This window comes from Glycine max, chromosome 14 (genome assembly GCF_000004515.6).
Source record: "Glycine max cultivar Williams 82 chromosome 14, Glycine_max_v4.0, whole genome shotgun sequence".
Classification (NCBI taxonomy): domain Eukaryota; kingdom Viridiplantae; phylum Streptophyta; class Magnoliopsida; order Fabales; family Fabaceae; genus Glycine; species Glycine max.
The window spans coordinates 47,829,128-47,883,067 of record NC_038250.2 but is presented as its reverse complement, the minus strand read 5'-3'; the positions used below and the strand labels follow the sequence as shown (position 1 = coordinate 47,883,067).

At 29.4% G+C, this 53,940-nt stretch overlaps 3 protein-coding genes and 1 pseudogene across 5 annotated transcripts; all 4 read right to left on the bottom strand.

The window, feature by feature from the left end:
- Positions 1 to 5,986: 5,986 nt before the first annotated feature.
- Positions 5,987 to 12,442, bottom strand: LOC100819525 (protein NETWORKED 4A). Of its 2 annotated transcripts, XM_006596414.4 has the most exons (4): positions 11,350 to 12,442; positions 11,107 to 11,157; positions 10,883 to 10,994; positions 5,987 to 8,120 (listed from the first exon to the last, which is right to left on the bottom strand). In XM_006596414.4, exons 2-4 carry the CDS (start codon positions 11,119 to 11,121, stop codon positions 6,376 to 6,378), a joined length of 1,872 nt encoding a protein of 623 aa, XP_006596477.1. In that variant the 5' UTR covers positions 11,122 to 11,157; positions 11,350 to 12,442; the 3' UTR covers positions 5,987 to 6,375. The 2 variants fall into 2 exon arrangements, with proteins under 2 accessions (XP_006596477.1, XP_014622721.1); XM_014767235.3 differs by having other exon boundaries at positions 11,107 to 12,442.
- A 2,204-nt stretch (positions 12,443 to 14,646) lies between these two features.
- On the bottom strand, positions 14,647 to 27,242 carry LOC112999375 (putative disease resistance protein At5g05400). The gene is made up of 6 exons (XM_026125502.2): positions 27,178 to 27,242; positions 23,048 to 23,117; positions 20,522 to 20,601; positions 17,325 to 20,424; positions 15,182 to 15,968; positions 14,647 to 14,946 (listed from the first exon to the last, which is right to left on the bottom strand). Exons 4-6 carry the CDS (start codon positions 20,406 to 20,408, stop codon positions 14,939 to 14,941), a joined length of 3,879 nt encoding a protein of 1,292 aa, XP_025981287.1. The 5' UTR covers positions 20,409 to 20,424; positions 20,522 to 20,601; positions 23,048 to 23,117; positions 27,178 to 27,242; the 3' UTR covers positions 14,647 to 14,938.
- A 2,634-nt stretch (positions 27,243 to 29,876) lies between these two features.
- On the bottom strand, positions 29,877 to 32,444 carry LOC121173400 (uncharacterized; annotated as a pseudogene).
- A 3,792-nt stretch (positions 32,445 to 36,236) lies between these two features.
- On the bottom strand, positions 36,237 to 51,744 carry RSV3 (putative NBS-LRR family protein). 2 transcript variants are annotated; one of them, XM_006596412.4, is made up of 8 exons: positions 51,575 to 51,744; positions 50,914 to 50,963; positions 49,579 to 49,643; positions 45,509 to 45,576; positions 42,373 to 42,452; positions 39,107 to 42,275; positions 36,819 to 37,581; positions 36,237 to 36,559 (listed from the first exon to the last, which is right to left on the bottom strand). In XM_006596412.4, the coding sequence occupies exons 6-8, from the start codon at positions 42,257 to 42,259 to the stop codon at positions 36,555 to 36,557; spliced, it is 3,921 nt and encodes a 1,306-aa protein (XP_006596475.1). In that variant the 5' UTR covers positions 42,260 to 42,275; positions 42,373 to 42,452; positions 45,509 to 45,576; positions 49,579 to 49,643; positions 50,914 to 50,963; positions 51,575 to 51,744; the 3' UTR covers positions 36,237 to 36,554. The 2 variants fall into 2 exon arrangements, with proteins under 2 accessions (XP_006596475.1, XP_003544933.2); XM_003544885.5 differs by having other exon boundaries at positions 36,237 to 36,562; positions 51,575 to 51,743.
- Positions 51,745 to 53,940: the final 2,196 nt, after the last annotated feature.

Genomic DNA, 53,940 nt, shown 5'->3' with positions numbered 1-53,940 from the left:
ACTAGCACATTATTATGATGAGAAACATATTGGTGGTTGTAATAAATTAAATTGTAAGACCACTTAATAGAGTCAACATAATGAAAAAGACTAATATAAAATTATTATTTTTTATAATCAAAGTGAAGATTGTGAAGATTTTTTTATTAGGAACCAAGTTAATTAAATACAAAATTCAAAAAAATTTAAAAGAACAAAAACATGTTTAAATTTTATTCTTATGTTTTTTAATTTACTACACATTCATTTTCTCAAAAGAAAAAATAATCACTTGATCTTTAATTCTCATCTTTTATAGTCCTCATGGACCTCATTCCATTATTGAATAATTAATGCAGTACCAAATAGGTGCTGGTTTTATATACCTCTTAATTTCTTTCGATTTTCAAAGAAGAATCTCAACAAAAGTAACCTCTCAAAAACAAAATGTTATAAACGTTTTTTTTTTGCCCTTTCGCTCTTATTCTTCTTGGCATATCTGTTTCTGCAACTTCCTTTTAGACAATCGTTCAACTGTAGAACCTACTTGTTTCACCGGAAGCATTTGACTTCTCAATGCTCTTCTATCCAGAAAAAACCTTCCAATAAAAAAAGTTTTAGTTTCAAAATAAAAAAGGCACATAGCCTGCACCTGATTTTGTATCGTTGGCTGATAATGACTTTTGCGTTAATTTTCTCCACGTTATCATTGGTAGATCGAGTAAAATATCAATTTAGTCTTTACATACATAATATTGTGAGTCAATTACTTGATGCTATAAGAATAAAATTTTTGATAGCTTGACTTCTTTTCCTTTTTGTTTTCTACATGTACTCTTCTTTCTAAGCAAACTTGTTTGAGGTAACACTAAGCTTATTTTACATCAATGTTTTTTTTTTTTAAAATATCCTTGTCAAATACAAAACAGTCCCAGTGTCTACACAACCAACATAGTAGGTAATTAACAATTTTTTTTTTTATGGGCAAATATCCTTTTCAATGCTTTTCTTTTTCTTTTAATTATTCAATCCACCTTATATCTCACACTCAGTAGCAATCACCCCTCACAAGTACTCGAAACAGCAATTGAAATAAATTATAATACCATATTACGACTACCTTATTGACTTTCGAATACTTACTCCCATGCTGCATGTTATCTTCCTCCACCAATATATTCCCCCTGCATTCTTACCCTGTCCAGCAAATAAGTGGCGTCATACCATTGATGCATAGATTAAGAAAACTTTGGCATTAACGGGGTTGAACGCCAAATCAAACTCAACCTAAACCTAAATAGTTGGTGACTTGATAATGATTGAAATAGTATATAGAAAACAATTTATAAGGTATTTGTTATGAAATAAACTTGTCTAACAATAAACTTTGTTATTTTCTTCTTTAGAGGAAGGATTTATAATGTGAAACTCGAGATTAGTGGTTAAATTAATCAGACCAATGTTACGCTAGTTGAGTTACATACTTAGTGATAAACTAAAAAGTTATTTAAATGAATTAAATAGTACTAATCATTTATGCTTACCAAAATTAACCCATATATATATATTTGGTTTAATTATTTTCAGAAAATAATTAAAATTTTAATAATTTTGACAAAGTTGTAAAAGAAATGATTTCTACATATAAGGGAAGAAAAGTAAAGGAAAACTCTCTTAAAAGAAATGCTAATAATTTGTGAGGGTTCGATACGTCTGACTATGACTTGGTTAATTTATTTAATCAGTGTTAAAAAAAGAAAAGAAAAAAGAGAGAGTCTTGAGTGTGATTTAAGAATAAAGATGGAAGCAATAGAAGGCAAGAAAACAATATATATGCACAGATAATTACTAATGTAAATAACCAATTGTGCAATTATGGACAATTAAGATTGAATAAGGGATTTTAATTAAGCTGAGTTATAAATTGAAATAGTGATTTGTCACTAGTGAGGCTGTCTCACCTACTACCACAGAAAAAGACCAACAAGAAGGAGATGTGGCACACCTAACTCAAACAAGTACAATAGCAACCACTCGTAATTCCAAAAACGTTTATAAAATTACATTCCATCACGTCATGCTATATGTCAGTGGAAAATCAGCAATTCAATATTGTTCTACTACTAACTTACAAACTATTGTACTTTTTGACACAAAATATAATATATATATATATATATATATATATATATATATATATATATATATATATATATATATAAAGTGTATCATAATTAAATGATGAAAATATTTAATATAAAAAATTATAAAAGTTTATCAATATAAAATAATGTGTATAAGTGTGTAAATTAATTACAAACAAAAGGTCTAATAACTTTTGTGAGTATTAATCTTTTTTAGCTTAATTCCAATAACTTTTTTTGTTGTTGTTTAATTAGTGTTCTAGACATGGCCAACACTAGTCCAAGCCCATTAACTGTACATGCCCTTGCCTTTCTAAGCTCATCCATCATCACCCCAGATAGAGTCGACACAAATCTTTCAAATCACAAATCCAGTTAGTTAGGAGTTATAAACTTATCTTGGTAATTAAAAATGAAGGTTAAAGTGTTGAAGAAAGAACAGAAGTCATTTGAAAGAGTGTTGAAGTTGTTACTCTACTACAGTTTACTACATGAGTGTTAAAGTTATGGTAAGTAGTGACCAATGACAGATCCAAAAATATATGTTGTAGAAGCAATATTCATATACGTGAATTTATGGAGAAATGTTTATAGTATAAATTGACTTCTTTATATTGCATTTCAAATTATGAATGTAATTTATAATTACATATATGTTACATTAAAAAAATAAAAATTAGTGGAGGTAACTGCCCCCAAAACCCATATAGATTCGGCCCTAGCAGCAACCACCTTCCTTCATTGCCTCAACGAAACAGCAGCAACAACTTCTGATCAGAGCCACATGGAGGCTAGAGTATAATAATTAGTAATGTTATATTAAAATTATTTTAAATCAAAGAGAGAACAAAATTTTGATTAAACACTTCGTTATTGTTTTTCTATCAAATTAAAATTAATATTTCTGTCACTTACTAGTGTGTATATAATACATATCTCTTCAATTTTCAATTTTATATTCTAATGCGATATTATCTAGGCAGCAAACAGAGCTGTACTGTCTGACATAGCATTTTGTTCAATGCTAAACCGAATATATATAATATTCATACATCTTTAAGAAAATAATAAATACGAATAATTCAGAATTTGACTTAAAAATAAATAAAATTTAACTAATAATTATATTTTATAAAAAATTAAATTTAAATATTACTTAAATAATTTAACTTTAATTTTAATGCATTAATCACTTCTCAATTGATTAGTAAAACTAAACTCTTACTTACCGTTACTTACCAAGGAAAAAAAACACTTTAAATAAAAGTTTTATTCCACTAAATGAGTTTGACCGTAAATCGTATGACAGTATTTAATTCGTTAAAGATAAAACTTGTAAAGATATTATTTAGGGTTAATCAACATTCGATCTTTGCAAAGATGAATGGATGACCATGCTCTCAAAATTTTCTTAGCTTTTATATCTAATGGCGGTAGTAGGGTATGAGCCTGTTTAGATAAATTTTTCTACAAGTATTTATAGAAAAAAGTGAAAAAAATTTATATTTTCATAATTAATAAAATTTTAATATTTAATTTTAGAAAATTTACATGTCAATATTTTCATTTTAACTATAAAATATTATTTAGTAAACAAGTTTTTTAATACCAATTATATAAATCAAGAAAATTACATAAATGTAAATTATTTATATAAATTATTTTATCTAATTTATAAAAATTATGTAATTTTTTTATATATATTATAAAAGGTAATAAATTTTATTTTTTTGTTTTTAGATCATTTAAATATTACTTTAAATTTATGAAATTTTTATAAATTAAATAAAATTCTTTTTAGAATAATACATATATTAGTTTGTGTAATGTTTTAAATTATAATAAAATAAGAAATTATTTATAATAATTTATTAATTTGTATTAAAATAAAATTTATAATAAAAATAAAATGTATGTAAAATTAAATATTAAATATTTTATTTTAATTTATAAATTTTTATAATTCTAAAAAATTAGAAAATCTTGATTAATGATATATCTAAAATAGTATTTACAAAATAGAATAAACAAGACAAGTGTTTTAGCTAATAACTTCGTGTGTTGGTACCTAAATGTGATAACCGTACCATTATTCGTACTTTAGTTAATTATAAAAATTGATTAAAAATACAATAGTTTTTAAATTAAAGCTTCCTTCAAAGATCTTTATAAAACATAATCATAATCATAAAATATTAAAAAAATTAAAATTCTATTTAAAGATCTTTTTACAATAAATAAAAAATTAAGAAAATGAGCAAACAATAAAGTTGATATTTTTTGAATTAAAAAATGTGATTTATATCTAAGTAAATCAAGATCGTGATTTATCTCTATTGGAATCATAATCGTTTTTTGGTGAATTAAATAACATGATTTATCACTTAGAAATTAAAGAACGTGATCTTTTTCTTTTTATTTTTGGTAAATTAAGAAACGTGATATATCTTTTATTATTATCATTATTGGTAAGATTGAGAACTAAGAAACTCGTAACTTGGGTAATTTTTGGGAGTATCCATATGGTACGGGTATTATTGGTTCCCTAATCCATACCCACACATATCTATATATGTTACCGATTCAATAATCCTATTATTAAGAATTATTTTGATCAGAATTACAAAATATTTACTTCTCATTATTGTAATCTTTATCATGATAAAGATAAGATATCTAATCAAATCAAATATTTAATTTAACAATAAATATAATAATCAAAGCTGATTAAAATTGAGATTGGTTTCACGATTCCCTAATTAAAATCCTACACGCAGTCACACATGCAAAATTTTACCAAAGGGGAATTGAATGAACAATCAATCTCAATCATGTTAAAGTTCTAAAAAAATTCTCAATCATGTGAATAATGAAAGAACCTGAAACAATTTCCTTAATTAAAATTGGACAGAATCTATCTAGATAAACACGTTAGAATCGAACACAATTAAACTAAAAAAGGTAACTACGTTATTTTTCTAAGAAATAAAAAAACCTACACTATAAATAAGAATGATTTCATTCAGCACCCCATATTCCCTCAGGTTCTTCTAGTTGTTTTTCTTTTCATTTTTATTTTTATTTTTCTATTAGATAGACAACACAATGGCTTTTGCAAAAAGCACAATTGCGGTGATTCTATTATTGTTCATGGTAACAGCAGCAATAGTATGTTACGCTGCAAGCAAGGTGAGAAGACTCTAAAACATGCCATGATCTTATATTTTATTAATAAAGTAAAATATCAATATAATATTTATAATATATTTTATATAATATATTGTTGCAGGGTAACACTGATTGTGAATTTGGTCCAAGGGTGCAAGGTGAATGGGGTGATTCATCAGCTACCTTGGAGACCAGCCAAGCCTCACCTGGTGGTTTTCCTTTGCCTTTATTGTTTCCCATTGCCATTTTCTGTGTTCTTCTGTTCTTCGGTTCCAAATTTCTAGTTTTCGGGGTTCCTATATTGTTTGTTCTTCTTTTAGTTGTTGCCTTTTTGGGACTTAGGTAGGAAGATTGCAACAATTTAAATATTTTAATTTTAATACTGTAAACATAACGTTGTACAATTTATTATATGGAGTGAATAATATAGTTTTAATCAATTCCAAATAGATGTCTTACAATTTTTCTTTAATTTTTTTTTGTTATTGTCTATCTCCACTCGCAAAATTGTCGCCAATTACCCGCAAAACAAAACACAGAAACTTAAGCATTTTCTTATATTTAAGAATTCTCTAACCACTTGAACTGCGAGACATAACCTCTCGCATCCTAATGAACTCTGAACCCAACTTGCCTAAAATTTTACTTGCCAAAAAAATAAGGCATTGGTCAAGGGCAACGTGAAAATCCAAGTCAATCTATAACTACAATATATTTACTGCAAGAGAAATCCAACTTACAATAACATAAAAAAAAAAGGGAAGAAAGAAAGAAAGAGAGAGTTGCACAACCATTCACATAAGACCAGACGGGTTGGTTATACAAATATTAGCCCAAACTAAGCAAAATTTTCAATCTCTCTTGAGCCCTTAAGGAAGGGTTCTCTTAGCAATGGCATCAGCATATTGTGGTATAGCTAACAAGCCAGAGTATAACTTACACCATGAAAACATGGTCATCACTTCTCCGTACTAGTACACATGACCTTCACTCATATACACTAGAACCATAAAACATCCCAAGACAGAGAAATGAAGATAGCACCAAAACAATATACAAAAGACTACGTTCAAGATTTCATTAATTAGACAGCCAAAACTGGAACCCGTTTGTGTCCCATAACATGCTGCCGAAGCATATTATAGCCATCTCTATAGTGCTCGAGTGAGAAACATAGCTGCCGTATGGCCTCGCGTTTCTCTTCTTCTCCTTCTAAAATCACGGTTTTTTGCCTCTCGACCTCTTCCTCAAGTTGCTTTGCTTTTGATTTTAGTTCTTCCACTTGTTTCTGTGCCTCATCCATTCCAGCAATCAGTTGTACATGTTCCATGTGAAGTTGGTTCAAATGGGTGTTCAGGTGCTCAATCCTACCATCTCTGGAGTTCACCTCTTCCTTGAGTGAATAGACTTCTACATGGAGATTATCTTTCTCTAGTTTTAAAGTATCAAGGATTGTGTTGAGGTCTTTTATGTTGCTCTCTCTCTGCTCTATGTCTGCCTTTAATAGTTGAATCTCACCCTTAAGTGCCTCCTCTGTCTCCATTTTTTCGGACTGGATCCTTCTGATCTCGTCTTCAAAACAACGGCCTCGACTTTCCCATTCTCTGATCCGTTCCTCTAAATGAGTCCGTTTGTCCAGCACCTTTGACATTTCAGACTTCAACTGAGCTTTCTCTGGGAAGATTTTCTGCTCGGTGTCAGATACTGCTGTTTTCAAATCCCTGATCTCATGGTCACGGTCTGATAGACTAGTCCTTAACCTTGCAAGTCTTTCATGGAGTTTGGTGCTCTCTCTTTTCTCACTATTGAATTTGGTTTTCCATGTAGAAATGTCTTTACGAGCCAACTCAAGCTGATCATGCAACTGCTGAATTCTTTCAGATGATTTATTGGCCTCAAATTTCAGTGAAGTAATTTGCATTTCTGAAGCTTTGAGATTTTCTTTGGTAATTCTTAGCTCCCTCACAAGTGTCTCGATCTCACCATTTTGGTCAAACAATTCCTTATCCACACCATCAATGCTTCCCTCAAGCTCTATAGTCTTGTGTTCCAGGGCTTCCCCTCCTTCATTGATGTGTTCTTTCATTGATGATGACTCAAAACCAGCCTCCAAATTTTCTGTATTGAAGAGTCTGTATTTTTCAAGCTCAATCTTCAGTTTAGTAATTTCTTCTTCTGAAAGTCTTAACTTCTCATTCACAGTCATCAGTTCTTGTTCATATGCATTAATTTTGGTATAAACATCTTCAGTATTCTCACTTCTTGATCCCCTAGATGATCCATCTACATGTTCTTCTTCCTGCATCCATAGCTTTTCTTTTACCTCACGAAGCTCAGTTTCCAATTCCATTATTCTTCTGTTTATCCCCAGATCACTACCATTCCGTGAGAAACCCAAATAATTATTAACTGATGAATCGTCAGATTCCTCCTCAGAATCTGTCAAAGTAGAGGACTCATCCCCATCTTTTTGGTATACATCAGTACCATTTCCACTAGTGCCAAGAAAGTATTCAAACCCAGCAGCTCGGGTACCAGACTTAAAACGACGCCCCCTCTTCGGAGTTGGAGAGGGCCAAGTGGAGGAAGGTTCAGAGCCAGCATCTGAAATACCAGAACCTTGGGATTGGAGATCAGAGGGTATATTCTTCCGTAATTCTCCTGTGACATGATCATAACGTTCAGCCAGAGCCCGGTAAACACGGTAAAATTCCTCAACCAGAGCAACCAATTCTGGCCTCTTCTGATAATACATTTCAGCTTTTTTGGCAAATGAATCTGCATCCTCTTCTATCAGCTTCAACATTCGCTTCACACTCCGGTCCATCTCTGAGAATGAAAATCATGTCATTTTCTTGGACGACATTATGACAAAAAAGGATTGACATATACAAAGCAAGATGCAAACCCCCTCCCTCCACCCCAAAAAAACAAAAAACATGACTGGAGAATTCTTATCCAGTAAGTCATGGCAAAGAAGAAAAAGAGATGCTAATATCGCAACGACATTTATTACTTTACTAGTATTAAATTGCCCTTGTTTAGACTAAGCAACAAGGTCATAAACTTGGCAATCTAAAAGCCCATGACCTTCATAACAAAGGCAACACCTTTCATTGTTTAGCCAGCAGAACAAAGACTATTAGACTAACCTTGGCGGTCTAAAAGCAAACTACGTCAACAGGTGTAACAGACATCATTGAAGTTTAGAAAATAGAATGCTTTGAAGAATCTTTCAGCTTGTTTAAAAGATGCATGCATGGAAAGAATAAAGGGATGGAAATTGATATTCAGGTCGCATTTGTTTCAGAGTATAACTTCTCATTTCTGGGAATAAGATAAACAGGAATGATATTCCTGAGTGAGTATGGTATTTCTGAAAATATATTATGTCCATGTTGGGTATTTGGTATCCTTTAAAAATTATTCCACCAAACATGCAATTATAAGAGAAAAATATACCTAAAAAATTTTTTTTTTTCTCCCACTACCCACTACCCATTCTTGCAAGACTTCAATCATCCTCATGGGAATAAATTTTGCCCATCTTTATCAATGGGAATGAATTATTGGGAATAAGACTCAAAACATATGCCTGGGAATAATTTTTGGATGGGAAATGATTTTTCAAAACACGACACAACTGTAGGAATGTTATATACTCTTCTTAACATTACTGGAATGTAAACCTAAACCCAGAAATAAATGCCCTCTTTGGAAAAGCAGGAGTTTGTATTTGTTGCATAGTTGATGAAAAAAAGTTGGAAGTAGAGCAATATGGTCTACTCAAAATAATTAGCATTCCATTCACCAAAACAAAAAGATATGTAACAGCCATAGCTATCTAACAGCAGAATTTGGCTTCTCAAAAGTGAGTACTGTATTTTGGAGGGACTGAGGGAGAAGTGTATAATTATAACCATTGATTAGAAAATAAATAGCTGAAATTATGATATTATACATGTATTACAAACTACCATGAAGTAGTTAAAAATATTTTCCATTGATTTTCCAATCAATGGTTATGACTCCACACTTTCTCTTCTAAAGTACCCGACACTTTAGAGGTTCTAAATCCCTTATAGGAGATAATCATTTCAAACTACAATAGAAAACTCCACTTAAAGATGGAAACATATCAGTTGAACTGTTGAAGAGTTATCATTCAAAACACACTTTTTACCAATATTTATTTTCTAGCTTTTCTGCTGAATACACAGAACATTAAAACCTATATTTTTTTTTTGAATATAGATATCAACTTATAAAAGAAGCTTCATGGCTCTCTAGTCATATTGGTATTTGGTACCCTGTCTAGTTGGCAGAAATGTCAAATAGCCAAATTGATGTAGATTCTGAATGGTGGAAAAGCTTGTCAATTAGGCAGGTAGTGATATAGAATAAAAGTATAACAATGTTATAAATTATAATAGGTTGAATCAAAATGTAAACTGTAAAGAACATAAAAAGACATCCCTACAACACCAATCAACTGATCCAAGGCACATCGAAAGACATGGTTCTTTTTTTTTCTACCACTTAAACTCTGATCCTGGCTCCAGGCATATATGTACTAAATAGATTGGTTGGGCATGTTTGGTTTTGGATAAATTTTGACGTGTTTGGTTTCATGTCGGAGAAGAGCTCATAACTCATAATTGATTATAAATTGAAGCAATTTTGAGTAATTTTTGTGTTGGATCCAAAATTTTGTATTAAATTTTACTCCTAACTTGATTTTATAATAAAAACATTCAAACATAAATCACATCACTTTAAAATCAATTTTAACCAAAATCAATTTTATTCAAAATTAATTTTATTAACATTCATCCAAACACACATAATTACTGACACTCCTATTCACCTATTTACACCCCTATTCAACTTAAGAAGTCTAAAGATTTGGGTTGCTTTGAATGACATGCTATAAATGATGTTCAATTTCTGCAAAAATAATAATAATAAAAAATTAGGCATGCTGATCTTAATGCAAGAAGTTTTATTTGCACGTTAAGCCTTGCCACATACAAACAGAGAATTCAATTATGAAAGATGAAAGAAGTGAAGAACATCTAAAGAAATAAAATGAAAAAACTGAGGAAGTTAATGAAGTTATTGCAGCTAAAAAGCTTTCATATGAGGTGAATTTTCATTCAAGGATTACTAGTATCAAATCAATAATATAATTTTTTAAAGGCTTAATTGCAAATTTAGGCTCTCTATTTATCTTAGTTTACAAATTTGGTCTCCTGTAATTTAATTCACCAATTGAGTTTCCTTCTTTTTTTTACAATCCCATTATTTTAGTCTCCAATCTTGAAAGTGAAAGTTAATTAGGTGCACCAAATTAACGTCCAACAATTTTGGAGTGGAAGACTAAAATAACATGATTGTAAAAAAAAAAAAACAAGAGACTCAATTAGTGAATAAACTACAGGGGATCAAATTCATAAGATAAGAGAGACTAAATTTGTGAGCATTTTTTAAACCATGAGGGGGAATGTGAACATAGAGGAATCAAAGAATTAAGACAAATATAATACCAAACATATAAGTTATAACACTATAGGACCATTGCAATTGCATACCTTCAAGGTTTTCAAAAAGCCACTTAGAATTCTTGGGGCTAATGTGACTATCCCACCACCAAGAATGAGACTTCCTCGATTCCAACCTCCTCATTTGCTTGCAAGAATGAACCTGAGATAACAAAACAACCCACCATTATAATGAAGCCACGATTCATCTGAAACATGCATAAGTATAACACTATAACCCATAACAACTCAATTAAAAATTCCATAACACTTACCCCAGAAGCTGCCATTTTTGCAAGAGCAAATTCTATCTAGCTGGTGAAACTCTGGTATCAACAAGCAGCCCAAAAATGAAAGGAATAAATAAATTAGCATTCACAATTCAAATTCAAAATTCAAAAAGTGGAATAATTAGCTAGCCTAATGCCCTGAAGATAGCTTAAAAAGATGACAACAACAAAATATTTAACTATGATAGTACTACGATATGAATACACTATCACCCATATGGGCCCCACCTACGTGGGCCTGCACCCTCGGCCCAAAACCGACCAACGAAGAAACGAGATGCACATGACCATGAGTACCGCGCGGACAAATTTAAAAACCAAAATAAATAAATAAATAAATAAAATTACTATTAAATAGCCATAAATTTTGACTTTTTTTTTTAATTTTGATTTTTTTATATCTTTTCTCGTGCCTGAATATCACGTACAACTGGTTGTACCTAAGTACAGCTATATCCACGCGTCGTGCAGCGCAATCACCTCACTTAAACGTGGTAGTTGCATTTTGCATTGCACACACAAATATGAATAATAACATTTTATAGAATAAAACAAAAAAAGTCATGAAGAAAATAATTTTATTTTATTTATTGACGATTATTACGGTATATTTGAGTAATTCGATTATTTTTCCGACGAGTCCAAAAAAAAAAAAAAAAACTAGTTCGGTGTGGTGGTAACAGGATAATGACTATGAAAGAAAACAAAATTGTAGTTGATGTAGATAACGATGAATAGAGACAAATACGAGAATCCTTAGCCTCACATCCAAGGTTTTCATTTCATATACATACATCATCTCAATAATCTCTTTTCTTCCAACAACATAAAAACATACAAACAAACACAATCTAATTTCACAAATAATAATATAATAACAATAATAATTAGAGAAAATCATAGGATAGAATATGAATGAATGGAAGGGAGAGAGGACTTGTTGTTTGGATGCAGTGGTGGAATGGATATGAAATAGAGAAAAGAAGAGAGAAGAGAAAAAGGGTGGAATATAGAGAATAGAGATGTTTGGATTTAAAGTGTGAGGAGGTGAGAAATTTGTTAATAAAAAGGGAAGTGGGGACTCAAAGCAAAAGAAAGTGTCAGGAAAGGAAGGGCTTGTTCCATTTTAATGTCCACTAAGCTCCCACATACTCTCTCTCTCTCTCTTCTTTTCTCAAAACATTTTATTTCTTCTTTTAAGCACATTTTTATTTTATTTTATTGTTGTTTATTGTACTTTCACATGTACCTATTTCTTCTTGATCAATTCAAAACGCTTTGTTGATTATTATTATTTAGGATTTACTGTCTTTTCATACATATTTCAATCATTAATTATTATTGTTCATATCTTACCGCGTTGAGCCTTCAATTAATTTCCTTTAATTAATTAATATAAAGAGATGTTTGGTTTCATCTTTAACATTTCTTAATGTGATTGTGATTGTAAGTAAATTTTTACATGTTTGATTTTTTTGAAAAAATTAAGTCAAGTAATTTAAAATTATCTTTACGTTGAATTGAAAAAAAATCATAATAAATTTTATTATTAACTTATTTTTATAATGAAACTTAAACTTAAATGTAATTTTGATGTTTCTATTTTTTAAAATTTATATTTTTTATCTTTTTATTTTAAAATAAAAACATTTAATAAAATTTATAATTTTAATACTTCCATTAAATTGAGAGTGTTGACCTACAAGATTTAGATAGATTAAATAAATAAGTTTGTGTCAGTGTTACTCAATATAAGTTATATTAGGTTAAACATATCATTTGTAACTTTTATGGTTCAAATAGTCATTTGTTTAAAATTTAATGGAAGAACTAAAATTATAAATTTTATAAAATTGGAGTATTAAATATTTATATTTTAAAAAAATTAAAATTATAAATTTTAAAAAATAGAAAAAATTAATAATTCTATTTTAAGATAGAGAGACCATAATTATAGATTTTGATAAATAAAAAAAACTAAAATTACATTTAAATTTAAAAATTAAAATAGAACTAATATTGCAAATATCATTTTGCCGTCCATTTCGGCTTTTTTTTCCAATTCATTTTTCTAAACTCTTCCATGGGGCAAAATGGACTTTCCGTTTATTGTTCCTTCTTGGAGATTGGAATTGGTAATACATCTTTATCTTTATTCCCAATTAGAAAACCTGCACGGTGCCAATATTCATGCCTTAAAAATAAAAGAATCAATAAGACAAGGAGTGAGTTTCACATTTGTAAATTGTCACTCGAAAATGTAACAAGAAAGTTAGATTACAATGATAAATAATTTAAATTTTCCTACAAATAAAGCATAACGTGTGTTTTTATTTTTATAGTTACGATATCATTTACTGGAAATTGAAGCATGAATGGACTTTCGCTTTATTTTTCTTTGTCCAAAAATGAAGCATGAAGAGGTGTTACTAGGGATCATCAAGGGGCATTCATTGTTGCCTTCTCTAGTGCTTTGGATTAACGAATATTTGTTTTCAACAAGGGGCACAATTCTTTTTCCTTTCTTCATAAGATACTATCCTTTGTGAGCAGCATATATTCTTGTGTATATTAAGCCTGTCATGTTGTTCAAATTGAAATGCCTAATTAACTTTTTCCGCCGATGTTAGTATATATGATGACTGTTCAATTTACTTGGTTTCACTTTTGCTATCAAGGATTTATATTGTTTTTACTAAAGTTGGAAAGCCTTTAATAGAACCTATTGTAAGTGCATGTGCCCTATCAGTGATTAGTCTTAATGGATCACTCATTCAGACTAATTCCATATAGCAAGTTAAAATATTGTAGCTTGCATTCGATCTTGCTATACTTTCCTCTCTTCAATGCCAAATAAGACTAGATTGGTTAGTATGAACAAGTTGAAGAGGCTTCATCAATTGGCTTCTTTTGGAAAGCATCTAATTAGAATGTTTGCTGAGGTGACGTGCTTCATATAATTGAACGGTTTTACTGTTTCTTGTATCAAAAGCAAGTTCAGAGTTTATAAAAATGCTGCTAGAAATATTTTTGCAATGAATAAAGCAAATAATTCAAGCTTAACCTTAAATCTTAACACAACATTCACATGAAAGTAACTGGTTTGCATTAACACACAACTTGATACGTAAATGGCAACAAACTTGAGCAATCCTTGAGCTTTCAAGATCATGAAAAACGAAAGACAAATTGAAGTTGTTTTCTGAATCAAGAAGCCCTAGAATCAATAAGACAAGGAGTGAGTTTCACATTTGAAATCACTAAACTATGTCAAACGAAAATTTGATTATGTCAAACGAAAATTTGGTATTCAAGTTTCATACTCCTTTCTCTACTGTCTTTGATAGTATAATACACATTTATTATCAATTTATGGACACCATTCTGTCTTAGCGTTGTCAGAAATCAGCTTTTGGGCTTTATTTAATAAACATGCCAAGTATGTGATGTGAACTAAAATATGTCACATTCCCTCTAATTGTTTTTATAGATAATATATTAGCAATAAATAATGAACCTAACATGTTATTTAGCCATAGTAAAATAAATAATAGAAAGGCAACAAGATAACAAACCACGAGTGAAATCCAACTCTACAAACTAAAACAAGTCTAGAAAGAAGCTCACCAAATAATAAAATAAACAATAAAAAGCAAGCAAGGAATTAATCCTCCAATGAAGTTAATTTAAAAAGTACAAATTAACTCATCACAATGGAGTAAAGAACAGAAAGTAAGGCAGCAGAATGGAGTCTTTAGTCTTCATCTTTCTCTTCCGCATACTCATACACTCCTAGGCCTTGCTCGATGCTCATTCTTTACTCTTCTATTTAAATAAGGGTTTAAGAGAGATTCCATGCAGCAAAAACAAGAGTTCCAACAGTAAGAAAATGTAATGAAAATAGCATGAGTAGAAAATTAGAGCAAGTATAATATTATAGTTCCATCTTTAAAGCTTTATGAAATTAAGGACTTCATCATCGACCAATGTTTAACCAACATCTTTATAATGACATAATATTTCACTTGACATTGTAATATCCAAGACATAGGAATTGTACCTGTGTGTAGATATAAACTTGGAGAATATTTAGGACAATCATTTATGAAATGTCCTTTAACATCATCTTTTAACTTGAATCCATGGTGAATCTCTTTGAAGTTTGGCAAAGTGCTGAGTCTTATACGTAGCAGCTTACGTAGTAGTACTTTTTCTCCATCCTTAATAATCCCTTCTTGACCATCGTCATCAGTTTCACATTCAAAAGCAAAAACTTTCTGTAACTCAGAGCAGTCTTCTATCTCCAACTCGATCAGATTGTGAAAGTGACCAGCCACAAAATTATGAAAAAGGTATTTCAACTTGTTGCACTTTTTGACACAAATATCCTCGAGATTTGGGAAGCACACTTGTTCTGAACAAGTATATAGGGTTTGTGCATCACCTGAATCAAATATTTGCTCCAATTCCTCACAATCAGTTATTTCCAGTGTTCTCAGCATTGGTAAGCTTCTAACAATGGTAGGGGAGAAGATGGCTTTCAATTTTGGACATCCATCCACATAAATCCTGTCAAGCATCTGGAGGCTTAGAAAATTTGAGGGGCCCTTCCATATGAACTCGAGCTCCGGTAGATCGCTCAATACAGCATGAGTTAGATCCAAGTTTAAAGGAGCAAGTTCTGTGTTGCTCCCATGTTCTCTGATTTGGAATTGGAAAAGACCTTTTACTCCAAGACCGGACAAAGCAAGGCCTCTAAATTTGAGTACATGTCTAAGTTTAGAGGAAAACACTTGATGGGATAATTGGTTGAATGTGGTGGTAACCAAGCATAATAATTCCTTCTCCTATATACATAACAAAATTCACTGTTAGTTTGTTACTTGTGATAATTCAATTTAATAGAATTTCCAATCTAAAAAAAGACCATACCAAGAAAATGAATACTTTTACTTCAAGAACCTATAATATATTGTTGTTTAAAAAGAATGCGGGCATGAAGATAAAAATTAATGTAAAATGTAATAACTAAATTGCATTTTAAAAAATTAAGTGCTAATTGTAAGGTTAAATGTTGACTAGTGTCCGCTTACGAACAATAGTAGGTAATTGCATGCTTAAAAAAATTTTAAGCATTTTTTAATTTTAAATTATACATTAGGTCATTTACAATTTATATGTTCAATTATAATATTATGTTTAATAAATACCTATATCTTAGTTGTTATTTTGATCAAAATATTTATAATATATACAAAACATGAACCACGAATTATATTGTTATTCAATTTCATTATGTTGATTAGTGTAATTGTTAAAATAAATACTAAGTAATATAAAAATCTATTGAAAAATAATAGAAAAAATAAAATAAACCTATTATTATCACTGTCAATATCTTGAAGTGTACATATAATGCTAATATTGGAAAAAATAAATAATGTACATAGTATAATGGTAAAAATATATAATAAAATTTATATGAAAAATAACATATTCTTAGACATCAACCTTTCATTATGTTGATTAGTGTATTTGTTAAAATAAATACTAAGTAATATAAAAATCTATTGGAAAATAATAGGAAAAATAAAATAAACCTATTATTATTACTGTCAATATCTTGAACTGTACATATAATGCTAATATTGGGAAAAATAATAATGTACATAGTATAATGGTAAAAATATATAATAAAATTTATATAAAAAATATGAAAATTTAATATTTTAAGGGTAAAAAGATAATAAAATACAGAAAATTAAAAACTATCATTTAAAAAATATTACTTGAAATAGTGTCTTAAAAAATTATAAAAATAAACTTATTTATCAGCATTGTTATCGAGATTAAACATGCTATTTCACATAATAAAAAAGTTTGAAAATTAGTTGAATGTGTGTGTCAGACATAATTTAACTAATGGCTAAATTACTTGGTCTTTTAAAAAAAAAATTGTTCAACTACTTGCTTTTTCTATTATTTAAAATATTCAATATGATTAAGAAAAACTAAAATTAAAACTGGCATAAAGTAGTTTGAACACTAATTAAACATATACAGTTTCTATCACCATCTATCTATTCATAATTCTTATCCATAAAAAGTCAATTCATGTTCACAACTCACGGTTCAATTACATTCCCAAAAATAAATTAACAAATAATCATTAAAGAAATAATCATTTTCAAAAAATATATTACCGTTGCAGTTGAGTCTTGTTGCAGATCTGAATCAATAATCATCAACCTACGCACACAAGAGTCAGGCATTCTTGGACAATCAATGCATGCTAGCTTTTTCAAATTTGGTAAATGTGGATCAAAATATTTAGGCCAAATCTCAACCAAATTCGGCAACTCCTTCAACCGTAGAGTTTCCAAATTAAGGAAATTGATGTGAATATTAGTCTGAGGATGACTCTGGTGCTGGTACACTCTAAGATCATGTTCCTTTTCACTGCCAAATACATACTTCAACTTATCACAAAATCCAATGTTCAGCTCTTCCAAACTTGCTAGCCCATGAGCATAACACATAGGGAATATATATTCCAAGCTGTGACATCGAAGAATAGTAAGTGTCCTTAATTTTGGAAGCATCAAAGAGGTATGACTTTGACTGGTAACATAATCAACACTCCCTTCTTCCACTTCTTCTATTATCTGCTTCAATTCAAAGCAGTCAGATATTGTCACTTGTTCTAGCAGCTCTAGAGTTTGGACAATGGATGGCTTGAAGATACAAGTTAGCATCGGGCAATGATCTATTGTCAAGAACTTGAGATGGCATAGCTTTGAGTTCTTGGGAAAGGAAATATTGTACAATTGTCTGCAACTCTCTATGCTTAGCTCTTCTAAACTTTTGAGAGAACATCTGGAAGAGGGGTCATTAAACACTTCTTCAAGGTTATCCAATACACGCAACCTTAAAATGACTAGGCTGGAGAAGGCATCTTCAGTTTGCAGCAGATCAACATTGGTACTATCAAAGACGCATTTTATCTCTGGACAATATTCGAGGATTAGGAAAATCAAGTGATTCATGCCTTGTGGATCCATGGATGGGATTACATTTTCGTAACCTCCCTTAAGGTGCTCCAAATGAAGATACTCTGCTTTTTGAAAGAAATCCTTGATTGGTAATGATATAAAACTTTGAACTGAGGCATTAAAACCATTTATGCATAAAGCTCTACATGGTCTATGTTCTTCCATCATGTCAGTCCAGATCTGGCTGTACATTTTAAAATTTAAAACATACCTCTCTAATCTTGACAAGGAGATATTATGCAGAAATTCCTCATTTGAATATGAATATATACGCAAATACAATTCATTCAGCTGCAAACATCTTCCTATAACCTCATAAGCATTATTTTCCTGAATGGAACAACAGAACAAATCCAGAAGCTTCAATTTCTTTAATGACGCGATTCCATTAGGCAATTCAATAAAAGAAGAACAACGCAAGTCAAGAACCTCAAGTGCTTGTAGGCTTTCCAAAATGGAGATGTCACCTAATTTATAACCTCTCAAGCACAGAGTATGAAGATTTTGTAATGACTTCATTGATTGTGGCAGTGACAAGGTGCAAGATGTCGTATATAAACTCCACGTATAGCTAGATGTTAAGAATGCCAGGATTTTAATCATTTTTAGCCTTTCAAAACAAGCATTTGATACTTCAAAGGCAACCTTGCGAGAATGAAACAAGAGAATTTCAAGCGATGGACAATTCAATTGATCATCACCAAGAAGCTGGCCATTTTTCAAATCCCATAAGGATATTGCCCTCTTATCTTTTATGGTTTCATCCATTAACTGATCCCTTCCAGTACTTGCCAAAATTGCTTGACCAGTTTTAGAGGCTATCCACAAGGCTACATCACGAACCATGTCATGCATTTTCACTCTTTCTTTTTTACTGACCTGCAACAACAAATAAGAATCAATGAGGACGCTAACAGCTGTCTGCATCTCCCTCCTTCCTTTCACCATTGTTCCAAAAGTCCCAGTTAGGCCCATTCCAAATCGAAACAAATCTTCCAAATCAATTTCATGATCCTCTGGAAATATAGAGCACAACAAGAACAAGGACTTGGCTAGTTGATTAGTCAAATTATCATAACTTAATTGCAGACAAGCATAAGGACTTCTTAAGCCTTTTGGAATATCCAGTGGTTTGGAATCTTCTAGTCTTGACAGTGCGGACTCCCACTCTTCAAAAGTTTTGCCCTTTAGTGTGCTTCCCACCGTCACAATTGCAATAGGCAATCCTTTACATTCATCAACAATTTTTGTTGCAACGCCTTTCAATACATATGGGGACTCACCAGTTATGTTTGCATTCAATTTGAACAAATCCCAAGCTTCCTCACCAGTTAAGAGATTGAGCTCAATTATTGTTTGGCATTGCATGGAAATGCATACTTCTCTACTCCGAGTGGTTAAGAGTACTCCACACCCCTTATTATTTTCATTGTATGGAATACCTATAGCTTCAAAGTCTAGGTTTTCCCATACATCATCCAAGATTAGTAGAGTTGTGCCTGTCCTTAATCTCTTTGATAGTCTTTGTGCTCTACCTTCCTCTGATTCTTCCACAAATTTCAAACCCAACTTATCAGCAATTTGCACTTGGATGCTTCTAATATTTGGAGTTTGAGAGACTGTTACCATGACTACCTTCTCAAAAAGTTTTAACTCCTCAGCTTTCTTACCAACCTCTTTCGCCAAAGTAGTTTTTCCTGAGCCTCCTAGTCCAACTAGTCCAATCATGGAAACACTTTTATCCTTTAAAGCTTCCAAAAGGTTCTCATAAGTCGATTCTCTTGATTTGAAAAGAACAAAATCTTTGGATGAATAGTACTTCATTCCTGGAAGTTCGGCAATCTTAGAAAATGGATCAAACTTGCTGTTGTGGTTGAGTTGAGCCATTTTCTCAATTTTTCTTGCTATTTTTTTTGTAAGAAAATATTGGAATTGCCTTCTGAAATGGCTCTTGTTTACTTCCGAAATTCTTCCTTGAAGCATATGCACTTCTTCTAAGACTTTCTCAACATCTTTCAGCCACTTCTCAACTGCTGGTTCAATTATTTCCGTCCTCTTAATAGCTTCTTCAACTCGTTCCTTCACACTGTTTCGGGTTAATTCCAATTCTTCCTTGGCATTTGGAAGATTCCCAGCAATGTTGTTGAAACAACACAAGTATCGAGCATGGTGTAAAATTGGGTCCACTGTATATTCTGCTAACTTTGCTACGATGGAAAGAACGATATCCCCCATTTGTAATAGCAGAGTCCTAATGATGAATGAGTACATAACATTTTAGCTTAATATTATGTTAAGCAAAGTAGGGAGTAGTGATGCAATTAAAGGAAAGAATAACGTAATAATACCTTTGATGGATGTTGACGTTGTTGTATTTAAAAACGGAAGTGAAAGTAGTTGATGTTGCACATTCGATACCTTTCTCCAACTATGGGCAAAAAAGTAGTATTAGAACTCCAAACAGAGAACTACGATAGCATATGGTATGTGTACATGAAAATCCATTTAGGCTAAATTACACATTTGGATTTTTAAAATTTAGTTTGATTTTCATGTTTTTATTTATTTATTTAATTTCATCTTCTATCTTTTCAATTTGGTCCAATTTAGTTCTTTAATATGCCTACAATTTAATGTGGTTAATAAGTTTAACATAACATGGTTAAAATTATTACAAGCAATACTTACATGTCTAGAAATTTTTCCACACGGTGATTAAAAAGTGACTATTTTTAGTTGTCACGATAATATTTAAAAAATAAAAAAAAAAATAAAAATCTTGTTTAAACAAACATTAAAATTTTTGCACTCGATTTTTCTTGTAGGATCTCATGAATCTTAAAATTGATTAAGGAGTTTTGTTATCCTATGTTTCAATCAATATAATTTAAAATTAAATATTTTGCTGGACACGTGTTAGAATTGATTCTAAAACATGTTTAACGACTAACGAAATGGGTTGCTACAGTGGATTTTACGAAATCCAATTTGTTTCGATCGGTCTATGCTTGAAGTCCATGTTTTATGCAATTGATTGAGGAATCCAGGTCACCTCTCTTCCAAGAAACATATTTAAAAAATTGTTCCAGTAAAAAATGGAAGAGAACAAATTGGGTTGGAGAAACTTATTTTCAAGGCACATGTTTAACATTATCTACTCAATTCTTTCAATCTAGATAGTCATTTTGTTTTTTTTACAAAATCTATCCATTTAGATCAGAATGCATCGATCTACAAAAACCTTAATCAATTTTAAGATTCAAAGAATCGTATTAGAGAAATTCAGCATGAAATTTTAAAGTTCTTCACAAAGGGGGTTTTAATTTTATAATTTTGAGGTAAATTGCAATTTGAGGGCCCCTTTAAGTTTTGATCCACAATTTTTTGTTGCCTTTATTTTTTTTCAGGACTTTAGTCCTCTTATTTTTTAGAAATCCACAATTTTGGTTTATCTTCATCTTAAAAAATGTTTATTTCCCTTTTATGTTTTTTAATGTATATTAAATAAATATGTTAGATTTATGGTTGAATTGAAACAAAAGAAAAAAAATCGAACATATACAAAATTAAGAATTAAACTTAAATTACAGGTTTTCTAAAATGTGGTTAGTAAAATAATGAAAAAATAGAAGAACCAAAATTACATATCAAGAGTTAAAAAAGAACCAAAATTAGAATTTAACATCATTTTTTGTCTAGATAATAGGTATCCTCTAATGAAGACAATTCTATTTAAGCCATATACGACAACAAAATTTTCCCTTTGAGTATTCAATGCAATTGCATTTCAAAATATTATTATTATGGTGACTAAAAACTGCCACATTTTTTAACCATCATTATGTTAAAATCATTAACAATCTTAATTCTAACTCCATAGAAGGACCTAATTTGACCAAATTTAAAAGACAAAGGATTAAATTAAGTTTTTTGAAAATATAAAAGACAAAATTGAATATAAAGAAAGAGTCAAGTGTGTTACTTAGCCAAATATTTCTTATTTTAATATTTGTTTATTGTAAGTACACTTGTCTACTTGCATTTTAAAAATAATAGATAATTAAGATTAAAATAATTAAAGATTTAAATTCAAATATAATATAACTATCAAATCTTTAAAATATTCATCGAACGAAAAATAAAATCTATAAAAAATATCAATTACCACATACTAAAACATCTAAATTATCATATCACTCAAGATTATCGTTAATTTATTATCATTGTGACCAGTATGACCACCACCTCTTGATCGTTATTGTTGTTGTTATTGCTGTCGACGTGCGACAATGGTCATGACGACAATAATGATTGTGGCGACAATCATGTAGTGACAATAACGACGATCATGATGACAAAAGTGGTAGTAGTCATGGTGATGATGACATGCGACAATGGTCATAGCAACAACAACAACAATGACAATCATAGTAATGGTTGTAACAGTGGTAGCAATGGTGATGATGGACTAATTGAAATATTTTTAAAATTAATAATTGATATCTTTTATAGATTTATTTTTTGTTTAATAAATATCTTAAAATTTTGATAGTTATATTAAATTTTAATTTTAAATATTTTAATTTCAATTGTCTACTATTTTTAATGTTGATATGATGATTGTTATTATTTCTCATATTCTCATAAACTAATGTTGAGTTGTATTATTTCGCTTTATATAAATTAAAATATTTTTATATGTTTTGCGAACTTTGCTACGATGGAAAGAAAGATATCCTCTATTTGTAATGACACAGTCCTAATCATGAATGAGTACATAACTTTTTAGCTAAATATTATGTTATGCAAACTAAGGACGAGGGATTAATGATGCAATTAAAGGAAAGAATAACTTAATAATATATCTTACATACCTTTGATGGATGTTGTTGTATTTACAAACGGAAGTGAAAGTAGTTGATGTTGCAGATTAGATACCTTGAACTGCGAAGAAAAAAAGTAGTATTAGCAATGTGAACAGAGAACTGCAATAACATATGATATTTGCACATGAAAATACGTGTATGATAACACTTAAGGTAAATTACACATTTGAATTTTTAAATTTGATTCAATTTAATTCTTTGGTAAGTTAAGAAGTAACGTTTTGAATAATTTTGACATAAACCACAATAAATCACCACAAAACAATGCTTACATGTCTAGATGTATTTTCACATGCATAATTAAAATAGTAATAGATTTTAGTAGTCTGAGTAATATTTAAAACATGTATAAGAATTGAATATTTTCGCGTAGTGGATTTTATGAAGTCCAATATGTTTTGATGTATGCTATAAGTCCATGTTTTGAGCAATCAATTAAGGAATTTAGGCATAATTGTGAAACCTGTTCTGGTTATTGATTCGGTTAAGATAGTGGGTAAGTCAGTCAGTGATTTAGTCAATGAAATAATAATTAGTATGATTTGACTTGATATAATTGTATGATCGATCCAACCATAAAACTTATCTAATTAGATCATCGAGTTCTGATTGGAGCATTCCAACTGTCCAGACCGAATCGGATTTCACAATTATGAATTTAGGTGGCCTCACTCTTCCAAGCAACATGTTAAAAAATTGTTTCATTTTGATCAATAATGAAAAAAAAAAACTAAATTGGATCATGTTTCTAGATTGGGAAAACTCATTTTCTGATGCAAATCTGCTCACTTCTTTCAATTTAGGCATTCATTTATTTCAAAAATTTAGGCATTTAGATTGGAATGCATTGATATAAAAAACCCTTAATTAATTTTAAGATTCACAAGAATGGTATTGGAGAAATTGTGCGCAAAATTTTAAAGTTCTTCACAAAGGGAGTTCTAATTTTATACTTTTGAGGGTGAATTGCAATTTGGAGTCCTCTTTTAAGTTTTGAATTGAAATTTTGTCCTTATTTTTATTCTCGTAATTTTAGTCCATTCTTTTTTTTAAAAAAAATCCACAATTTAGGTTAAATATTCAATTTTTACAAACATTTTATTTCTTTATGTTTTAATTAATTAAATTATTTTTTATGGTATATTAAATAAATATGTTAGAACTAGAATCTAATTGAAACAAAGTAAAAGAAATTAAACATATGCAAAATTACAGGTTTTCTAAAATGTGATTAATATAATTACAATAAAAAAATAGGGAATCAAACTCCCATATCAAAAATTAAAAGAGAATCAAAATAATATTTTAATATAATGTTTGGTTTAGATCATCATAAGCAACGAAACTTTTTCTCCTAATATTTAAGTTGCATTTAAAATATTATTCTGGCGACTAAAAATTGCCATTCTATTAATTATGTGTGCATAAACATCTCCAAACACATAAGTATTGTTTTGTGGTTGTTTTTAATTTTCATTATGTAAAAACTATTAATAACGTTAATTCTTAACTGATAACACGTAAGTATTGTTTTGTGGTTGTTTTTAATTTTCATTATGTAAAAACTATTAATAACGTTAATTCTTAACTGATAGACAAACTAAATTGAAAATCAAAATTAAAATATAAAGAATTGAATTAAATTTTTAAAACATAAAATATCAAATTGAATATAAAACTAAGATAATAAAAAACAAATATGTTTTGGCCTAACATTTTTTATATTGATATTTGTTTACTGTAATTACTTGTCTTCATTTTCCAAGGCAATCAGACTATTAACCCTTTTAAATGTCAAAATAAAATATATATTACTTAATTATATAAATTAATATGTTTTATTAATTCTTCCGATTATTCAAATTATTATAAAATAAATATTAAATAGGATTTAAACTTAAAGATAACAGGATTTGTTAGAAATTATGATAAAATAGAATTTAATTTGAATTTAAAAATTATATAATACCCATGATATTATTTAGTACAATTAAAACTTAATTAAAAAATGATAGTAACCGTTAGAATTTAAAATTAAATATATTTGAATAAAATAACTCCTTCGTCCTATTATAATTATTTTGTCAAAAAAAAATCTCTAAATAATCATCATTTTAGTAATTGTTGTGTTTGAAATATATTCTTTATGATGTTAACGGTTGATCCACCAAATCTATAAATTAATTAATAATGATAATGTTAATTTTGTGAAAGTATCATATATATATATATATATATATATGAATGAATGAATGACAAAGGGAGTATAATTAAATTAACGCTAAAGATTGAAGGCAAGTCACAAGTTGGCAACACCACTTAGATTGAAGGGAAAGTGTTAAAAATATTTATTTTAGTCTTTTAATTTTTTAAAAGAAACCAATTTCATACTTTTTGTTAGTATTACATTAACACCATCAACATTTTACGTTTCAAAAATTTTGAAGATAATGATAGTTGAAAATTACAATAACTTTAAAATTAATTATGTTATCATAAAATAATTATTTTAAATATTGTGTCACGGCTATAATAATTTTAAGATTTAACTATGCTTTTCATATATGAAAAGTCAGATTATTTTGAAGTTATTATCCAAAATTTACTTTTAGTCATGAACCTCTAATCACTAACATATCAATACCATATAATTTTCCCTCCTCTTCTTCTCCCCCTGCCTACCTCACCGGTGCTGTCATTGCTCTCCATTGTAGCTGCCACGAATAGTGTTCCCGTCTCTGCCTCTCCTTCACAATCTAACCCTTAATCCACCCCTCCCCATGTCACTTCACCCATTCATCTTCTTCATATCCTTCCAAATTCATATGTTAAAACCTCAAAATCTTCTTCCTTCACAATATTTTTTCTAGCAATTGTCAACTTCACCTATAATCAATACAACTCTGTTTTTGAAGCTATAGGATAACCACTGAATCCACCCTCATAGCCCCAAACCACCATTTACATTGTCATTTTGTTAGCATTTTATGAAAATTCACTGAAAGCGGAACTACTCTAGATTGAATGAATTTTGCATTGAATCGATGAATGTCAGATTGAAAATGGGAATGCTGGGCTTAAAGGGAATCGAATTGAGTGGAGTAGATATTGTAGGTCCACCTAGGCGCAAAAACAATGGTGTTTTGAGGGTGTTTCGATGATTTGAGTTTGGCCTACGCTATGGTGGTCGAAAACAGATGAGTGAGGAGAAGGAAGAAGACGACAAGAGTCGAAGAAGATGAATGGGGTGAGGCGATTCTTTATAAATAAAAATAATTGTAGTAACGGATAAATACCCATTATCACAATGTTTAAATTAATTATTTTAAAACATAAAATCTTAACCATGTTAGTATGAAAGTAATGAAAGGACGAAATTGATTTATTTTTAAAATATAAAGGATAAAAACAAAAATTTTAAAACTTAAAGGACCAAAGAGATTATTTAAAAGCACAAAGGAATCAAAATGATATTTAGTCCAAAATAAAAAAAACATTGCATCAAACAAAATGGGAAAAGTGAAGTAAATAAACTAATATCATATAAACAAGTTATTAGATTTAACTATTATAAAGATTAACTTACTTTTTCTACCAATTTCATGCCTTTATAAGTAATAGTGATTTCAATTTTTATAGTTTTATATCTTCTTGTACGAAGAGTTTTTCCCTTTGACTCATTAATGGATTAACCTATTTAGGGTAATATTAATCTATCTAAAAAGTTTTAAATAAAACAAACTTTTAAGTTGATGAACATGTCAAGTTAAACTTTAAAAAATGCCGGTCTTAGAAAAAAAGCATGACATGTAGCAGCAGATTATTAGGCCTTCCCACAAATTGTAATTGACATCGCAAATATACAAATGCAACTCTATACCTTAATATTATGTGACCATTAGTATTATTTTTTTTTTGGAAAAACGGAGACAGTATTTATTATAAAATATTTAATATACTTTTCACCATTCTAATATGCTGTTAATATATTAAAGGTGCAACTCTATTTATAACTTCAAAAGATCAGCAAATTATATTATTCAAATGGACGTAAAATATGAATTGTCCAAGTTAAACAAAATCTAAACTAAATTGAAGATTTGAATTGGGATGCATACCTTAAGATATGTGCAGATATGATGTCGAGAAGGTCAATAATTTAGAAACAGCCTTTATTGGTGCGAATCACAATATTAATTGAATGAGTTGGAGTTGCAATTTTAAAGAATGAAAATGTTGATGAGAGATAGGAAAAATCTAAGATAGATGAGTGAAGAAGTATAAAAATATGTATTGTTGTTAAATGAAAGAATAAAACTTGGAAGTTCATCCTTCCATTGTTAGCAAAGTAAGGAATTGATAAAGATGCAGGTTATTCCTTAATTTTTTTGGGGTTCATGAATAAGAATATATACTTTGTAAACTTTGTTATGTTTGTGCTTTGAACAAAAAAAAGTAGATACAAGTAAAGAAACGAGGCATATATAGATACAAGAAACGAGGACAAAAAGTTTGATTCCTATACATGACTTCATATATATTAATAAATCAGATGAAATTTTATGGTAAGCAAATTGAAAAAAAAATAAATACTAGCTTATATACATCGAACAATTCTTTCCTGGTCGACCTCTAATATTTACAGTAAAGAAAAGTCTCCATATAAATCAATTAATTATTGTGAAGAATATATCAGAATAACCAATAAGACCAAATGCAAGGACCAGATAATTAGAGTAAAACGTTAAATAACCAAAATGTCAGTGTTATTGTTGTCCTTTAATTAAATGTTGTGGAGCTGTAAGGAATATGGGATGGATTTAGTTAGTTTTTGTGATCTTGGTGTTTGCTATTGGTTAGTATGTATTTTTTTCCCCAGATTTTTGGGTTAAAATTAGTACTAGTATTAACCAACCAGTATATGGTGGGGTATGGCCGTATGGGGCATACTTGCCTAAACTTTTTAAGTTCTGATTTTGACATCTCTGGTGCCCTTTAATTAATATATATTGCTTTTTGCCGACGTAAATAAAAACAAGACTTCCCAGGGACTTCAAGAATATTTTGATAGAGAGTGACTCTTAAATAACCACTATCAAGCTCAAGGCAGAATGAATTTGCTTCTGTTTCACCCTTTTTATCTATTGAAAAAAAGGACTTATATTAAGAAGATTTAAGATTGTGTTTGGCCAATCATTTGTTATTTGATAAATTTATAAATTTGTTTGACTAAACAAAGATATTTTCATAGTTTTAATCTCAATAAGGTTTTGTTGCTCTAAAATATATAAATTCATCAACACCCTGCAAAGCAAGAATTCCCTAACAAAACATAGTCAAGCAAAGTGTCCTTAATTTGATCACTAAGGAATAACGATGAGGGGCAAAAGCAGCTTCCTTGTTTGCTTTTCTTTGGGGACATTTTTCCTCTTTTTACCTAACCACTTATACCACAGCAGTGAGGAAAGTTAATTAGTACTCATTTTTCTCACTTTTTTTTTTCTTTCAAACGTTTGGAAGAATTTATTTACAGTTTAGTTAAATTGATCTGGTAACTTAAACACTTTATTTCAATAAGGTGTTCAAGATAACTTATGAAAATACCCTACAAATTATCTGAAAATGGTTTAACCTTATTTCCTTGACCACTATAAAAACGGCTTATATATAAATATTTGCATTCATGAACTCTATTTCCTTATTCTTCATTCTGATGATTATTTCTCTGAGAAAATGCCTCATAGACTCCAAATTAAAGAAACTTGACTTTTGTGTATCTCATTTCTGATGCAAATTCATATCTAAGTCCATTCGAAAGTTGGAGGAGTGCTTACTTTCGCATAAACAATGTAACCAGCCAATAATAATGTGTATTATTAATTATGCACACACTAATTATGCACAGTCGTGCCCACACTCACGCATGCACGTACTCACTAGCGCACAGACACACCAAAATTGTTTGTGTTAAATTAAACACACGCACACACATATATCAAGATCCTTTGTGTTAAATTAAACAACAACAAAATAACCAAATAATTTATATTTTAAAATATTTATATCATGTAAATTTTAATCTATATGAATAAAGTAATAAATGATTTTCGATTAATATAAAATTTGATATATATAATCTATCAGAAAGAGACTTTCAATCTATAAATAATTTTAACAAAATATTATTCAATTAAAAGTTATAATAATATAATAATTATTAAAATTATATAGTATAATTATTAAAATTATATAGTAAATGTTGCATTATCTAGTGCTTAACATGTCTGATACAAAAGTTTTTAGAAAGCATGGACCTGAAGAAATTAAACAAGAAGAGGTGGGATGTAATCAGCATTTTGTTACATATGATATAATATTAATCACCATTTTTTTTCCTTTCTTTATGTGATCTTATCATTTGTAAGTGGCATATATTTTTGTGTAAAGACTGTCATGTTGTTCAAATTAAAATGCCTAACTTTTTCTATACCCATGTTGGTACGTAATGTTCTGTTCTGTTTTGGACTCTGATGACGTACTGCTCAATTTACTTGGTTTCACATTAGGCTCTCAGGATTTGGGAGGATTTAAAGGATTTCAAAAAATTTGGCTAAATCACAAGTTGGAAAGCCGCTAATAGATTGTTTGCCAAGGTGACTTGCTTTGCATAAAGACCCATATGGTTTCGTAACATAAATATCTTAACAATCAAACTTTCAGGTTGATCTTTAAGTCGCAAACAATGTATTGTTAAAGTGTAATATTGGTACTTTCATATGTAAATGCAACAATTTGATTAAATTTACATTATGGTTTTACTGTTTTAAGTACCAAAAACAAGTTCAGAGTTTATAACAATGCTGCTAGAAATATTTTTACAATGAATAAAGCAAATAATTCAAGCTTAACCTTAAATCTTAACACAACACTCACATGAAAGTAACAGGTTTGCATTAACACACAACTTGATATGTAAATGGCAACAAACTTGAACAATCCTTGAGCTTTCAAGAGCATGAAACGAAAGACAAATTGAAGTTGTTTTCTGGATCAAGAAGTCCTAGCATCAACAAGATAGGGAGTGAGTTGCACATTTGAAATCACTAAATTTACTCAGATGCATGCATGACCTGAAATCTCTGTGTTTTTGTGCATACAAATCAATTACGTGTCGCACCTTCGATACATTTTTTGTTAATTATCAGATGAAATTTTGAGATAAGAGACTTAATTTGTAGAATAATTCGCAAATATAAGAATTATCAAACTAACTTTTTAAATCCATGGTTTGTTAAGAATCTTCCCAATAATATTTTTAAGGGTGGATGAAGAAGGAAGTGGGAAGAGGTCCCATGCTCGAATCTTCCCAATAATATTTTTAAAAAAATTATCAAACTAACTTTTTCTTATAGAAACACATTTTTATTATTGGACTTAAAAAAAGTCAGTGACCATGATAATAGTAATTTTCTTCAATTTAAAAAATGACTTATATCAATTTCAAATGTGTCGACTATGACTAGTATTACCTCTTTCTACAATACTGATTTTAATAAACTGAAATATTATCGACATAATCCTGTTGCCTATTGCTAAAAAATTAAAAAGAAAAGACTTAAATATGTTTGTTTCTCAATAAATATAAATATATAATTTATGTATTTATTTCTTAATAACTTTTTATTTTGTATTGTGTTTCTAATAAAATAATAATTTTATTTTTTATTCTTGAAATTTATTTTCTCCTTGAAAAAAAAATATTTTGTATTAATTGAGACTAAAATAAAATTTGTTAATTTATCAAAAAAATAAATACAAAATTTACTAATAACTAAAATAAAATATGAAGGATAAAAAATAAAATTATTAATTTATTAAGAATTTAATGTATAATAAAAATTTATTAAAGGACAGATTTTAAAATTATATATTTATTAGGAATTAAAACATGTTTAAATGAAAAGAAAAATGTTACCTGATAACCTCTTCCTACGTATGTAAATCAGTTGGGCGATAACTTCAAGCACTTTTGACAGTACGTAATACCATTGTCTAATCAGAGCTGCATTCTCCACTCCATTCCATTTCTTCTTCTTTTTAAATGTGTTAACAAATTAAGAACAAGTCCACCATTAGTTGTATCTAGAAAGAACTTCCTCTAGTATATATGAATGCAATTACATATGTTGCAGAATGATAAAAGCAAGAGTATAAAATTAGAGCAACTATTTCTATTCTTAAAGCCTTATGAGAGGACTTTCTCATCGAGCAGAGTTTAACATAGAACTTCATGATAAAATAATATTTAACTTAACATTGTGATCCAAGGCATAAAAATTGTGCCTGCAAAAAGGACATGAGAGTTTTACGTGGGTATAGATATAAACTTGGAGCATATTTAGGACAATCTGTTATAGTCTGTTCAACATGATTTGTTAACTTAAATCCATGGTGAATCTCTTTGAAATTTGGCAAACTTGTGTATGTTATATATGTTAGGTTGCGCAGCAGTACTTATTCTCCATCCTTTCCAGTTCCTTCTTGACCATCATCACCAGCTTCATGTTCAAAAGCAAAAACCTTCTCTAATTGAGAGCACTCTGCTATATCCAAATCAGACAGACTGGGGAAATGACCAGCCACAAAATTATAAAAAAGGCATTTCAACTTGTTGCGGTTTTCAACTTCAATCCACTCCAAATTTGGGAAGCACACTTGTTGTGAAAAAGTATATAGGCATTTGAATTCTTCTGAATCACCTGAATCAAATATGTGCTCTAATTCCTCACAATTAGTTATTCTCAATGTGTTCAGCATTGGTAAGCTTCTAACAATGGTAGGGGAAAAGATGGTTTTCAATTTTGGACATCCATTCACATAAATCATGTCAAGCATCTGGAGGCTTAGAAAATTTGTGGTGCCTTTCCATATAAACTCGAACTCAGGTAGATCCCTCAATACAGCATGAGTTAGATCCAAGTTTAAAGGAGCAAGTTCTCTGTTGCTCCCATGTTCTCTGATTTGGAATTGGAAAAGACCTTTTACTCCAAGACCAGACAATTCAAGTTGTCTAAATTTAAGTACATGTCTAAGTTTAAAGGAAAGCACTTGATCGGATAATTGGTTGAATGTGATGGTAACCAAGCACATAATTCCTTCTCCCATGTACATAACAAAATTCATTGTTAGTTTGTTACTTGTGATAATTTAATTTAATAGAATTTCCAATCTAAAAAACATCATACCAACAAAATGAATACTTTTACTTCAAGGACATACAATATATTGTTTTTAAATTTAAAAATAATGTTCATTAATGAATTAACAAACAGAAACTATTTTTTTAATTAACCAAACTCATTTATTTATGTGCCATTATAGAAACCTTCATATTCAAATTAAATAATATATTACCATTGGAGTTGTGTCTGGCTGCACATTTGAATCAATCACCGCCATATGCAGAAAAAAAATTTGACAATCTTGGACAATTTTCGCAGATTAACTTCTCCAAATTTGGTAAACGTGGATGAAAATATTTAGGCCAAATTTCAACCAGATTCGGTAATGACTTTAAATGGAGCTCACCCAAATAGAGCAAATTGATGTCAACTTTAGTTTGACGGTGAGTCTGGTGCTGGTACACAGTAAGATCATGTTCCTTTTCACTGCCAAATACATACTTCAACTCATTACATTCTTCAATTTCCAGTATTTCCAAACTTGCTAGCCCTTGAGCATAACACATAGGGAATATATATTCCAACCCCTGACATTCAAAAATAGTATGTTTCCTTAATTTTGGGAGCATCAAAGAGGTATGACTTTGACTGCTAACATAATCAACACTCCCTTCTTCCACTTCTTCTATTATCTGCTTCAATTCATAGCATTCAGATATTTCCACTTGTTCTAGCAGCTCTAGAGTTTGGACAATGGATGGCTTGAAGATACAAGTTAGCATTGGGCAATTTTCTATTGTCATGAACTTGAGATGGCATAGCTTTTGAATTCTTGGGAAAGGAAATATTGTACAATTGTCTACACGTCTTTATGCTTAGCTCTTCTAAACTTTTGAGGGAACATCTAGAAGAGGGGTCATGAAACACTTCTTCAAGGTTATCCAATTCAAGCAAGTTTAAAATGACTAGGCTGGAGAACGCATCTTCAGTTTGCAGCAGATCAACATTGGTACTATCAAAGAGGCATTTTATCTCAGGACAATATTTGAGAAATGGGAAAATCAAGTGATTCATGCCTTGTGGATCCATGGATGGGATTACATTTTTGTAACCTGCCCTAATGTCCCTCAATTCAAGGTACTGTGCTTTTTGAAAGAAATCCTTGATTGGTAATGATATAAAACTTTGAACTGAGGCATTAAAATCATCTATGCATAAAGCTCTACATGGTCTATCTTCTTCCAATATGTCAATCAGCCGGCTCCAGGGGTACATTTTATTAATTAAAACATACCTCTCTAATCTTGAGAAAGAGATATTATGCGGAAATTCCTCATATGCATATGAACGTATATACAAATACAATTCATTCAGCTAGTACCTTCTAAAAAGTATATACATAACAAAAAGAAAGGACTTATTCCTAATTTATCCTTCAGCTCTAATATGCCTTCGAGAAAGAGTGTGATCTCCTGCATCATTAGTATCATATTCTTCCTGTCAAACATGATCATCACAATCATATAACATAACACAAAAGTTTTTCTAATTTATAGTATTTTCTAGAATATATTTGGTATAAGATTTGAATTTATATTACTTTTCCCTTTCTCGTTCTCAGTATCATCACAATCATATAAGTTTTTCTAATTTATAGTATTTTTTTGTTTTAAGATCCAAATAAAAATTAGAAAAATGTTATAAAACGTGTTTATGTTATCTTTATTTACCAATTAGCACAATAGTTAATTTTACTAAATATCTTTCATTTAATAAACGAACTTAAAAAAAATTAGTTAAAATTATCTTTTCATCGACCGTGTAATTTTTTTTTAATTTTAAATAATTTATTAATTATTTTGTTAGCTTTCTTACAATCAGTCATTCTTTTCGGGTTTTTTTTATGTGTTTCAATTATTAGACAATTCTAAAGAATTTAAAATTTAAAGAATTTCAAATGTCTTAATTAAAATTCTACTATTTCTAATATGTAAAAGGAGAGCGAATAAGAAAATAGAAAGGAAAAAAGTTCATTTTTGCATATTCTCCAAGAAATTTCTGAGCTCCCTCCTAACTGGAATATCACTTTTGCAACAACTCTTTGACCAAATTTGGAGAAGAAATGGTTTCATGTTCTACAACGTATTCATGCACCTGTGTTTGGGATAAAGCAAAAAGTTCTTAACTATATATATGGTTTCAAATATCCGATTGACAAGAAGTATTGTGCCGAAGCTTATTTTTCTTTGTCCAAAAATGAAGCATGAAGAGGTGTTATTAAGGATCATCGAGGGGCATTCATTGTTGCCTTCTCTAGTGCTTTGGATTAACGAATATTTGTTTTCAACAAGGGGCACAATTCTTTTTCCTTTCTTCATAAGATCCTATCCTTTGTGAGCAGCATATATTCTTGTGTATATTAAGACTGTCATGTTCAAATTGAAATGCCTAATTAACTTTTTCCACCGATGTTAGTATATATGATGACTGTTCAATTTACTTAATTGGTTCAAATTTTTTTGACTAAAGTTGGAAAGCCTTTAATAGAACCTATTGTAACTGCATGTGCCCTATCAGTGATTAGTCTTAATGGATCACTCATTCAGACTAATTCCATAGCAAGTTAAAATATTGTAGCTTGCAATCGATCTTGCTATCCTTTCCTCTCTTCAATGCCAAATAAGAATAGATTGGTTAGTATGAACAAGTTGAAGAGGCTTCATCAATTGGCTTCTTTTGGAAAGCATCTAATTAGAATGTTTGCTGAGGTGACATGCTTCATATAATTGAACGGTTTTACTGTTTCTTGTATCAAAAGCAAGTTCAGAGTTTATAAAAATGCTGCTAGAAATATTTTTGCAATGAATAAAGCAAATAACTCAAGCTTAACCTTAAATCTTAACACAACATTCACATGAAAGTAACTGCAGGTTTGCATTAACACTCAACTTGATACGTAAAAGGCAACAAACTTGAGCAATCCTTGAGCTTTCAAGATCATGAAAAACGAAAGACAAATTGAAGTTGTTTTCTGAATCAAGAAGCCCTAGAATCAATAAGACAAGGAGTGAGTTTCACATTTGAAATCACTAAATTAACTCAGATGCGTACATGACCTGAAATCTGTGTTTTTGTGCATACAAATCAATTATATTTCGCACCTTTGATACATATTTGTTAATTCTCAGATGAAATATAAGTGTTCGTTTACGAGAAATATAGGTAATATTGTTAAAAAAATTCAAGCACTTTTAATTATAAACTATATACCTATGATTCACAATACACATGCATGTTCAATTATAGTACTATATTTAATAAAGACCGTTATCTATTATTTGATCAATCTATTTATAATTTACAACATCTTTTTTTATCATTTAGAAAAACAACAAAGCAAGAATACTAAGGTCTCACATGGAGAGTGATACAAGCATCGGACAAAAGAGCCAGATTAAGGACTCAAATACAGATTCGCACAAGTATTCCCCTCTCTAAAAATATAATGCGAATCATAGAGAGATTCCACTCCCTAGCTACTAAGCTGCGAATATGGTTGATTAAGGGAGCTTAAGTATGAAAGGGAGAAACTCCAGCTGTTATGAGGGGTGTTAGTGTCTGATTCGAAGAGATGCCAATATAATATTTTCAAACATAAAAAAGATAACGTAAAAAAATAAAAAATAAAAGATAAAACTATGTTTAATTTGATAAAATCTTAGAGTTGCAGAGATGCTACTGTAATTTATTCAATAGGTTAACAATCAAACTAACATTTGATTATGTCAAACGAAAATTTGGTATTCAAGTTTCATACTCCTTCTCTACTAGTTGTCTTTGATAGTATAATACACATTTATTATCAATTTATGGACACCATTCTGTCTTGGCGTTATCAGAAATCAGCTTTTGGGCTTTATTTAATAAACATGCCAAGTATGTGATGTGAACTAAAATATGTCGCATTCCCTCTAATTGTTTTTATAGATAATATATTAGCAATAAATAATGAACCTATTATTTAGCCATAGTAAAATAAATAATAGAAAGGCAACAAGGTAACAAACCACCAGTGAAATCCAACTCTACAAACTAAAACAAGTCTAGAAAGAAGCTCACCAAATAATAAAATGAAGAATAAAAAGCAAGCAAGGAATTAATCCTCCAATGAAGTTAATTTAAAAAGTACAAATTAACTCATCACAATGGAGTAAAGAACACAAAGTCAGTAAGGCAGCAGAATGGAGTCTTTAGTCTTCATCTTTCTCTTCCGCATACTCATACACTCCTACGCCTTGCTCCATGCTCATTCTTTACTCTTCTATTTAAATAAGGGTTTAAGAGAGATTTCATGCAGCAAAAACAAGAGTTCCAACAGTAAGAAAATGTAATGAAAATAGCAAGAGTAGAAACTTAGAGCAAGTATAATAGTTCCATCTTTAAAGCTTTATGAAATTAAGGACTTCATCCTCAACCAATGTTTAACCAACAACTTTATAATGAAATAATATTTCACTTAACATTGAAATATCCAACACACAGGAATTGTTACTAGTAAAAGGACATGAGAATTGTACCTGTGTGTAGATATAAACTTGGAGAATATTTAGGACAATCAGTTATGTCATGTTGCATAACATCATACTTGAATCCATGGTGAATCTCTTTGAAGTTTGGCAAACTGCTGAGTGTTATATATAACAGGTTACGTAGTAGTACTTTTTCTCCATCCTTAACAATCCCCTCTTGACCATCGTCATCAGTTTCACATTCAAAAGCAAAAACCTTCTGTAACTCAGAGCAGTCTTCTATCTCCAACTTGGACAGATTGTGAAAGTGACCAGCCACAAAATTATGAAAAAGGTATTTCAACTTGTTGCACTTTTTGACACTAATATAATAGAGATTTGGGAAGCACACTTGTTGTGAACAAGTATATAGGCTTTGTGCATCACCTGAATCAAATATTTGCTCTAATTCCTCACAATCAATTATTTGCAGTCTTCCCAGCATTGGTAAGCTTCTAACAATGGTAGGGGAGAAGATGGTTTTCAATTTTGGACATCTATTCACATTAATCACGTCAAGCATCTGGAGGCTTAGAAAATTTGTGGGGCCCTTCCATATGAACTCGAGCTCAGGTAGATCCCACAAGTCAGCATGAGTTAGATCCAAGTTTAAAGGAGCAAGTTCTGTGTTGCTCCCATGTTCTCTGATTTGGAATTGGAAAAGACCTTTTACTCCAACACCAGACAATCCAAGTTCTCTAAGTTTAGAGGAAAGCACTAGATCGGATAATTGGTTGAATGTGGTGGTAACCGAGCATAGTAATTCCTTCTCCTATATACGTAACAAAATTCATTTAGTTTGTAACTTGTGATAATTTAATTTAATAGAATTTCCAATCTAAAGAAAGAACATACCAACAACACAAGTATCCGCACACATCAATAGGTAATTGCATGCTTAGAAAATCTTCAAGCATTTTTTTAATTTTAAATTATACATTAGGTCATTTACAATTTACATGTTCAATTATAATATTATGTTTAATAAATACCTATATGTTATTTGTTGTTTTGATCGAAATATTTATAATATTTACAAAATATGAATCACAAATTACAGTGTTGTTCAATTTTATTTTGCCAAATAATCAAGTGTTGTGAATGAAAATATGAGTTGTCTTTCATACGCATATAATTCTCTTCAATTTATCTTTTTCATGCCTTATGAAAAATTAAGATAAATATAGATTAGAATTGACAGGCTCTATTTTAGGTGTATGTATGAGATGTTTTAATGAGTATTATATTCTTCATATTTTTTTAATTTATAAAAATTAAAGACCCAAGCTTAGGAATTTACAATAAATCATATAATATGTTCAATCAATTGAACAATATTCCTTTGATGCATTAAAGTCTTAAGTATATTTTGTGTTATTTATAATTTTAGTTTTTAATTAACTTAAATTGTATTAATTTTTTATTTATTGATAAATTATATTAGTTACATTTTTAGTTTCAATAATTATATTTTTTCGTATTGTGTATTCAACTATTAATCTAATATTATATTTTAAATTATTCCTATTCAAGTTTAAAATAAAATAAAAATAACATATACTTAGACATCAACCTTTCATTATGTTGATTAGTGTAATTGTTAAAATAAATACTAAGTAATATAAAAATATATTGGAAAATAATAAAATAAAATAAAATAAATCTATTATTATCACTGTCAATATCTTGAAGTGTAAATAAAATGCTAAAATTGGAAAAAAAATAATGTACATAGTATAATGGTAAAAATATATAATACAATTTATATAAAAAATATGAAAATTCAATATTTTTAGGGTAAAAGGATAATAAAATACAGAAAACTAGAAACCATCATTTAAAAAATATTAGTTGAATTAGTGTCTTAAAAAATTATAAATTATTAAAATAAACTTATTTATCAGCATTTTTAAAGAGGTTAAACATGCTATTTTATAATAAAAAAGTTTGAAAATTAGTTGAACGAGTGTGTGCCAAACATAATTTAACTATTGGCTAAATGACTTGGTCTTTTTTTAAAAAAAAAAAAAATTGTTCAACTACTTGCTTTTTCTATTGTTAAAATATTCAATATGATTAAGAAAAACTAAAATTAAAGCGGACATAAAGTAGTTTGGACACTAATTAAACAAATAAAATTTCTATCACCATATATCTATTCATAATTCATATCCATAAAAAGTCAATTCATGTTCACAATTCAGGGGAAAAATGAATTAACAAATAATATCTATTCAAAAAAAACTCATTTAATTATGTGCCATTAAAGAAATAATCATTTTCGAGAAATATATTACCGTTGTAGTTGAGTCTTGTTGCAGATCTGAATCAATAATCATCCCCCTACGCACCCAAGAGTCAGGCAGTCTTGGACAATCAATGCAGTGTAGCTCTTTCGAATTTGGTAAATGTGGATCAAAATATTTAGGCCAAATCTCAACCAAATTCGGCAACTGAGTCAACCGTAGAGTTTCCAAATTAGTCTGAGGATGACTCTGGTGCTGGTACACTGTAAGATCATGTTCCTTTTCACTGCCAAATACATACTTCAACTTATCACAGCGTTCAACCATCAGCTTTTCCAAACTTACTAGCCCATGAGCATAACACATAGGGAATATATATTTCAAGCTGCGACATCCACGAATAGTAAGTGTCCTTAATTTTGGGAGCATCAAAGAGGTATGACTTTGACTGCTAACATAATCAACACTCCCTTCTTCCACTTCTTCTATTATCTGCTTCAATTCATAGCATTCAGATATTCTCACTTGTTCTAGCAGCTCTAGAGTTTGGACAGTGGATGGCTTGAAGATACAAGTTAGCATCGGGCAATCTCTTATTGTCAAGGACTTGAGATGGCATAGCTTTGAGTTCTTGGGAAAGGAAATATTGTACAATTGTCTACACCTCTCTATGGTTAGCTCTTCTAAACTTTTGAGAGAACATCTGGAAGAGGGGTCATTAAACACTTCTTCAAGGTTATCCAATCCATACAAGCTTAAAATGACTAGGCTGGAGAACGCATCTTCAGTTTGCAGCAGATCAACATTGGTACTATCAAAGACGCATTTTATCTCTGGACAATCATGGAGGATTAGGAAAATCAAGTGATTCATGCCTTGTGGAACCATGGATGGGATTACATTTTCGTAACCTCCCTCAAGGTTCTCCAAATGAAGATACTCTGCTTTTTGAAAGAAATCCTTGATTGGTAATGATATAAAACTTTGAACTGAGGCATTAAAACCATTTATGCATAAAGCTCTACATGGTCTATGTTCTTCCATCATGCCTTCCATCATGTCAGTCAGCCAGCTCTGGGTGTACATTTTAAAAATTAAAACATACCTCTCTAATCTTGAGAAGGAGATATTATGCGGAAATTCCTCATTTGCATATGAAGGTATAGACAAATACAATTCATTCAGCTGCATACATCTTCCTATAACCTCGTAAGCATTATTTTCCTGAATGGAACAATGGAACAAATCCAGAAGCTTCAATTTCTTTAATGACGCGATTCCATTAGGCAATTCTATAAAAGAAGAACCACGCAAGTCAAGAACCTCAAGTGCTTGTAGGCTTTCCAAAATGGAGATGTCACCTAATTCATAACCTCTCAAGCACAGAGTATGAAGATTTTGTAATGACTCCATTGATTGTGGCAGTGACAAGGAGAGATACGATGTACCACATGCCTTGTTCAATTCACGCCTAAGGAAATTATAGCTAGATGGCATCTTCAATTCACGCCTACGCCAATTATAGCTAGATGTTAAGATTGCCAGGATTTTAATCATTTTTAGCCTTTCTAAACAAGTATTTGATACATCAAAGTCAACCTCGGGAGAATGAAACAAGAGAATTTCAAGTGATGGACAATTCAATTGATCATCAATAAGAAGCTGGCCATTTTTCAAATCCCACAAGGATATTACTCTCTTATCTTTTATGGTTTCATCCTCTAACAACATTCTTGGATCCATTCCAGTACTTGCCAAAATTGCTTTACCAGTTTTAGATGCTATCCACAAGGCTACATCACGAACCATGTCATGCATTTTCACCCTTTCTTTTTTACTGGCCTCCAACAACAAATAACAATCAATGAGGATGCTAACAGCTATCTGCATCTCCCTCCTTGCTTTCTCCATTGTTCCAAAAGTCCCAGGTAGGCCCATTCCCTTTCCAAATCGAAATAAATCTTCCAAATCAATTTCATGATCCTCTGGAAATATAGAACACAACAAGAACAAGGACTTGGCTAATTCATTGGTCAAATTATCATAACTCAATCCAAGACAGGCATAAGGACTTCTTAAGCCTTTTGGAATATCTAGTGGTTCAGAATCTTTTAGTCTTGACAATGCTAATTCCCACTCTTTAACAGTTTTGCCCTTCAGTGTGCTTCCCACCGTCACAATTGCAATAGCCAATCCTTTGCATTCATCTACAATTTTTGTTGCAACGCCTTTCAATGCATATGGGGACTCATCAGTTATGTTTGCATTCAATTTGAACAAATCCCAAGCTTCATTGCCAGCTAAGAGAATAAGCTCAATTATTGTTTGGCATTGCATGGAAATGCATACTTCTCTACTCCGAGTGGTTAAAATTACTCCACAGCCCTTGTTGTTTTCATTGTATGGAATACCAATAGCCTCAAATTCTAGCTTTTCCCATACATCATCCAAGATTAGTAGAGTTGTGCCTGTCCTTAATCTCTCTGATAGTCTTTGTGCTCTACCTTCCTCTGTTTTTTCCTCAAATTTCAAACCCAACTTATCAGCAATTTGCATTTGGATGCTTGTGATATTTGGAGTTTGAGAGACTGTTGCCATGACAACCTTCTCAAAAAGTTTTAACTCCTCAGCTTTCTTACCAACCTCTTTCGCCAAAGTAGTTTTTCCTGAGCCTCCTAGTCCAATTAGTCCAATCGTGCAAGCGCTTTTATCCTTTAATGCTTCCAAAAGGTTCTCATAAGTCGATTCTCTTGATTTGAAACGAACAAAATCTTTGGATGAATAGTACTTCATGCCTGGAAGTTCGGCAATCTTAGAAAATGGCTCAAACTTGCTGTTGTGGTTGAGTTGAGCCATTTTCTCAATTTTTCTTGCTATTTCTTTTGTAAGAAAATATTGGAATTGCCTTCTGAAATAGCTCTTGCTGACTTCCGAAATTCTTCCTTGAAGCATATGCACTTCTTCTAAGACTTTCTCAACATCTTTCAGCCACTTCTCAACTGCTGGTTCAATTTTTTCAGTCCTCATAATAGCTTCTTCAACTCGTTCCTTCACACTGTTTCGGGTTAATTCCAATTCTTCCTTGGCATTTGGAAGATTCCCAGCAATGTTGTTGAAACAACACAAGTATTGAGCATGGTGTAAAATAGGGCCCACTGTATATTCTGCTAACTTTGCTACGATGGAAAGAACGATATCCCCCATTTGTAATAGCAGAGTCCTAATGATGAATGAGTACATAACATTTTAGCTTAATATTATGTTAAGCAAAGTAGGGAGTAGTGATGCAATTAAAGGAAAGAACAACGTAATAATACCTTTGATGGATGTTGACGTTGTTGTATTTAAAAACGGAAGTGAAAGTAGTTGATGTTGCAGATTGGATGACTTTCTCCAACTATGGGCAAAAAAGTAGTATTAGAACTGTAAACAGAGAACTACAATAGCATATGGTATGTGTACATGAAAATCCATTTAGGCTAAATTACACATTTGGATTTTTAAAATTCAGTTTGATTTTCATGTTTTTATTTATTTATTTAATTTCATCTTCTATCTTTTCAATTTGGTTCTTTCATCTGCTTACAATTTAATGTTGTTAATAAGTTTAACATAACATGGTTAAAATCATTACAGAACAATACTTACATGTCTAGAAGTTTTTCCACACCGTGATTAAAAAGTGATCATTTTTAGTTGTCAAGATAATATTTAAAAAATAAGAAAATGAAAATCCCGTTGAAACAAACATTAAAATTTTTGTACTCGATTTCTCTTGTAAGGATCTGATGCATCTTAAACTTGATTAAGGAGTTTTGTTATCCATGTTTCAATTAATATAGTTGAAAATCAAATATTTTGTTGGACACGTGTTAGAATCGATTCTAAAACATGTTTAACGACCGACGAAATGGGTTGCTACAGTGGATTTTACGAAATCCAATTTGTTACTATCGGTCTATGCTTGAAGTCCATGTTTTATGCAATTGATTGAGGAATCCAGGTCACCTCTATTCCAAGAAGCATATTTAAAAAATCATTCCAATCAATAATGGAAGATAGGGGTGTTGGCGGTGTGGTTTTGGCAGTTTTTTTTTTCAAAACTACGTTCGAATCAAATAATAAATTAACATGCGTTTGGTTCAGTCTGGATTTAAAAAAAAAAAAAAATCCAAACCAGATCAAACCAATCTATGTGATGTAGTTTGGGCGGTTTTTTTGATTTTTTTAAATTATAAAATCTTGTTTATAATCATAATAAAAATTAACATGTTATATATCTAAATATTTTTTAAGAAAATAAAGTATAAAAACATAAAACAGCCAAATAATTAGTAATTCATAAAAATCTGCTACAACAATAATTCAAGTAAAACATCAAAGAATTAATATTTCTTTTAATATTCAATACTATTATCTTTGAATTGAGAATGTAAAGGAGATTTTTTTAGAATAAAATTTTTTGCAAATCTCTTCTACAATAATCAAACATAATTTTTTGCAAATCTCTCCTACAATAATTTTTTCCTAAAAATCTCTCCTAACCAGCAACATATATATAATTACACGTACTAAAATAAAAATTAAAAATATATATAATATGTAAATATGCGATTTGGTTTGGTTTGATTTGAATTTTTAGCTAGAAATCGAAACCGAAACTGAACCAAACCACTTGGTTTCTATAAAAAAAAACCAAACTAATCCAAAAACTCGTGGGTTGATTTGGATTTCGGTTTTTTTTTTTTGCGGTTTGCTGTTTTCCGTTTGGGTTGGTTTGGTTTTGAATACCCCTAATGGAAGAGAACAAATTGGGTTGGAGAAACTTATTTTCTGAGGCACATGTTTAACATTATCTACTCAATTCATTCAATCTAGATATTTTTTTTTTACAAAATCTAGCCATTTAGATCAAAATGCATCGATCTACAAAAACCTTAATCAATTTTAAGATTCAAGGAATCGTATTAGAGAAATTGAGCATGAAATTTTAAAGTTCTTCACAAAGGGGGTTTTAATTTTATAATTTTGAGGTAAATTGCAATTTGAGGGCCCCTTTAAGTTTTGATCGACAACTTTTGTTGCCTTAATTTTTTTTTCACGATTTTAGTCCTCTTATTTTCTAGAAATCCACAATTTTGGTTTATCTTCATCTTAAAAAATATTTATTTCTCTTTTATGTTTTATTAATAAAATTTTTTAATGTATATTAAATAAATATGTTAGATCTAGGGTTGAATTGAAACAAAAGAAAAGAAATTGAACATATACAAAATTAAGAATTGAACCTAAATTACAGGTTTTCTAAAATGTGGTTAGTAAAATAATGAAAAAATAGAAGGACCAAAATTAAATATCAAGAGTTAAAAAAGAACCAAAATTGGAATTTAACATAATTTTTTGTCTAGATAATAGGTATCCTCTAATGAAGACAATTCTATTTAAGTCATATACAACAACAAAATTTTCACACTGAGTATTCAATGCAATCGCATTTCAAAATATTATTATTATGGTGACTAAAAACTGCCACAGTTTTTAACCATCATTATGTTAAAATCATTAACAATGTTAATTCTAACTTGATAGAAGGACCCAATTTGACCAAATTTAAAAGACAAAGATTAAATTAAGTTTTTTGAAAGGATAAAAGATAAAATTGAATATAAAGAGTCAAGTGTGTTACTTAGCCAAATATTTCTTATGTTAACATTTGTTTATTGTAAGTACACTTGTCTACTTGCCTTTTAAAAATAATAGATAATTGAAATAGAAATATTTAAAGATTTAAATTCAAATATAATATAACTATCAAATCTTTAAAATATTCATCGGACGAAAAATCAAATCTATAAAAAATATCAATTACCACATACTAAAATATCTCAATTATCGGTAATAATGATTGTGGTGACAATCATGCAGTGACAATAATGACGATCATGATGACAAAAGTGATAGTAGTCATGGTGATAACAACAACAACAACAATGATAATCATGATAATCCTTGTAATGGTGGTAGTGATGGTCATAGTGGTCATGATGGATTAATTGAGATATTTTAAAAATTAATAATTGATATCTTTTATAGATTTATTTTTTGTTTGATAAATATCTTAAAAATTTGATAATTATATTAGATTTTAATTTTAATATTAAATTTCAATTGTCTACTATTTTTAATCTTGATATGATGATTGTTATTATTTTTCATATTCTCACATAAAATAATATTGAGTTGTATTATTTCTCTCTATAAATTAAAGTAATTTCATATGTTCTGCGAACCTTGCTACGATGGAAAGAAAGATATCCTCAATTTGTAATGACACAGTCCTAATCATGAATGAGTACATAACTTTTTGGCTAAATATTATGTCATGCAAACTAAGGACGAGGGATTAATGATGCAATTAAAGGAAAGAATAACTTAATAATATATCTTACATACCTTTGATGGATGTTGTTGTATTTACAAACGGAAGTGAATAGTTGATGTTGCAGATTAGATACCTTGAACTGCGAAGAAAAAAATAGTATTAGCAATGTGAACAGAGAACTGCAATAACATATGATATTTGCACATGAAAATACGTGTATGATAACATCTAAGGTAAATTACAAATTTGAATTTTTAAATTTGATTCAATTTAGTTCTTTGGTAAGTTAAGAAGTAACGTTTTTAATAATTTTGACATAAACCACAATAAATCACAACAAAACAATGCTTACATGTCAAGATGTATTTTCACATGCGTAATTAAAATAGTAATAGATTTTAGTAATCTGAGTAAATATTTAAAAATTAAAAAAAAAACCTTTGCAAAGATAATTAAAATTTTCATATTCAATTTCTCTTGTACGGTTGCATGAATCTTGAAATTGATTGAGGTGTTTTTTTACCTTATGTGTATTAACCAATATAGTTGAAAATATAATTATTTCTTTGAAACATGTGTAAGAATTGAATATTTTCGTGTAGTGAATTTTATGAAGTCCAATATGTTTTGATGTATGCTTTAAGTTCATGTTTTGAGCAATGGATTAAGGAATTTAGGCATAATTGTGAAACCTATTCTGGTTATTGATTCGGCCAAGGTAATGGGTAAGTGAGTTTGGTTTAGTTGGTGAAATAATAATTGGTATGATTTGATTTGATATATATTAAATATTTAAAATTATACATGTATCTATTTTATATAAATATATAACTAACATTATTTGAGTAGAAAAATTCATTTATACTCCAAAATTTAAAATAACAATTGATAATAATGATAGATCAAAATGAGGTCGTAGAGGGGGTCCATTTTTTTTGTTGTAAAATCGATCAGGTCGGGTCGATCCAATTAGAATCTGGTACCTAATTGGTCAGGTTTGGCCAGGTCATCCTGGTTTAATTGCGTGACCGATCCAGTAGTGAAACTTATCCGATTAGACCACTTAAAAAGTATCCAAACAATGAATTCTAAATTACAAAAATTCAAATTCTCTGATAAATTACTTTCCTCAGTTAAAATTCTCTATCCAAACGCACTTTTAATCAATTTTAAGATTCACGGGAATCGTATTAGAGAAATTATGTTCGAAATTTTAAAGTTCTTCACAAAGGGAGTTCTAATTTTATACTTTTGAGGGTGAATTGCAATTTAGAGTCCTCTTTTAAGTTTTGATTTGAAATTTTGTCCTTCTTATTTTTATTCTCGTAATTTTAGTCCATTTTTTTTAAAAAAAAATCCATAATTTAGGTTAAATATTCAATTTTTACAAACATTTAATTTCTTTATATTTTAATTAATTAAACTATTTTTTTTATGATATATTAAATGAATATGTTAGAACTAGAATCTAATTGAAACAAAGTAAAAGAAATCAAACATATACAAAATTACAGATTTTCTAAAATATGGTTAATAAAATTACAATATAAAAATATGGGACCAAAATCACATATCAAAAATTAAAAGAGAATCAAAATAATATTTTAATATAATGTTTGGTTTATATCACATATATTTTTCTTTAGAGGTAATTTTGTTCAAGCCAAGTAAAATCATCATAAGCAACAAAACTTTTTCTCCTAATATTTAAGTTGCATTTTAAATATTATTCTGGTGACTAAAAACTATCACTCTATTAATTATGTGTGCATAAACATGTCCAAACACATAAGTATTGTTTTGTGATTGTTTTTAATTGTTATTATATAAAAACTATTAATAATGTTAATTCTAAACTGATAGACAGACTAAATTGAAAATCAAAATTAAAATATAAAGAATTGAATTAAATTTTTAAAAGATAAAAGATGAAATTGAATATAAAAATAAGATAATAAAAAACAAATATGTTTTAGCCTAACATTTTTTATATTCATATTTGTTTACTGTAATTACTTGTCTTCATTTTCAAAGGCAATCAGACTATTTACCCTTTTAAATGCCAAAATAAATTATATATTACTTAATTGTATAAATTAATATGTTTTATTAATTCAACTGATTATTCAAATTATTATAAAAATAAATATTAAATAGGATTTAAACTTAAAGATAACAGGATTTGTTAGAAATTATGATAAAATAGAATTTAATTTGAATTTAAAGATTATATAATACTCATGATAATATTTAGTACAATTAAAACTTAATTTAAAAATGATAGTAACCGTTAGAATTTAAAATTAAATATATTTGAATAAAATAACTCCTTAGTCCTATTATAAAATAATTATTTTGTCAAAGAGAAAAAAAAAGTCACTAGATAATTATCACTTTAGTAATTGTTGTGTTTGAAATATATTCTTTATGATATTAACAGTTGGTCCACAAAATCTGTAAGTTAAGCTAAAGATTGAAGGCAAGTCACAAGTTGACAACACCACTTAGATTGAAGGGAAAGTGTTAAAAATATTTATCTTAGTGTTTTAATTTTTTAAAAGAAACCAATTTCATACTTTTTGTTAGTTTCAAATTAACACCATCAACATTTTACATTTTTCAAAATTTTTTAAGATAATGATAATTAAAAATTACTACACTTTTAAAATTAATTATGTTATCATAAAATAATTATTTTAAACAGTGTCGCTGTTATAATAATTTTAAGACTTAATTATGTTTTTCATATATAAAAAATCAAATTATTTTAAAATTATTATCTAAAATTCACTTTCGGTCAAACATACTAGTACCACGTTATTCTCCCTCCTCTTCTTCACAATCTAGCCCTTAATCCACCCCTCGCCATGTCACTTCACCCATGATTCTTCGTCAACGAGCAATATAGTGTTGATCGACATTGGCATAATCCACACCCCAGTCTTGTTATTCCAAGACAAGCCAACCTTAGATTTCTCCATGAACGCGTTCATGGCGGAGAACGTGTTGTAGAGGGAGTCACTGCTTGTGCTGATCCCAACTACATTTTGCACCTTTTTCTTTCCAGGCTTTGGTTAAGATTCGACGATACCCTTTGCTGCTGGCTGGTAGCTCCATTTGCCGAGATCTGTAGGGTTTGAAGGTTCTTCACTTGTTTGGTTTCTGGGTTGTGCTTAAATTTTCTCGTTGAATCCAAATTTGTTGGTGAAATACAAAAACGGAAAAAGATTCTGAGCATCTTACTCGCTATTGGTGTTTCAAGCTTTGTTGTTCCGCAAGGGAGGAGATTCTTTATAAATAAAAATGATTGTAGTAACAGATAAATATCGATTATCACAATGTTTAAATTAATTATTTTAAAACATAAAATCTTAACCATGTTAGTATGAAAGGACGAAATTGATTTATTTTTAAAATATAAAGGATAAAAACCAAAATTTTAAAACATAAAGGACCAATGAGATTATTTAAAAGCACAAAGGAATCAAAATGATATTTAGTCAAAAATTAAAAAAAAAGCATTGCATCAAACAAAATAGGAAAAGTAAAGTAAATAAACTAATATCATATAAACAATTATTAGATTTAACTACTATAAAGTTTAACTTACCTTTTTCTACCAATTTCATGCCTTTATAAGTAATAGTGATTTCAATTTTCATAGTTTTATATCTTCTTCTACATAGAGTTTTTCCCTTTGACTCATTAATGGATTAACCTATTTAGGGTAATATTAATCTATCTAAAAAGTTTTAAATAAAATAAACTTTTAAGTGGATGAACATGTCAAATTAAACTTAAAAAAATGTCAGTCTTAGAAAAAAAGCATGACATGTAGCAGATTATTAGGCCTTCCCACAAATTGAAATTGACATGGAAAATATACAAATGCAACTCTACACCTTAATATTATGTGATCATTAGTATTTTTTTTTTTTTGGGAAAAACGGAGATAGTATTTATTATAAAATATTTAATATACTTTTCACCATTCAAATATGCTGTTAATATATTAAAGGTGCAACTCTATTTATAACTTCAAAAGATCAGCAAATTATATTATTCAAATGGACGTAAAATATGAATTGTCCAAGTTAAACAAAATCTAAACTAAATTGAAGATTTGAATTGGGATGCGTACCTTAAGATATGTGCAGATATGATATGATGTCGAGAAGGTCAAGAATTTAGAAACAGCCTTTATTGCTGCGAATCACAATATTAATTGAATGAGTTGGAGTTGCAATTTTAAAGAATGAAAATGTTGATGAGAGATAGGAAAAATCAAAGATAGATGAGTGAAGAAGTATAAAAATATGTATTGTTGTTAAATATAATGAAAGAATAAAACTTGGAAGTTCATCCTTCCATTGTTAGCAAAGTAAGGAAATGATAAAGATGCAGGTTATTATTCATACTAATTCAATCAGGAATAGCGACCTTGTGACTGCATGCATGTGCCCTATGAATAATTAGTCATAATGGATCACTTATATATTCATACTAATTCCATGGCAAGTTAAAATAGTATCTTGCAATCAACAATGGAAGTTTAATTCCCTTCCTCTCTTCAATGCCAAGTATGAACAAGTTGGAGGGGCTTCATTTTTCTTGAATTGGCTTCTTTAGGAAAGCATCTAAGAATGTTTGCTGAAGTGACTTGCGTCACGTAATTGAGGGAGAAAATCCCTTGATATATATTCTCCTCCATCAAGGCTAGCTGAGTTCTATAAAATGCAAGAGCCTACCGCTGATGTGTCAAGATATCCTTCGTTTGTATTGAGATTTAAAATGAATTTTCCGTTTCATAGTATTAATAGCTTAACAATCAAATTAACTCGCATTTTGATCTTTTGTGTTTGATGTTTGATACCATATTCTCATCATACGTGCTGAAATTAACAACATTTTTCTTAGTTTTAATCTCAATAAGGTTTTGTTGCTCTAAAATATATCAATTCAACATCCTGCAAAGCAAGAATTCCCTAACAAAACGTAGTCAAGCAAAGTGTCCTTAATTTGATCACTAAGGAATAACGATGAGGGGTAAAAGCAGCTTCCTTGTTTGCTTTTCTTTCGGGACATTTTTCCTCTTTTTACTTAACCACGTACCACAGTGAGGAAAGTTAATTAGTACTCATTTTTCTCACTTTCTTTTTCTTTCAAACGTTTGGAAGGATTTATTTATCATTTAGTTAAATTGATCTTGTAACTTAAACACTTTATTTCAATAAGGTGTTCAATATTACTTATGGAAACACCCTACAAATTATATGAAAATGGTTTAACCTTATTTTCTCGACAACTATAAAAACCTTACTTCTGCATAAACCAGCTAATAATAATGTGTATTATTAATTACGCACACACGCACACGTGCCCAGATTATAATAATGAAGCCACGATTCATCTGAAACATGCATAAGTATAACACTGTAACCCATAACAACTCAATTAAAAATTCCATAACACTTACCCAGAAGCTGCCATTTTTGCAAGAGCAAATTCTATCTAGCTGGTGAAACTCTGGTATCAACAAGCAGCCCAAAAATGAAAGGAATAAATAAATTAGCATTCACAATTCAAATTCAAAATTCAAAAAGTGGAATAATTAGCTAGCCTAATGCCCTGAAGATAGCTTAAAAAGATGACAACAACAAAATATTTAATTATGATAGTACTACGATATGAATACACTATCACCCATATGGGCCCCACCTACGTGGGCCTGCACCCTCGGCCCAAAACCGACCAACGAAGCACATGACCATGAGTACCACGCGGACAAATTTAAAAACCAAATAAATAAATAATTAAAATTACTATTAAATAGCCTCACATCCAAGCTAATTAAAATAAATAAATAATTAAAATTACTAATAAATAAATAACCAAAATTACTAGTTCGGTGTGGTGGTAGTAGACTAGTAGGATAATAACGATGAATAGATACAAATACGAGAATCCTTAGCCTCACATCCAAGATTTTCATTTCATATACATACATCATCTCAATCATCCCTTTTCTTCCAACAACATAAAAACAAACCAACAAACACAATCTAATTTCACAAATAACAATAATAATTAGAGAAAATCATAATATAGAATATGAATGAATGGAAGGGAGAGAGTACTTGTTGTTTGGATGCAGTGGTGGAAGCCGTGAGATAAAGCAATGGATCTGAGAATAGAGAAAGAAGAGAAGAGAAAAAGGGTGGAATTGGTTTTCTAATTCATAGACCTAAAGAGATAGCTAATAGAGATAAATAATGAAAGAATTGGAACGTTAAAAAGAATAATAGAAAAATAGTCACAAAACAACAATTATAATTGTGGTCAGCTAAATGAATGCGTTGTATGTGGTAAAAAAGACAGTGCCTCTAAATTATTGTGATACACTCTGGAAAGAGGAAAGAGAATGTGACACCCACTGAAAAGATGGGACCCACTGAAGGTGTGTGTCCTTGAAAATATTCACCAGATTTGAATTACTAGTTTTGAATTCCCACACTGTATGCATTGTCCTATTCTACAAACTCTCTTTTTCTCTTCTTTTCTCAAAACACTTATTTATTCTTAAGCACATTTTTATTTTATTGTTGTTTATTATACTTTCACATGCACCTATTTCTTCTTGATCAATTCAAAATGCTTTGTTGATTATTATTATTATTATTACTATTATTATTTAAGATTTGTTGCCTCTTCATACATATTTCAATCACTAATTATTATTATTGTTCATATATTGCCGCGTTAAACTTTCAATTAATTAATCTAAAGAGATGTTTAGTTTCACCTTTAACATTACTTAATGTGATTGTAAGTAAATTTTTATAATTTTTATTTTTTAAAAAAAATTAATTCAAGTAATTTAAAATTATCTTTACGTTGAATTGAAAATAATTATAATAAATTTTATTATTAACTTATTTTTATAATAAAACTTAGACTTAAATGTAATTTTGATCTTTTTATCTTTTTAAATTCATAATTTTTATTTTTTTTATTTTAAAATAAAAACATTTAATTCCTTATTTCTTAAAATCTCTAATTTTAGTTATCATGTTTTAAAATAGAAATTTTTAAATTTTTATTTGTGTAAAATTTGTAATTTTAATACTTCCATTAAATTAAGAGTATTAACTATGAAATTAATATAGATTAAACAAATAAGTGTCTCACTTAATATGAATTACATTAGGTTAAACATATAATTTGTAACTTTTGTCCTTCAATATTATTTTTTTAAAATTTAATGAAAGAACTAAAATTATATTTTATAAAATTGAAGGATTAAATATTTATATTATAAAAAAATAAAATTATGAATTTTAAAAAATAAGAAAACTTAATAATTTTATTTTAAAATAGAGGAAACATAATTATAAATTTTAATAAATAAAAAAATTAAAATTACATTTAAGTCTAAAAATTATATTGCTTTAAAATAATCTTTACAACACACGTTAAGAAAATGTAAGTTTAAGGACGTGAATACTGCAAATGTCAGTTTGCCGTCCATTTCGGCTTTTTTTCAAATTCATTTTTCTAAACTCTTCCATGGGGCAAAATGGACTTTCCGTTTGTTATTCCCAATTAGAAAAGCTGCATGGTGCCATTCATGCCTTAAAAATAAAAGAAAACTGGGATATCATTAATTACGATGAGTATGAATGAATGAATCTTGAAGCCGCCACCATTGTTCCATTACAAGTGAGCTTAAATCATCTTTGAGCTACCTACCATTATTACTGAATTTTACAATTATTCGAAAATGTAACAAGAAAGTTAGATTACAATGATGAATAATTTAAATTTTCCTATAATGTTTTTATTAATAATTAACTTTCTTATTTTTATATAATAATTATTAAATATGTTTTATGTTTTCAACATATTAAATACTTTATTTTTTATAAAGTAAGAGAAAGATTTGTAGGACTATTTACAGAAGAATTGGTAAGATGGGTACGCATAGGCTTAATTAGAGGTAAAGAGAAGCAACGTAAGCTACGGTCATAGGTTAGAAAATTTTCAAACAAACGCGGTATAATTAATCGTGACTTTAATTTAAAGTGGAGACAAAAAAATAATAAAGATGAAAGTTGTATATAATGGGGGAAAAAGTTATTGGTAGTAGATTTGATGGCCTAACATGGTAGAATTATTCCTCGGTTTATTAATCGATTCTATTAAATACAAAACAAACTGAAAAGTTAAAAATTGAAAAGCACAAAAATTAAATAAATTATTTCAATTTATATAAAGAATTTGAATAATTACAAACAAGTCATGGTATTCACACTAATGTCATGAGTGCAAAATAAAAAAAAATTATATAATCAAAATTTGAAATAATCATGTTGTAACCATCCACCTCTGAACCATGAGTCATTATATAAAGAAACCTGAAATCATATTTTAACCCAAAATTTTAAGGTTAAGGTTTATGTATCTTCTCTTCACTAACATTTTCATTCATTTTTATCAGATATGA

Bases quoted from the DNA above. Each gene is read 5' to 3' on its own strand.
- RSV3 (XM_003544885.5), bottom strand. From the start codon at position 42,259: ATGGGGGATATCGTTCTTTCCATCGTAGCAAAGTTAGCAGAATATACA. The intron at 37,582-39,106 runs GTAATATATTTC...TTACGTATATAG, and splicing joins AACAAGACTCAACTACAACG to GAGAAGGAATTACTATGCTC.
- LOC112999375 (XM_026125502.2), bottom strand. From the start codon at position 20,408: ATGGGGGATATCGTTCTTTCCATCGTAGCAAAGTTAGCAGAATATACA. The intron at 15,969-17,324 runs GTAATATATTTT...TTATGTATATAG, and splicing joins AACAAGACTCAACTGCAACG to GAGAAGGAATTATTATGCTT.
- LOC100819525 (XM_014767235.3), bottom strand. The intron at 8,121-10,882 runs GTATGCAATTGC...TTTCATTCTCAG, and splicing joins GCTTTTTGAAAACCTTGAAG to AGATGGACCGGAGTGTGAAG.